Below are 57,154 nucleotides of genomic sequence, written 5' to 3'. Positions count from 1 at the left end.
GATTACAGGCTCAAAATGGCCAGAAACAAAGACTCATCAGTCTATTTTTGTTCTGGGAAATGAAGGCTATTCCATGCAAGAAAATGCCAAGAAACTGAACATCCCGTACAACGCTGTGTACTACTCCTTTCACAGAACAGTGCAAACTGGTGCTAACCAGAATAGAAAGAGGAGTGGGAGACCCCGGTACACAACTGAGCAAGAGGACAAGTACATTAGAGTGTCTAGTTTGACAAACAGATGTCTCACAAGTCCTCAACTGGCAGCTTCATTAAATAGTATCCGCAAAAAACACCAGTCTCAACTTCAACGAGGTGACTCCGGGATGCTGGCCATCTAGGCAAAGTTGCAAAGAAAAAGCCATATCTCAGACTGGCCAATAAAAATAAAAGATTAAGATGGGAAAAACAACACAGACACTGGACAGAGGAACTCTGCCTAGAAGGCCAGCATCCCGGAGTTGCCTCTTCACTGTTGACGTTGAGACTGGTGTTTGCGGGTACTATTTAATGAAGCTTTGGAGCCCCCGGGGCATTTATGCCACTGCTTTGTTTGTATTGCAGTTAATATTTGACGCTGGGCAGATTTAGAGTTTGGGGCTTGGATGCCCCTCCAGAGTTGACTGGGTTGACAGAGTTGAGCCCTGATGAGAGAGAGACCCTAGATTTGCCCTTACCTCTCCCTGATTGGGTTTGACATGCAGCTTGATTCTAGAGAACTTATGGTGTCCTTCCCACCCTCACCGCATTCCTCAACTGTCTCATTACACTGACCTATGCGTGAACCAAGCCGAGCAACAAGCAGCATTTAATTTAATTAGACTTTATCTATCCCACGTGTTGAGCATCTGTGCTGAGCAAGCAGTGCAAATGAGAAGGTACACCATACGTAGGATGCATACAGTATATACACACACGCATAACACGAAGTGATAAAAGTAATAATAGTTTGGTGACTAATTAGTTACATATATAGTATCTTCATTTGATCACTCTGTTCTCGCTGCAAATCTTCCTGCGTTGCAGGACATTCAAATGAGCCTTATGATTTACATAAATTAATTGAAATCCCGCAGTTCTCTTTCTCTTTCGCTAACTCAAACGCTAAAGCACCAGACAGAATACATGTCCTACTACTGTAGGTACTACTGAGACATTAAAAAGTACAAAAATGTATCTGAAATGCAGCCCTACATATCAACAATCATTGTTTTACATATACTGAGCAAAAAAATGTACGAACATGTAAAGTGTTGGTCCCATATTTCATGAGCTGAAATAAAAAATCCCTGAAATGTTCCATACACACAAAAGCTTATTTCTCTCAAATGTTGTGCACAAATTTGTTTATATATATATATATAGTGAGCATTTCTCCTTTGCCAGGACAATCCATCCACCTGACTGGTATGGCATATCAAGGATCTGATTAAACAGCAGATCATTACACAGGTGCACCTTGTGCTGAGGACAATAAAAGACCACTCTAAAATGTACAGTTTTGTCACACAACACAATGCCACAGATGTCTCAAGTTTTGAGGAGAGTGAAATTGGCATATTGACTGCAAGAATGTCCACCAGAGAGGTTGCCAGAGAATTTAATGTTAATTTCACATCCGCAGACCACATGTAACCAAGACAGCCCTGGACCTCCACATCCTGCTTCTTCACCTGCGGGAGAGTCTGAGACCAGCCAGAAGAATTTCTGCACAAACCATCAAACCGCCATCTCAGGGAAGCTCATCTGCATACTCTATGTCCTCACCAGGGTTTCACCTGACTGCAGTTCGACCTCGTAACTGGCTTCAGACGGCAAATGCTCACCTTCGATGGCCACCTGCACGCAGGAGAAGTGTGCTTTTCACGGATGAATCCCGGTCAAAACTGTACCAGGCAGATGGCGTAGTGTGGGCGAGTGGTTTGCTGATGTCAACGTTGTGAACAGAGTGCCCCATGGTGGCAGTGGGGTTATGGTATGGGCAGGCATAAACTACAGACAATGAACACAATTGCAATTTATCTATGGCAATTTAAATACACACAGATACCGTGACAAGATCCTGAGGCCCATTGTCATGCCATTCATTTGCCGCCATCAACTCATGTTTCAGCATGATAATGCACGGCCCCATGTCGCAAGCATCTATACACAATCCCTGGAAGTATATATTTGCTGCATACTCAGCAGATATTGTCACCCACTGAGCATGTTTGGGATGCTTTGGATCGCCTTGTACGACAGCGTGTTCCAGTTTAACCAAATATCCAGCAAGGAGATGTGTCGCGCTGCATGAGGGAAATGATGGCCACACCAGATACTGACTGGTTTTCTAATCCACGCCCCTACTTGTTTTGTAAGGTACAGTTGAAGTCGGAAGTTTACATACACTTATGTTGGAGTCATTAAAACTATTTTTTCAACCACTTCACAAATTTCTTGTTAACAAACTATAGTTTTGGCAAGTCGGTTAGGACATCTACTTTATGCATTTTTCCAACAATTGTTTACAGACAGATTATTTCACTTATAATTTCCTGTATCACAGTTCCAGTGGGTCAGAAGTTTACATACACTAAGTTGACAGTGCCTTTAAACAGCTTGGAAAATTCCAGAAAAGTATGACAAGGCTTTAGAAGCTTCTGATAGGCTAATTGACAATTAATTAATTTGAGTTATTTGGAAGTGTACCTGTGGATGTATTTCAAGGCTTACCTTCAAACTCAGTGCCTCTTTGCTTGACATCATGGGAAAATCAAAAGAAATCAGCCAAGACTTCAGAAAAAAAACTGTAGACCTCCACAAGTCTGGTTCATCCTTGGGAGCAATTTCCCAACGCCTGAAGGTACCACGTTCATCTGTACAAACAATAGTACGCAAGTATAAACACCATGGGACCACGCAGCCACATACCGCTAAGGAAGGAGACTCCAAGAGATGAATGTACTTTGGTGCGAAAAGTGCAAATCAATCCCAGAACAACAGCAAAGGACCATGTGAAGATGCTGGAGGAAACCGGTACAAAATTATTTTTATCCACAGTAAAACGAGTCCTATATCGACATAACCTGAAAGGCATAAAAAAGCCAGACTACGGTTTGCAACTGCACATGGGGACAAAGATCATACTTTTTGGAGAAGTGTCCTCTGGTCTGACGAAACAAAAATAGAACTGTTTGGCCATAATGACCATCGTTATGTTTGGAGGAAAAAGGGGAAGGCTTGCAAGCCAAAGAACATCATCCCAACCATGAAGCATGGGGGTGGCAGCATCATGTTGTGGGGGTGCTTTGCTGCAGGAGGGACTGGTGCACTTCACAAAATAGATGGCATCATGATGAAAGAAAATTATGTGGATATATTGAAGCAACATCTCAAGACATCAGTCAGGAAGTTAAAGCTTGGTCGCAAATGGGTCTTCCAAATGGACAATGACCCCAACCATACTTCCAAAGTTATGGCAAAATGGAATAAGGACAACAAAGTCAAGGTTTTGGAGTGGCCATCACAAAGCCCTGACCTCAATCCTATAGAAAATTTGTGGGCAGAACTGAAAAAGCATGTGCGAGCAAGGAGGCCTACAAACCTAATTCAGTTACACCAGCTCTGTCAGGAGGAATGGGCCAAAATTCACCCAACTTATTGTGGGAAGGTTGTGGAAGGCTAACCGAAATGTTTGACCCAAGTTCAACAATTTAAAGGCAATGCTACCAAATACTAATTGAGTGTATGTAAACTTCTGACCCACTGGGAATGTGATGAAAGAAATAAAAAATTAAAGCAGAAATAAATAATTCTCTCTACTATTATTCTGATATTTCACATTCTTAAAAAAAGTGGTGATCCTAACTGACCTAAGACAGGGAATTTTTACTAGGATTAAATGTCAGGAATTGTGAAAACTGAGTTTAAATATATTTGGCTAAGGTGTATGTAAACTTCCGAATTCAACTGTTTCTATAACCAACATATGCATACCTGTATTCCCAGTAAATCCATAGATTAGGGCCTAATTTATTTATTTAAATTGACTATTTTCCTTATATGAACTGTAACTCAGTAAAAATATTTTAAATTGTTGTAAGTTGCGTTTATATTTTTGTTCAGTGTAGCGTAATAACACAAGATTGATATTAGTCTCCACTATGAAGTACAAGTGTATCCTTGACTATAGTTTACTGTAGCCGATCAAAAATAATTTTGTTTTAGAAAGTATCACTTTTTATCATCAAACCCTGCTGCTCTTCCTGCTGCAGGACTATTTTACTCCTGCGACAAAACGGGTCAAATTAAGATCCGACACCTGTATGTTTCACTAACTCATGCTCAGGCATGCAGTCCTCTGTTCTTCACTAATGGTTTCCAGTGTTCTGTAACTGTGCCAAACTCATAATTCCCAATGAACTGAACCTTCAATGAGGGCTGTCTGGAAAGAGGTGGCAACTCCAGGTTGGGAAGTGGTCTAAATCATTTTGGATTTTGATGAACATGCCACACTGTGTTGTGCATCAAACATGACACTGGAGGAATTTAAATCCTTGGTGGGAAACTACAGGTCTCCTGTAAAGTGAAAGATATTGAGAGGATGAGGTGAACGAGCAATCAACAGAGGAGGAGGCTCTAAACAGGTCCATACTGTAGAGTTTGGAGAAATGGGTGCAAACCTGACTATTGGTGGATTCTGGACGATTCAAAAACATTTATGTATAAAAGCTTTGATGAGGCACAGAAAAACAGACCGTCTCTGTTACAGTAACTCGCAATTTCTCTCCATAGCTCCCAATAATACAACATCACATTAACATTGTGTCAACTTTGATCCATCTAATATTACTTCATCTGATACCTAGGAACGACTGACTAAGGTCCCCAATGTAGAGAAATCCCAATTATTACATTATTACATTTATCTGATCCCTCTTGGTCATTGTAAAAGTAAATGAACAAATCCCAGGAAAGACTTCTGTTGTTATGTTCCTCTGTCATTTGTATTGTTACATTAGTCATGTCCTCACATATCCGGTAAAACAAGCCCTTGATATCCCTCACACTGCAGGATAACGGAGGGAAGGACTGCATGCACATTCATTCCTTTTTCCCATCATATTTAGTGATGGGGACAATTTATTGGAGTGTATACATGTGGACATGGATCTCATAGTCTGGCCTAGTTGTCACTTTGTTGGACAAGGGCCTGAGCATGTTGCACATCCCCAAGGGAAGATTTTGGAGGAGGAGGAGGATGCGGAGGTGAAGGAAAAGAAGAAGGAGGAGGGTAGGGTAAGGGTGGGCTTAAAATATTTACCCTTAATTCACAAAAAATGTGGACTGAAGGCAGTAAGCACACAATTCATCTATTTCTCTTTCTTTCATTCAGCAAGTCCCCCTGCTTCTCTATTTATCGCTGCACACTGTTTGCTGGTAGCCTGATTCAGATAGCACAGTGTTTACTGTGTTTACAGGAAACTTACGTTAGATTAGAGTGGCCTTGCAGGGAGGGCCAGTAGATGGATTTGTGGGTAAAGTCCAGTGCTACATTTGAGGGGTCAGTGTGTGTGTGTGTGTGTGTGTGTGTGTGTGTGTGTGTGTGTGTGTGTGTGTGTGTGTGTGTGTGTGTGTGTGTGTGTGTGTGTGTGTGTGTGTGTGTGAGCGTGTGTGTGCGTGTGTGTGTGTGTGTGTGTATTACTAACATAATTACTAACATAATATTCACAATTAAAATATTTGATTACAGTTTACCTTAATGTAGGGCACTGTTGTCGCTTTAGAAAACTTGAGCTAACACAATTGCAGGTTTCAGAAAATGCTTCTCTCTCAAATGGATTCCACAGAATCAAGATTTTGGTTTTCCCCCCTACATACTGTAGATGCAAGCTTAACAACTATATTTTCGTTATCCATTACTTGTTTGTAACAGCAGGTCTTAAAAACCTTGATAAATGTGTTAGGCTACTGTTGTCAGGACGGAAAGGACACAGAATCAAGTTAAAACACTGGCTTGACACGGTGGCAAAGATATTTTTTAAAGTCCAAGTGTAACCAGCAAACCTCTCTAACCTGTCCAATGTCAGTTACTTCTTGCATGCATCACTAATGTGTAAAAATAAGCATAAAACTACATTTTAAAAACAGTTGACTTAGTTGATTACCCTTCCAAAGCACACTGTTAAAACTTATATATCTCTCTGTAAGGCAGCAAGATGCATTATGGCTCCTGAGCACTTCATCTATCAGGTAGCAAGTTTCTCAAGAGAAGTAGGACACTGCTGAGCTTCTTCACATTAACAAGACGACGCATTCTAGTGGCTTTGGGGACAATAATGGTCAAACTAAGATTTCCAAATACACAGTCCATAGCAGAGTTTGAATAAAGGTTCATATTAAAATAAGGCTATTACTCTTCATCCAGTAAAATGTATTAAAAATAGTGATATGAACTCACCAGCGGTGGTCTTCTTTCTCATGTGTTGACTCTTCTGATAGCCTCTTGATTTGTCCTCCCCTTACATTTGTAATGTTGACTGCAGTCCAGCCTCTGACACCCTACACTTGCCAAACATGTACACACACACACACGCTACACACACTTGCGCATACACACACTCACAAGTACAAAGAAGAGATTTCCCTCTCAAACAAAAGACAGGACACCACATCAGAAACATCGTATGAGGTAGATTAGGGTATTAAATTCCATGGATTTCTTTCAAGAAGAGGGGTTCTCAGAGTAGATTAGCAGAGGTAAATACAGTAAGTAGGATGCCTGTATAGTGTACAAGGTTATTGACTGTGAACTGTAATGTAAGCGATTCTTTCCCCAAACATGATCAGTCATTTATTAAAATGAATAATGCCTGCAAAGAAATATACGCACCTATTACTATGCAGTGATACATGGGCAAAAGAATATTGCTCAAGTCAAATCATCACACTGACAAATCATTCCTGAGAGTGTGCACACCTTGCTTTGGCCTACGTCATGAGGTGATATCTGAAGTTGTAATTGATACCTCTCTCAATGAATTGCATTGTGTGAAACTAGAGAGCATAGAGGGATGTATATATGAAGTATGTGGAGCACCATAATGAAGAACGGAGGGGAAAGTGGATGTGATGGTGTGGGCCCTGGCCCTGCAGTGAGAGAGCAGGCTCATTAAGACATTCCCAGCATTGTGTGTTTATAAACAGCTTCTTGTTCATTCCGGTGATGGATGATGGCCTGCTATCGCTGGCTCTTCCTGCTGCCCTCTGTAAGAAGCCCTGGGACTGCCTAGGAACACAACCTCAGTTTCACAACTGACGAGGACTACACACACACATACTCCTACTCCCTCAATGACACTGTACGATATCAGCCCCCCACACAGTTCATCTTCTCAATGAACCCATCGTGATAGTTTTGTTCTGACCTTTCTTTCCTCTCTGGGTGGGCCCTCAATGTCACTTATATGTGTGTGTATGTGTGTGAGAGGGAAAACGTGTGTGTGTGTGTGTGTGTGTGGGTGTGTGTGTGCGTGCGTACGTGCTTGCGAGCGAGCGAGCGAGTGAGTGAGCGAGTGAGTGAGTGAGTGAGTGAAGGGTTTCCCGGGGTCAGAATTCCATCGCTCGTTTTCTTCGCTACCATGACAGTATAAGAATAACTCCACTAATGAAGAAAAACAACATAGCTGTGTATTCCAGGAACTTTAGCTCTAGTGACAGGTCTACCAGGCTCCCCCAATGTCTACCAGAGTGTAGAGTGGAAAGGTCAGAGGTCAGGAAGAGGGCTTGATCTGCACGTGACATGATTAATTAAGGTTGAGTGTACATGGGATAAAGTCAAGGTTACAGTTGGATAAATATGGTGAAATATATAATACCAGAGCCATAAACAGTGGGGCAAAAAAATATTTAGTCAGCCACCAATTGTGCAAGTTCTCCCACTTAAAAAGATGAGAGAGGCCGGTAATTTTCATCATAGGTACACTGCAAATATGACAGACAAAATGAGAAAAAAAATCCAGAAAATCACATTGTAGGATTTTTTTATGAATTTATTTGCAAATTATGATGGAAAATAAGTATTTGGTCACCTACAAACAAGCAAGATTTCTGGCTCTCACAGACCTGTAACTTCTTCTTTAAGAGGCTCCTCTGTCCTCCACTCGTTACCTGTATTAATGGCACCTGTTTGAACTTGTTATCAGTATAAAATACACCTGTCCACAACCTCAAGCAGTCAAACTCCAAACTCCACTATGGCCAAGACCAAAGAGCTGTCAAAGGACACCAGAAACAAAATTGTAGACCTGCACCAGGCTGGGAAGACTGAATCTGCAATAGGTAAGCAGCTTGGTTTGAAGAAATCTCACCAATCTCGCAAGATCTCACCCCGTGGGGTCAAAATGATCACAAGAGCGGTGAGCAAAAATCCCAGAACCACACGGGGGGACCTAGTGAATGACCTGCAGAGAGCTGGGACCAAAGTAACAAAGCCTACCATCAGTAACACACTATGCCGCCAGGGACTCAAATCCTGCAGTGCCAGACGTGTCCCCCTGCTTAAGCCAGTACATGTCCAGGCCCGTCTGAAGTTTGCTAGAGAGCATTTGGATGATCCAGAAGAAGATTGGGAGAATGTCATATGGTCAGATGAAACCAAAATAGAACTTTTTGGTAAAAACTCAACTCGTCGTGTTTGGAGGACAAAGAATGCTGAGTTGCATCCAAAGAACACAGAGTTGCATCCAAAGAACACCATACCTACTGTAAAGCATGGGGGTTTAAACATCATGCTTTGGGGCTGTTTTTCTGCAAAGGGACCAGGACGACAGATCCGTGTAGAGGCCATGTATCGTGAGATTTTGAGTGAAAACCTCCTTCCATCAGCAAGGGCATTGAAGATGAAACGTGGCTGGGTCTTTCAGCATGACAATGATCCCAAACACACCGCCCGGGCAACGAAGGAGTGGCTTCATAAGAAGCATTTCAAGGTCCTGGAGTGGCCTAGCCAGTCTCCAGATCTCAACCCCATAGAAAATCTTTGGAGGGAGTTGAAAGTCCGTGTTGCCCAACAACAGCCCCAAAACATCACTGCTCTATAGGAGATCTGCATGGAGGAATGGGCCAAAATAGCAGCAACAGTGTGTGAAAACCTTGTGAAGACTTACAGAAAACGTTTGACCTCTGTCATTGCCAACAAAGGGTATATAACAAAGTATTGAGATAAACTTTTGTTATTGACCAAATACTTATTTTCCACCATAATTTGCAAATAAATTCATAAAAAATCCTACAATGTGATTTTCTGGATTTTTTTTTCTCATTTTGTCTGTCATAGTTGAAGTGTACCTATGATGAAAATTACAGGCCTCTCTCATCTTTTTTAAGTTTTATTTATTTTATTTTTATTTTTTTTATTTCACCTTTATTTAACCAGGTAGGCTAGTTGAGAACAAGTTCTCATTTACAACTGCGACCTGGCCAAGATAAAGCATAGCAGTGTGAACAGACAACACAGAGTTACACATGGAGTAAACAATTAACAAGTGTCAATAACACAGTAGAAAAAAAGGGGAGTCTATATACAATGTGTGCAAAAGGCATGAGGAGGTAGGCGAATAATTACAATATTGCAGATTAACACTGGATTGATAAATGATCATGTACAGGTAGAGATATTGGTGTGCAAAAGAGCAGAAAAGTAAATAAATAAAAACTGTGGGGATGAGGTAGGTGAAAATGGGTGGGCTATTTACCAATAAATTATGTACAGCTGCAGCGATCGGTTAGCTGCTCGGATAGCTGATGTTTGAAGTTGGTGAGGGAGATAAAGGTCTCCAACTTCAGCGATTTTTGCAATTCGTTCCAGTCACAGGCAGCAGAGTACTGGAACGAAAGGCGGCCGAATGAGGTGTTGGCTTTAGGGATGATCAGTGAGATACACCTGCTGGAGCGCGTGCTACGGATGGGTGTTGCCATCGTGTCCAGTGAACTGAGATAAGGCGGAGCTTTACCTAGCATGGCCTTGTAGACGACCTGGAGCCAGTGGGTCTTGCGACGAATATGTAGCGAGGGCCAGCCGACTAGAGCATACAAGTCGCAGTGGTGGGTAGTATAAGGTGCTTTAGTGACAAAACGGATGGCACTGTGATAAACTGCATCCAGTTTGCTGAGAAGAGTGTTGGAAGCAATTTTGTAGATGACATCGCCGAAGTCGAGGATCGGTAGGATAGTCAGTTTTACTAGGGTGAGCTTGGCAGCGTGAGCGAAGGAGGCTTTGTTACGGAATAGAAAGCCGACTCTTGATTTGATTTTCGATTGGAGATGTTTGATATGGGTCTGGAAGGAGAGTTTGCAGTCTAGCCAGACACCTAGGTACTTATAGGTGTCCACATATTCAAGGTCGGAACCATCCAGTGTGGTGATGCTAGTCGGGCAAGCGGGTGCAGGCAGCGATAGGTTGAAAAGCATGCATTTGGTTTTACTAGCGTTTAAGAGCAGTTGGAGGCCACGGAAGGAGTGTTGTATGGCATTGAAGCTCGTTTGGAGGTTAGATAGCACAGTGTCCAATGACGGGCCGAAAGTATATAGAATGGTGTCGTCTGCGTAGAGGTGGATCAGGGAATCGCCCGCAGCAAGAGCAACAACATTGATATATACAGAGAAAAGAGTCGGCCCGAGAATTGAACCCTGTGGCACCCCCATAGAGACTGCCAGAGGACCGGACAGCATGCCCTCCGATTTGACACACTGAACTCTGTCTGCAAAGTAATTGGTGAACCAGGCAAGGCAGTCATCCGAAAAACCGAGGCTACTGAGTCTGCCGATAAGAATATGGTGATTGACAGAGTCGAAAGCCTTGGCAAGGTCGATGAAGACGGCTGCACAGTACTGTCTTTTATCGATGGCGGTTATGATGTCGTTTAGTACCTTGAGTGTGGCTGAGGTGCACCCGTGACCGGCTCGGAAACCAGATTGCATAGCGGAGAAGGTACGGTGGGATTCGAGATGGTCAGTGACCTGTTTGTTGACTTGGCTTTCGAAGACCTTAGATAGGCAAGGCAGAATGGATATAGGTCTGTAACAGTTTGGGTCCAGGGTGTCTCCCCCTTTGAAGAGGGGGATGACTGTGGCAGCTTTCCAGTCCTTGGGGATCTCAGACGATATGAAAGAGAGGTTGAACAGGCTGGTAATAGGGGTTGCGACAATGGCGGCGGATAGTTTCAGAAATAGAGGGTTGATTGTCAAGCCCAGCTGATTTATACGGGTCCAGGTTTTTCAGCTCTTTCAGAACATCTGCTATCTGGATTTGGGTAAAGGAGAACCTGGAGAGGCTTGGGCGAGGAGCTGCGGGGGGGCCGGAGCTGTTGGTCGAGGTTGGAGTAGCCAGGCGGAAGGCATGGCCAGCCGTTGAGAAATGCTTGTTGAAGTTTTCAATAATCATGGATTTGTCGGTGGTGACCGTGTTCCCTAGCCTCAGTGCAGTGAGCAGCTGGGAGGAGGTGCTCTTGTTCTCCATGGACTTCACAGTGTCCCAGAACTTTTTGGAGTTGGAGCTACAGGATGCAAACTTCTGCCTGAAGAAGCTGGAAGTGGGAGAACTTGCACAATTGGTGGCTGACTAAATACTTTTTTGCCCCACTGTATATTGAGAGAGAGTTCGGCCATGTTGGTGCGTTTATTCTTTAAATGTTGGTGATGTAACAATACGAGACTGTCTCTGACAGTTCCCTCTGAAATGACCCGCTGTAAACAAGCAAAACAGAGCAGCGAATTTAACAGACATTTTTATTGATTAGCATTTTGGATTATGTGAATCCAAGTCTCTACTTTGTTGTGGTGTCAACAATTTCCATATAGTGGCTTGCGAAAATTTTCACCCCCTTGGCATTTTTCCTATTTTGTTGCCTTACTCCTGGAATTAAAATTGATTTTTTGGGGGGTTTGTATCATTTGATTTACACAACATGCCTACCACTTTGAAGATGCAAAATATTTTTTATTGCGAAACAAAACTGAAATCAGACATAAAAAACAGAAAACTTTGAGCGTGCATAACCATTCACCCCCCAAAGTCAATACTTTGTAGCGCCACCTTTTACAGCAATTACAGTTGCAAGTCTCTTGGGGTGTGTCTCTATAAGCTTGGCGCATCTAGCCACTGTGATTTTTGCCCATTCTTCAAGGCAAAACTGCTCCAGCTCCTTCAAGTTGGAAGGGTTCCGCTAGTGTACTGCAATCTTCAAGTCATACCACAGATTCTCAATTGGATTGAGGTCTGGGCTTAAACCACTCGAGTGTTGCTTTAGCAGTATGCTTACGGTCATTGTCCTGCTGGAAGGTGAACCTCCATCCCAGTCTCAAATCTCTGGAAGACTGAAACAGGTTTCCCTCAAGAATTTCCCTGTATTTAGCTCCATCCATCATTCCTTCAATTCTGACCAGTTTCCCAGTCCCTACCGATGAAAAATATCCCCACAGCATGATGCAACCACTACCATGCTTCACTGTGGGGATGGCATTCTCAGGGTGATGAGAGGTGTTGGGTTTGCGCCAGACATTGTTCCTAACCTGTGGAGAGCTCCTTGGTCTTCATGGTGCCGTTTGCTTGGTGGTGCCCCTTGCTTAGTGGCGTTTTAGACTTTGGGGCCTTTCAGAACAGGTGTATATATACTGAGATCATGTGACACTTAGATTGCACACAGGTGGACTTTATTTAACTATTTATGTGACTTCTGAAGGTAATTGGTTGCACCAGATCTTATTTAGGGGCTTCATAGCAAAGGGGGTGAATACATATGCAAGCATGACTTTCTGTTTTTAATTTTTCAAATTTTTTGAAAAAGTAATTTTTCATTTCACTTCACCAATTTGGACTATTTTGTGTATGTCCATTACATGAAATCCAAATAAAAATCAATTTAAATTACAGGTTGTACTGCAACAAAATAGGAAAAATGCCAAGGGGGATGAATACTTTTGCAAGGCACTGTATATGCTTTCAATGGACACCTTCATAGGTTTTTTAAAAACTGTCAATTATCACTTAGCAATGGCTATGGAGGAGAAAGTGGTGCTCTCAGAACGTTCAGACAGAAACTGCATTGGCCCAACTCTATACAGTACATTCTGAAAGTATTCAGATCCCTTGACTCTTTCCACATTTTGTTGCGTTACAGCTTTATTCTTAAATGGATTCAATCATTTTCCCCCCTCATCAATCTACACACAATATCCTATAACAACAAAGAGAAAAGTTTGTTTTTTGTGCAAATTTATAAAAAATAAAATACAGAAATATCTGATTTACATAAGTTGTCCCACTACTGAGTCAATACTTTGTAGAAGCACCTTTGGCAGCGATTTCAGCAGTGAGTATTTTTGGGGTAGGTCTCTAAGAGTTTTCCACTCCTGGATTGTGCAAAATTTGCCCGTTCTTCTTTTAAAAATTCTTCAAGGTTTGGCAAATTGGTTGTTGATCATTGCTAGACAACCCTTTTCTGGTCTTTCCCTAGATTTTCTTGTCCACTCAGGAACATTCACTGTCTTCTTGGTAAGCAACTCCAGTGTAGATTTGGCGTTATGATTTAGAGTATTGTCCTGCTGAAAGGTAAATGCATCTCCCAGAGTCTGGTGGAAAGCAGACTGAACAAGGTTTTCCTTTGGGATTTTGCCTGTACTTAGCTCCATTCCTTTCTTTTTTTATTCTGAAAAACTCCCCAGTGCTTAACGATTACATGCATACCCATAACATGATGCAGCCACCACCATGCTTGAAAACTGGGAGAGTGGTATTCAGTAATGTGTTGTATTGGATTTGCCTCAAACATAACACTTAAGTGCTCTGTTAGTTGCTCTGACACATTTTTTTTGCAGTATTACTATAGTGGCTTGTTGCAAACAAATGCATGTTTTGGACAGTGGTGGAAAGAGTACCCAATTGTCATACTTGAGTAAAAGTTAAGATACCTTAATAGCAAAAGACTCAAGTAAAAGTGAAAGTCACCTAGTAAAATACTACTTGAGTAAAAGTCTAAAAGTATTTGGTTTTAAATACACTTAAGTATCAAAGTAAAAGTATAAAACATTTCAAATTCCTTATATTAAGCAAATCAGATGGCAAAGCAGGGGCACACTCCAACACTCAGACATAATTTACAAACTAAGCATGCGTTTAGTTAGTCCACCAGATCAGAGGCAGTACGGATGAATAGGGATGTTCTCTTGATAAGCATTCAAAATGTAATGAGTACTTTTGGGTGTAAAAAGTACACTGAACAAAAATAGAAACACAATATGTAAAGTGCTGGTCCCATGTTTCATGAGCTGAAATAAAAGATTCCAGAAAATTTCCATACTCACAAAAAGCATATTTTCTCAAATTCTGTGCACAAATGTGTTTACATCCCTGTAGTGAGCATTTTATCCTTTGTCAAGATGATCCATCCACCTGACAGGTGTGGCATATCATGAAGCTGAGTAAACATCATCAGTGGTGTAATACTTTAAGCATTAAATAAGTCATTTTTTGGGGTAGCTATACTTGACTATTTATTATTTTACATTTACTTCTCTACATCTCAAAGTACTCATTACACTATGAATGCTTAGCAGGACAGGAAAATTGTCACATTTTTACCCTTTCTTTGCGAGGCATTGCTAAACCTCCCTGGTCATTGTGGATTGAATCTATTTTAAATTCACTGCTCGACTGAGGGACCTTTTACAGATAATTGTATGTGTGGGGGACAGGGATGAGGTAGTCATTCAAAAATCATGTTAAACATTATTATTGCACACAGAGTGTGTCCATGCAACTTAAGCGACTTCTTAAGCAAATGTTTACTCCTGAACGTATTTAGGCTTTCCACAACCAAGGGCCTGAATACTTATTGACTCAAGACATTTCAGCTTTACATTTTTAATAAATTTGTTTTAAAAAACAGCATAATACCACCTTGACATTATGGGATATCATGGGTAGGCCAGTGACCAAAAATGTCTATTTAATAAATGTTTCATTCAGGCTGTAACACAACAAAATGTAGATAGTCAAGGGGTGAGAAAACTTTCTGAAGGCACTATATATGTATGACTTTATACATGACTCTGCATGGTACTATTGAAATCAGGGGTTGGAACTGGTTCAGGGAACCGAAAAAGACTAACATTTGAGGAACGGCAACAGAACCAGGAACAAAAGTGATCTAGTGTTCTGAAACAAAAATATTAATGCCTCGTATATAATTATGTTTAGTTGTGCTAGTAATATCCTAAAAACATAAATTAATGAGTTAATTTGTAAAATGTGTTGATTTAACATTACAAAATAGACAAATAGGAAATATACTGAAAATTTAACCCAAAAATTGCCAATTTTACTGAGTTACTGTTCATATAAGGAAACAAATAAAATAAAATAAATTCATTAAACCCTAATCTATGGATTTCACATGGGTGGGCCTGAGGGGTCTGAATACCTCCCAAATGCACTGCGTTGTGGAAAAAGTCTTACACAGGGACACTTGAGGTCAATCTTGAATCATTTTGTCAGCTGGCTGGAGGTTCCAACCAACTCAATGCACCATAGTACATGTCAATCAGGACCTCTCCCTGGGCAGACCCAGCAGTTGTCTTATAGACGCCTTAGACAGAAGTTATATTGCATGATTTAGCATAATTACCGTTTTGTTTTGTGACGACCAATAGTTTCATAATGTGATAGACCAACACCACACAAGGCTTCGGTCTCGCCAAGCTGAGACCTTAAAACAGATATCTTCGGTGTTCTCAAAACACATTCCCTCTCAAAACACAATCTGGGCGTACTGCCAAATTGCAGCTACTGATAGGTGATTTGTAGTTAGCCACTTGCATGAACACAGAAACTGGTTTATAGAACACAAACATTAAAATTCCCATTACAATTAAATATGTGACATTACTTTTAATTTATTTTATTATACAATCTTGAAGTCAGGTCAAAAACAGTATGGGCTGGATATGGAAGTAAGGTGGAAAAATTACATCAGGTTCCCAGCATATTTAACACACTAAAGATCAGGTACAATGGCCAAATGACAGCAGGGGTCCATACAAATTCAGTTGTTTAAAAGCATGATTTGTGTGTCCTATTGAGCGTGTTAGTGAAACAAAACAGTTATCAAAAAGACAATCCAACAACTAATTTATTTAGAACATTTTCTTTTTCCTGCCGAAGTGTAGTAGTAAGTGGGGAATGAGACATTATCAACGTGATAAAATGTTAAATCCTTCCTGTGCATTTCAGTACTGATGCAACACCATTTGTTAGGGAACAGAATAAGAAAGAAACAGGACCCTTCCAGCAACAGAAACCTTCAGTGAGCATCGTTACTCTGTGCTTACACTGAACAAACATGAGGTCAAGTCTCCAGACTGGATACTATAACCCCAAAAAAGGAGACAACAAAAGTACATAAATCTACAATTCAAAATGCTTAAAGGCAACTGATGTAAACAATCAAATAAATGAAGTACAGTACTTCAGACATTTACACTTTAATGAAGTTACAATAAATCCACATGAACATGTCAAGACACTAAGATTCATGTCTCTATACTCAAGACATGAAGTGATCTGCAAAAAAATATTTTTTGCCAATCACTTCTGAAATACAATAACAAGACTATTCTAATCCAACGAGAGGGTTCCATGTAGTGACCAGTAGTAGTGTCATGATTGTCAAGAGGTTTTTAAATTTGAAATACTAGAAGTATTTAGACAAATGGTTGGAAGGTCCTTCTCTAGAAGATTAAGAGCAATTAAGAACAGCTAAAGTAAACTATAGCTGAATCCCAATTAACAAAGTGGTATCTTTCTCATAACACAAATCACATAAATAAAAATATAACAAGACAGTGAAAAGGGATTTCCTGTGTTTGTCAAAAAGTTATGGATTTAGTGTTTAGGAATGTGAGTGAGTCTATTGGGTGGGGATAATTGTCTGAACTGCTAGATCCAGCACAAAGGGAGCAGTTTCATTTGTCCAGCAGAGTAGCTCTCTCATCATGCTGCGATTCCAACTCCAGAGGGGCATTATTGCGGTATATCAGGAACTGTACGGAGATCTGAAGCAGCGAGTCAAGGGAATAAAAAAAAAAAAAAAAAAAAAAAAAAAAACTTTTAGATACAAGAAAGGAAACGCATTCCAACAACTGCATGCTGGCATATAGGATAATGTACTTAGATAATACTAGACAAATCAACCTGAACCTGTTGCATTTGGATAAGTTATTTAGGGTAATTGTAATACAATACAAAGTCAAAAGCTAAAGTTAAGTGTTATGTCAAAGCACACAAAATATCGTTGGATATTACAAAAATGTTGGTGGAAAGGCCAGAGGCCAAGTAGGCATTTTAATGAGAAGGATACCAGGATGTCTAGAGAGAGGGTGCCCAGACTTCCTATGAGCCAGGGCAGGTGGTGGATGACGTAGCTTCCCTCTCCCTGGCCTTGCTCAGGGTTCTTCAGCAGCACACTCAGGCCGTACGTAGTGTTACCCAAGATGACCAGGGCAAACAGGAAGTAGGACACGCCCTCCGTCGACTTCCTTGTGTACTACCAGAGACAGAAACATTCTCAATATAATGAGAACGAAAAAGATCCATGCAAAACTTTTACAGGTAGGTTTGCCTCCACTGTAAAAAGTATCTGTCCATCCAGTACTCGTTCACTTCCTTACCAACCACTCCCACTTTTAAGACTCACATTAGTGTGCATTTGTGGCAGTCTGGAACAGAGGTAGAGCACTGAGGATATAGAGCCAATGGTAAACCCAATAATCTCCTTGGTGCTGAAAGCCTGGACACAAAGACAAAGCATCTGCATGTCACAGACAGATAAAAGGTTGGCCAGGGGCTGGAATAAAATCAACAAATCAATTACATTAACATCCATTGATTACACAAAACTAATTTTACCTTAACACTGTCCACAGTGGTTGACAACAAGGCCCGCCCCTTAAACCCAGAGAGGACCACATCCTGTTGGGACCCTGACCCAGGTAAGGCAACGAGGCTGGCAAAGAAGCCCAGGATATAGACTACACCAACTACATTTAGAACCGACCTGTCTGGGTAAAGGAAAAATAAAGCTATCAGTTGTCAATATTGGTAGACACCACCTCAGCAAAGTCATCACCAAAAGGTCAGTGTCAACGGTTGCGACAACAATTAGGAAACGAAATAACAAAATATGGTGGTGATGCAAAGTATTGCTGACATCACACTAGTTTTGTATGATTCTTCCTCCTGTGTAATGAAGGTCTGTTTCTCAACACTAATCCTGGGGACCCTCTGTGTATAGGCTACAGCAGTCTAACCTGACACCCGTCAGGTTCACTGAACTGTTAAATAACAACTATGTATAAAAATACGTTGCAGCGTCCTGGAATGAACATTTGCGTTATGGGCAGAACATAGAACAATGTAGACAAGCCATACCTTGTTCTGTCATGCATTTGTGTTATACTGTATATTACAATCGAGAAGAAAAAGAAACGCACACCTATATAGGCGAGGTGCTGGCTAGCGGAGTGGAAAACTTGAAAATAAAAGAGCCGCACACTCTAGGAGCTCAGAAAAACAAAATGTAATATGCAACATTTCGATAGCCAAGCTGTCTTCATCAGGGTATACTGTATATTACAAACTGTGGTCCCAGGGTAACACAGAGTCCTTAGTTAATAGTCAAAGCGTGGAATGTACACTGACCAATGGCCTTGATTTATTATTGACAAGACAAATCTCACAGCAGCTAATTTCGTAGAGATCAAATACATTAACAGACAAAAACTCACTGTTATTCATCCTGTGCTTAGATACGTAGTAAAAGTACAATCCCAGCATCAATAAGTCAGCCAGAACATAATACACTGCTGTGTATGTCTATATGAGAAGGGGGAGAGAGACGTGTCAGTGCGGTGGACAAGGGGATATACTAGTTTAAATGCATATTATTACACTTTTTCTGAACATTAAAACATTATTTTCATTGGTGTCTTGGAGTCGACAATTACAGTTGATCCCTCTATTTTCATGCTTGACAAACCTTTCTATTGTTATTGAAACCATTTCAGTAATATTGACTGACCCAAATAGCTGTCACTTACCTGTAGCGGCAGTTGGTCAGCTAAGAATGAGCCTATAAGATTGCAGGAGTCACCCCCCAGCCACAGCAACAGAAACCAAATGGACAAGGCGCTGTCCATATTCCCACTCTTACAAGAACTGTAGTATTGCCTGTATTCATGAACACAACAAAATAAGAAGAGTAAAGGTGTTGTCCATACATTGGAAATGGGCTGAAATAATGTATCCTCAATCAAGACTTACGGCAGAGAAGAAACCATGAAGCACACTATAGACAGCAGACCCAGGATGACACTGGCCATGTCCCTGGCATCTTGGGCACATTCCCCCAGCCCTTCCCAAACCCATACCGATCCATTGGGGCATAAAGAGCTGAAGTTTCCATCAGTGTTCCATCCAAAAGACCCCCGCTTGAGGACACCATCAGCTGACCCCATATTCAGGCTCATGCTAAGCAGAGGGGAAAGGGTTAAACGAACAAGCTAGAAAATATAGCTACCTAAATAAACAAGCTGTCACTTATTATTTATATTGACTTGTTTACAGCTAAGTCTCAAAATGTACTATCTGCTATGGAATTCAGAGTGAAGTCGGTTTGTACTGATAGACTTTTCAGCTGGGGACAAACATCTTGCACGCTGAGTTTTTACAGCTGGCTTTTCTTCAAACGTCTTCTAGGACAAAGGTTGTGGTCAAACATTAACAACAACAAAAAGTATCTTACCTGTTTCTTGGGCGGTTATTGAATTGTCCGGGAGGCCCAATGCCTTTTTCAGACGTCTGTTCGCAAAGGTTAGGGAGAAAAACAATTTAGCTCAACTGAACTGTTTGGAATATGAGCTCCAACGTCAGAGAAAAGGCGGAGTTAGGACGAGATGTAGCTACACCATAGAGAACCGACTAAATTACGTACTCAGTCTTCATTTTGTGTGTAACAGTTCAATGTAGAAATGTTTGTAATATAACTCCGGTCAAAAACAAATCAACTAAATTTGAAAAATGTCCAAATCATTGCACAAAATAATAATCTCGAACTAGTTAACTGCGTTTATGGGGGACGTTTCTGGAATTTAGGATGCACCTTGAAATAGACACGATGAATATTGTCCTCGAGTTCCTGTAACTTGAAGTTACAGAACAGAAGCAACCTGTGTCCACATGTCACATGGTCGCATCAGATATCAACAGTCCTCGTTAGTTGGCCTCATCGATCTGTGTTGCAATTCTGTCATTAGTGTGCAGCAAGCCTCCCTCCCCACGGTCTCCGAAGATCTACAGGCTTGACATTTTTTCATAAAGCTGTGAAAATTAAGACTTATCATGTACATCTGATGTTCGCTGCGGCCGCATATTTCTGCCTGAAACATGAAAATATCCCAGCTATTCTAACGATCGCACGCAAACGACTCGACAGGTAGCCAATTACTCCCATGAAATTATGACAAATTCAGTGTATTTCGAACAGCATGGCTTACCTCACACACGCTCTCAAACTCTGCTTGGCCTTAGCTCGCGGGAGTCTTCGATCTAAATAGTGTTGTCAGCTGACCTTGCTCACCTGACTGATGACTCAGCACAGAACTACGCTTATCCAAAGAAACTGTATATAATGACGAGATGGTCTAGTCTCCTCCCCCAAAATGGGAGGTCTGCTTATTATTGGGGCCATATTTTGACCGGAGCAAACCCTCTTGCTTCCTCTCTGCTCTGAAATCATGTCAGTTTATTCTACCAAATACCTTCCCTATGTACTATTTTGGTCTGGGTTCAACTATGTCACAAAAATGCATCTGACACTGATTTTTTTTTAGATATATTTTTATTTTACCCCCCCCCCCCTCCTTTTTCCTAAATGTTCTCATCGCTGGAACTCCCCAACGCGAGGCGAAAGTGGAATCATGCCCGAAACATGACCCACCTACCCGCGCTCCTTAACACACGCCACCTTAACCCGGAAACCAGCCGCACCAATGTGTCGGATGAAACACGTTCCCTTATGCACATTCCATGATCGAACGTTCTTAACACACTTCTTACCTGCAAAAAAAAAGAAGTTATCGACGATATAACGTTACTACCACTATGTCGCAGTTTTTTACTAGGTGTCTTCAGGACTTGCCTTAAATTAGTATTAATGATGTACATCAAATTGTTAAATCAGCCTCCGAGACTCCAGCTAACAAGAATGAAAAGGGGTTCAATATGTATACCTTTATTGGAAGCTAACGTTACATAGACAACTATGAAGGTGAGTACCAAGTCAGTGACAGATAACTTAGCTAGCTACATTCATTAGCTAGCTAATTTAACTATTAACTGTAGCTAGCTAGTTACTTCGTAAAATTATGTAACGTTGACAGAATCTACCTGAGAATGTGTGTATTTTCGTTAGCTTGGTTAAGTTATGCTTGCTAGCTAAAAATAATTGTTATTCATGTCTTCTACACAGTATCTAACAAAGATACATTGACCGGAGAGATCACCACGAGGGCTGCCTGTCACAGGTCCATGAGGAAGGGTGAAAAGTCGCACGGCATGAGAGTAGGGAAAGGTTTTAGATAGCTAGGGACCTTTAAACATCTCCTGTGAGACACTGTCATCATGGTCAAAATGTGTTGGAGACAGTGTCAACGTTTAATCTTATCAATAGATAGATATTAATGATGGGTCCCAATCCCAATTTAGAATTGCCCACTTAACAGGTTATTTGGTAAAGATCTGTTGCTGCAGTGTTTGGTAATTGTGGTACTGAGACAATGTATTCCTGTGTAGTTAAATGAGTCCCTAGTTAAGAAGACAAGACACTACTATGTTTATTATTATTCATGGACCGCATCATTCTTGTTTCTCACTTCAGTCTTTCATCACACTTATCTTCACAGATGGTGTTAAAGCACTCCGTACCAGTGATAGTGGTCCAGAGCCACTGCTCCTGTGTTGCAGGAAGTTTATTTTTTTATTTTTTTATTTCACCTTTAATTAACCAGGTAGGCTAGTTGAGAACAAGTTCTCATTTGCAACTGCGACCTGGCCAAGATAAAGCTTAGCAGTGTGAACAGACAACACAGAGTTACACATGGAGTAAACAATTAACAAGTCAATAACACAGTACAAAAAAGGCGAGTCCATATACATTGTGTGCAAAAGGCATGAGGAGGTAGGCAAATAATTACAATTTTGCAGATTAGCACTGGAGTGAAATGATCAGATGGTAATGTACAGGTAAAGATACTGGTGAGATACTGGAAGTGCCATGTGCAATCATCTGGTGCCCCTTCTTTACCAGACTCAACTAAACATTCCTGCTGCACCACCAGTTCACAGCTGCACAGACACAGAATAGTGTTGGCACAAGCCAAGAACACTTGTGAGTCTATCAATATCCATAAAAAAATGCACCTGAAAACTATTCAGCCTATGTAACAGTAAATCCGTGTTAATTAGGGTGTGAAGACAGTTCCGGTTGATGGGATAGAGTTCCGTAAACCTACAAACTCGTGTGCTGATGGAATAAGATAAGTTGGAGGATCCTAGAATGGAAACATTTTAGAAAACATTTTCCTGTGATTGTTTTTGTATCCAGATGATGAGCCTAAACAGTGGCGTCTTTACGATGTAATGACACATTTTGGGACAAAGACTGGGGGGAAAAATATAATCTATAAGTCTGTATTTTAATTCATTTTATTTGAACTTTTGGGCTTGTGCTGTTTCTGGAAAAGTTACATGAGTCTTTGTCATAGTAATCTCGCCAACCTGGTGTTAAGGTTTTGAAATGTTTTGCAGAAGTTCTCTCTACATAGCACTCAATGGATACATGCCTGACATGGACCTTCGCGTCTCAGAAACATATGCCAACTTTTCTCTACTTCCCCTCTTGTGACAACAATGGAAATGTCATCTGCCCCTGGTTGAATCCACCTTTGGGCCAGTACAAGCTGGTAGTGTGCTGTCCTATCAGCTTCCACAGCCAAAGACCATGGAATTGTGAAGATTACCGATGCCCCTTCTCCACCAATACTTCCATTAGATGGCTTCACGCTTCAGTCTTCCCAGTGTGCTTATGTCCTTAGCCATCGGGAGCAGTTCCACGTCAAGGCATTAGAGACAACCTACGAGATGTCACAGAGTCGAGGTTGCAGCCCGGAATGGCATCAGCTCAGGAAAATTAGAATAACATCCTCTCGTTTTCGAGAGGTTTGCCATGTCCGGGGAGAGACCTCGGCTGACCACCTAGCTGAGCGAATGTTCAAGGGATCTGGTATGCAGACCATGGAGATGAAGAGGGGGCTAGCCATGGAGCCAGTGGCTGTACAGGGATCTGGTATACAGACCATGGAGATGAAGAGGGGGCTAGCCATGGAGCCAGTGGCTGTACAGGAGTACTGCACACTGAAGAATGTTAACTTCTTTCCGTGTGGCTTCATAGTGCACCCAGGTGCTCCGTGGTTAGGATCCTCTCCAGATGGCATATTTGATCCCAGTGTGAGACCACACTTTGGACTCTTAGAGGTCAAGTGCCCAAATGTACCAAGTTATGTTGAGTGCCCTTACCTGAAGATACAGAATGGAGAGCTGAAGTTGAAGAGATCTCATGCTTACTACTAGGTGCAAGATCAAATCCTTCTCACAGGTTGTAGCTGGTGTGACTGTCATCTGTGGACAGGCGGACAACCTAGTTGAAAGGATATATAAAGATCTACAGGTTTCAAAAACTATAAGAGAGAAGGTTGACCACTTATTTTTATCACTACTTGCAGAAGTGTCTCTCGCATCTGAATGGATCCCATGCATGGGTGCCAAGTTTAGTGATTTCACAAAAAATAAGTATTGATGCTCTTGTGAAGAAAACTATAGTAGAATAGATTTGTTTAAAAAATTGTATTTCAGCAAATGTTCAACAGTTCAGTTAATCAATTACACATCTCCAACATTGTATTAAATCTTGCATTCTGGCTATTCTGTGTTTACTTGATTTCTTTCCCCCACCCCTAAACTCATTGCCTAATGAAAGACAATACAAGCTCCACACAAACTGATATTCACTACAACACAAATGATTGCTACATGTTGTAGATAAACAACGTATTATTTTGCTGCAAGCATGTACATTTACACTGTCTTGGCCCATGCTCTGACCAAAGGTCAATTTTGATAGTTTGATGCTGCCTGAGATGGTCAGGGGGGTGACTGTGTCAAAAAGCTTGCGCTCCTTTACTCTGCGGATCATTCTTTCAACATGCACTCTCAGCCTGGCAATGGATTGGGCCTCACTAACCTCATGCGCTAGCATCTGTGTGCGTCTTGACAGAAAGGCTGGCCGGTAGACCTTGCACAGAACAATGTCATCTACGAGAAAGGCCTTATCCACCATAATGGCCATGTCAGGGGTGAGTAAGGAAATAATTCCAGACTGCTTGAAGATCTCCTTGTCATTCACAGATCCAGCATACAATGATGACACAAAAGTTGACAGCTCCATGTGGTGACATTCCCAACATGCCCTTAAAGGTACAAGCGTGTCTTGTAGGAAGAAACACCTCACTCTGAAGTAGTAGTGAAGATGGTGTATGGCAGCGGAGTTCAGTGCAGTCAATCACTACCTGGGTGTCTGGATAGTCCTTGAACTCAGGTGGTAGGTGGCCTTTGATGGTTTCCTTGTGGATCCATACCCGTGCTGACCCAAGCAGACAGTAGAGGAAGTTGGCCCAAGAGATGATAATCCGTCTCACTGTCGACTGGTAGATGCTGAACCGATGAGCCAAATCCATCTGCTTCAGACCCAGCGACAGACGAGTCATAAACAAGACACTACTCGTCGATTGATGTCAGTGTCTGAACGTAAAAAAACAACGTTTTAGTACAATATAGTCCTTATATTCGGTCCATAACAAAAAGTAAATAATGTTTAACAATTGCAGTAAGATCAAATAATATTATCTTAAGTATTTAATGTAGTTGTCAATTTCCGGTTTTCTTTGAGTAACACTTGTTTCAAATGGATTGGTGCTTGTGACTCTTACAAACTTGGTCTCTGCTGCCCGCTCAATCAAGTGCCAGAAGGCCATCAGGTGGGTATAGCTTTCAAATCTAAAGACGGACCCAAATTACTATTATTGTCCATCTTCTCTAAGCCTTAAGTAGCACACGACATGACCTAGCTGCTATTGTAGCCTGTTTTATTGTTACTGCAATTCGTACTGTAATTCACAGCAGCGAATTTGTTTGAAATGTTCCGTTATTTAACCTGGGAAGTGGACTAAGAACCAAATCTTATTTACAGCAACGACTTGCGAGCATTTTTGGGGGTTAACTGAAAACGAATGTAAAGACAACATACATTCAATATGCCTTCTTATGCTAAAATATGCTAGCCTAGATTTAAATAACAATGGATATGTTCTTAAAGGTAAGATGGACTTTGGGATAATAATAATTAATAGTAAATAATAAACACTTAATGCTGGATAATAAATTATTACCTTGTGTAAAAACGTATACCCTTGTCAGAACCAGCAAATCGCTGTAGACCAAAGCCGTGTTGGGCGGTCAGTTCTCCAGCTTGACTCGGAGCTCTTTAATTTCTCTTACGTGCTCATGTTTTGCCATTAGGGTCACGTTCAGGGACTGCATAGTAATCATGTGTCTGGACCGGATCAGAGACGGCACTGTCCATAAGCAGCGCACCTTGTTCTTCGTCCTCCTCGGTTGGAGCAGGTTTCAGTCTACTTTCCCAAACACCGGGTCTCTTTTGAATGTGCTAGTTCCATGCGAAGAGTAGGAACACCACCTCTTTTTAGGTATTGTCGCCCCCCATTTTTTCCCTCAACAACGTCACTCGACGAAATGTGTACTACACACCTTTGTGTGTTTGGTGACAGTGAAGTTGTCACGACATACTGCCACCAACCTCCTTTTTCTGAGCTTTAAGTTACATCGACCGGGAAACTATGGAAGCTCACAATACCATTAAATTTGGAGGAAACTGAACAATGTTCATTAGCACCTCCTTCGCCGGGCTGTAATTTAAACGTGGTCATTGCGAACTATTTCAGTCAAATGCATCAACTACAGTTACAGCAAGTAAGGTAATGATAAAAACAACAGCAGAAATCGCTCCGGAAGTTATCAACCCGGTAGGATGTAAATTAGAATGTTGGAGGCGGTATAATGCATAGAGCCTATAGGCGACCGGAGTCAGCCTGCATGCACCCTGACCGCAACAAGGGCTCGCTAGGACGCGATGAGCCAAACCCTCCCCTAACCCGGACGACGCTGGAGCAATTGTGTGCTGTCCTATGGCACAGCCCGGGAATGAAGCCGGGTCTGACCGCTGCAGCCCTCAGGAGGCCCCGGACTCCGATTTTAAATGTAATGCCACAGCAGATGAGATGTAAGAAAATAACTGTTCCATTAAAATGTTCACACCTTTGACAATACAGTACTTTTAGTTGATATCTATGAATGCCATTTCCTATCTACTTTGTCTAAGCGTGATGTTCTTACAGAGCGAATTAACCCCTTTTAGTGCTGATGGTCTCTCAGGGTGGGGTAGCCTATTTACTTGGGTATGTGAGAGATGGAGGGATCGTGATGACTCACAGGCTTGTCCTTCAATGCTGCACAATTTTGACTGATGTAAAAAGAGAAGTCCATTTGGGTAACTAACTTCATTTGAAAACCTGCAACATATTATCTCGACTTGCACATTTTTCAAATTCATTAACCATTGTAACTCAGTCTGAGTCCTTGATTGTAAAACCCATTGCCAACCTGGTATCAATTTTTAAAACCTTTTATCCTATATTGAGATTATATAATCAGGTCTCTTCAAGAGAGATTTATAATGAAAAAAGATCACAGAAACATGTTCAATCAGTTTTTTTCTCAGAGCCTGAAAAAGTTTTGTCTTGCAACATTGACAGTAAATATTTGAACATATTTTATTTATTGGTGAAAGACCAAACAATCCACTGGTTTTTCCTCATTTGGTTTTTCTTATTTACAGCCGGTAAAATATTTCAAACACAATACAAATACTTGTTAGGTAATTCATGTCAAACTTTATAGTACATTAAGATTAATAGTGGAAATGGGAGTTTTGGATATTTTATAAAGCATGTTTCACAAATATTATCATAAATGATAATAGAAAAAAAGACTACTGCAAACAAAACATACTTTCAAATCTGTACAAGCATTTTCTTGAACATCCATAAATTCCCACAAAGGAAATGAAGGCGTGGAACTTCCAATATGTCTTTAAAAAGTCCAGTTTGCCAGATACAGACTAATTTAATTTCTATTTTACAATAAGTAAAAGAGGCAAAAATGAAAAACTTGTAAATGTGTACAATAGGTCTTGCATTTCAGATGAGGAAGACAAAATCCTTTCACTTCTCTTGACCTTTTCCTTTTTTAACACTGATTCTCACTTGATGTGAAGCATCTTTTCATCTGTTTTTAACCGCTTGCGTTTAGGCTGCACAAACTCATCCTCTGAGTCTTCTGTGAGATCTGCCTCCTCTCCCTCTCCAACTGGGGCCTCCGGCTCCTCTGGTACCTCAGGGAAACTTTCGTCTGGGTATAGCTCCAGCAGCCTCTCTTCAAAGTACAAACTCACGGCTTTCCCTGCCTGCGCCACCTCTGAGTCCGCCTGCCAGGTGGGAAGGAGGGGGAGAGTATGAGGAAGGTGGGGTGTGAGGGCACCATTTAACAGGAGGGATGAATGGGTAAGGAATGGGAGGGGAGGAGATGGAGCACACTAGTGGGTTAAAGGTCCAACACAGCTGTTTTTTCTCTCAATATTAAATCATTTCTGTGTAACAATTAAGTACCTTGGTGTGATTTTTTTCTCTCCAATTAAAATGGTCAAAAATAAACAATTAGCTTCCTAGCAAAACGCAATTTCTCAAGCAAGAATTTTGCTTGGACTGTCATGGAGTGGTCTGAGTTTGGAAAACTGAAAACGAGCCGTTATTGGCAGAGGTTTGGAACTCTTTCTTATTGGTCTAAACAAATTTACTCAAACTCCATCCCATCAAAACAGGCTGAAATTTCAGGCAATCTTTTCAAATAGCTCTTATACTTCAAAAAGGCATTATCATAATTTTCACAATATTATTCTAACCTCAGTGTGGAAATGCAAATAAAACACAGAAAACCCACATTTTTAACATAGTGGCAGGGTGGGCAGCCTAACCTTTCCCCTCCATGTGTATTAGAAACAGCTTACCTGCACATTACTCTGTTTCTCCTCATCATATACCTGGATTATTCGAGACATCTAAAAAAGGGGTGATAACAGTACAATAAAGACAAAAAGCAGAAGGGGGGGATTTCACAGCAGACAGGTTATAGGTAACAACCATGTGTACTGTCACTACCCTTGGTCTTTGGGCCTAAGTAAAATACACCCCTTATTGAACTGGTGTCCAAATGTGGTGTCTCATCGTCATTCCTCCATAAACTTTTGTTTCACTTACTGTCTAACTTATGGAGGACGCCGTTGCAGACCTTGCTTAAATCTTGCCATTAAATTTCCCAACTAGTCTAGTGTCTTTACCTATGGTCTGTCTAGTCTTTACCTGGCTGCTTCTGCCTGTTGAATTCTGAACAGCAGCCATGGCCTTGCTGGGAAAGACATCTTTCAATTTCTGCTAAATTAGCTATTAACTTGACACTGACAGTCCCATCACTGATACCTAGTAAGTGTCTCGTCAAATCTTAAGTTTGCATATATGACCCATTGTGCTGGACCGTTGACTAAGTCAACTGCAACCAATAGAAAAACTTTTAACGTTACCTCCACAACTCAGTCCCTCATTAATTCTCTCAAAACAAGGTAGTATATTGGTCCCCTCTTTTCCATTTCAAATCACTATTGAAAATCTAAATCACAAAATTCCTTGTAAATCTTTTTCCCCCTAAACACGTCACTTGAAAATATGTCCAGAGAGATTAAATGAAGAAAGTAAACATTGACACCATATCAAAAAGGTCCAATGCAATGAAGAACCCACACACGGGACAAATTTTGCAATCGAAAAGTCCAAGTATTTGTGTTAGTATCTAGTGAAAATATACATGTCAAAAGGAAAATTCCACCCTCAAATGATCTTCTGCAAAACACAGCATCATATGACACAAAATACACCATACAGGCTGTATTTCTGTATTTTTACAGTTATACATCTTGAAAACGTGATTGCTGACATGCAAAACATTGTGACTAACTATATCAACAATGGACTAATGAAACAAATACTAAGAGATATTAAAGGAAAACTCCACCCAAAAACAATCAAGTCAAAGACAAACAATCAATCATTGATAGAAACGGTTAGCTATAATGAATACAGACAAAACGGAATGTATTAGCGTTTTAAAGGTAATCTCTGCAAGAAAGCGGCAAGTTATTTAGAATGACAAAAATGTCTAATATATTGTGACAATAATAGTTCAATGCTTTATAGATTTGCTTGTTTTGTCAACTCATAAGTAAAAAAATCAAGGAGTCTTATGGTAGCAGGCTCTCTAACTGCTTACAAAATAACTGACCAGGAAGACATTAAATTAAGAGGCCATGAAAATATTCAGGTTGGATAATCGGCACATAGGCAAATTATTTTTGCAACACCAGTCACAACAAACAGCCCAGTGTGAGTACCCAATAACTGCATCCGGTCATCCAACATTAATCCCTGCGGGTGCCCAAGCTCATGCAAAATGGTGTGATAAGGATATCAACCTTCTGCATAGTGCATTTCCACTGCCCGCATACAGTATTAATGTGCATGTGTTCTCCTGCATCCATTCAACTATCACTCAGCCCCATCTCATCATGCATGGAAGTCATGCCCACTCACCTCGTTGTATTTGGCACAGTTGCTGAAGACCAGGCGCACGTCCGAGACAAACTCTATGGGGCTCTGGTAGTGCTGGTCGTGCTTCAACTGTAGCTTCTGTTTCACCAGGGTCAAGTCCATGGGCTTCTTGATGATTTTGTAGTAATTAGGGATCTGGTGAGAGGGGAACACCATGGTTAGAGAGCCATATTGGATCATTAATTTATTATACAGAACATTATGGTTATAGCCACAATGCTGAAGTAAAGTGGTGCTGTGGGTATAGGGAAGTATCCATAAACCAACCAATCAAATGTGTGTGTGTGTATGTATATATATATATATATTTCAGCCCCCTTGAACTTTGCGACCTTTTGCCACATTTCAGGCTTCAAACAAAGATATAAAACTATTTTTTTTTGTGAAGAATCAACAACAAGTGGGGCACAATCATGAAGTGGAACGACATTTATTGGATATTTCAAACTTTTTTAACAAATCAAAAACTGAAAAATTGGGCGTGCAAAATTATTCAGTCCCCTTAAGTTAATACTTTGTAGCGCCACCTTTTGCTGCGATTACAGCTGTAAGTCGCTTGGGGTATGTCTCTATCAGTTTTGCACATCGAGAGACTGAAATTTTTTCCCATTCCTCCTTGCAAAACAGCTCGAGCTCAGTGAGGTTGGATGGAGAGCATTTGTGAACAGCAGTTTTCAGTTCTTTCCACAGATTCTCGATTGGATTCAGGTCTGGACTTTGACTTGGCCATTCTAACACCTGGATATGTTTATTTTTGAACCATTCCATTGTAGATTTTGCTTTATGTTTTGAATCATTGTCTTGTTGGAAGACAAATCTCCGTCCCAGTCTCAGGTCTTTTGCAGACTCCATCAGGTTTTCTTCCAGAATGGTCCTGTATTTGGCTCCATCCATCTTCCCATCAATTTTAACCATCTTCCCTGTCCCTGCTGAAGAAAAGCAGGCCCAAACCATGATGCTGCCACCACCATGTTTGACAGTGGGTATGGTGTCTTTTACGCCAAACATAACGTTTTGCATTGTTGCCAAAAAGTTCAATTTTGGTTTTATCTGACCAGAGCACCTTCTTCCACATGTTTGGTGTGTCTCCCAGGTGGCTTGTGGCAAACTTTAAACAAAACTTTTTATGGATATCTTTAAGAAATGGCTTTCTTCTTGCCACTCTTCCATAAAGGCCAGATTTGTGCAATATATGACTGATTGTTGTCCTATGGACAGAGTCTCCCACCTCAGCTGTAGATCTCTGCAGTTCATCCAGAGTGATCATGGGCCTCTTGGCTGCATCTCTGATCAGTCTTCTCCTTGTATGAGCTGAAAGTTTAGAGGGACGGCCAGGTCTTGGTAGATTTGCAGTGGTCTGATACTCCTTCCATTTCAATATTATCGCTTGCACAGTGCTCCTTGGGATGTTTAAAGCTTGGGAAATCTTTTTATATCCAAATCCGGCTTTAAACTTCTTCACAACAGTATCTCGGACCTGCCTGGTGTGTTCCTTGTTCTTCATGATGCTCTCTGCGCTTTTAACGGACCTCTGAGACTATCACAGTGCAGGTGCATTTATACGGAGACTTGATTACACACAGGTGGATTGTATTTATCATCATTAGTCATTTAGGTCAACATTGGATCATTCAGAGATCCTCACTGAACTTCTGGAGAGAGTTTGCTGCACTGAAAGTAAAGGGGCTGAATAATTTTGCACGCCCAATTTTTCCGTTTTTGATTTGTTAAAAAAGTTTGAAATATCCAATAAATGTCGTTCCACTTCATGATTGTGTCCCACTTGTTGTTGATTCTTCACAAAAAAATACAGTTTTATATCTTTATGTTTGAAGCCTGAAATGTGGCAAAAGGTTGCAAAGTTCAAGGGGGCCGAATACTTTCGCAAGGCACTGTATACATATATATATATTTATTTTAATCAGCAGTTGATACTACGTGCTTTTACAGATATCCGGCCAAGACCCCAAAGAAAGCAATGGCAGAATCAAGAGCACTGCCCAGGAAAAAGAAAGAAGAAACCTAGATAGGATGTACTCTAGAGTACATGTGGCCATCCAGGTCAGATAGAATACAGGTGGCATTGCCTTTCACAAGCTTGTGATACTTACAGAGGGAGGGACAGGCTCCTGGAACCCCTCGCTGAGCTCATGGCAGAAAACGTTCAGCAGGAGACGCTCACACCTCTGCAGAGAGAGAGGGAGACAGACAAAGAAATAGAGCAAGAGAGAGGGTAGAGGGGCAGTTATGCTGGAGAACATTACACAACTGCTTAACATTCCTCAGCTAGGAGAGAGAGAGAGAGAAAGAGAGACAGATGAGGAATGTGTCCCTCTGGCTGAACACAGCAAATTAAGATGAAATGAGTAGCGCATCAAGATGAATAAATACAAGTTTTCCGTAATTCACATACTCCTTACTAAGAGAAGTGTACTAAATGAATTCATACTGATTTACTCCTCAAATGTGAGGGCATCTAAAGTCAACTAAAATTCACTGATAAAAGTAGTAGGGAATGCAGTGGCAGGAGCAACTACTAATGCTATGGGAAGGTCCTTTCAACTGTAAGCAGGGAATGCCATAATCTAGGTATTACAGGTAGATGGTTCCACTGACCCTCTGGTCCTCAGGACTCAGGCCCTGCTCACTGGTGTCTTTCTCGCCACGAGGCTCGTCGTCAGGCTCGTACTCCATCTCCGGGCTGGCCAGGCTCCGGCAGAACGTGCACATCCACTCTCCACTGAGGGGGGAAACAGAGAAAATGTGACACAACAACCCAGATATATAGGCATATACATATACAGATAGTCGATGTGTGGCAAGCTATCAGCATCCAATGTTAAGGGCCTATCTTTTGAAATATTAATGAAAATCATTCTTATTCTGACACTTAGTTAAAGCCAGCCTGTGTGTACGCACGTAGTGTTAGATCAGTGGCTCACCTCGGGGAGCACTTCAAGGTGGGGATGTGACAGGTGATGTGGAAGACTTTGGGGCAGCGGTCACAGCAAAGCAGCTCTCCCCCGTTGTTGCACACGGCGCACCAGTCCTCGTTGGGGTCATCATCCTTCCCTCCCGCCCCGCTCTGGTTGGTCCCCATTGCAGTGCGTGGAGTTCGCAGGGTAGCAGGCCCGGCTCCCTTGCTGTTGGTCAGCGGGGCGTCTGAAGCCTTAGTGGATGGGCTCGTGCTAGGGGCTTTGCTAGGCCCGTTGGCCCCGCTGCAGGCCTCCTGGTCCTGGGGCTCAGTTTTGACGTGCTCCCCCAACTTCTTGAGGGCGTCCTGGACAGAGGAGGCAGAAGCCACGGAGCCCAGCACGGGGAGAGGGGGAGTTCGGCTGATCTCTGGACTACTCATCTGTGGGACAGATACACATTTAAAAAAAGCTCAATGCTTTCAAGTGGGTTAAGTACATTGATAATTCTGGTGTAGCACCAAGAAGTGAGGCCGAAACTTCCTTAAAAATGTTAACCTCTCACCACTACCAATAACAGGAGAAGATAGAATTTTTGGGGAGGGGTATGGTCTTTGTGCCTCTAACTCACTCATCCTTATTCATGATTATCTGTAATCATGGTAGCCTCCACATTAAATGTAGACGTGTTCGGAAACATCTATTCTTATCTACAATAAATGTGACTCCAAAATGGCAATACATTTTTCACCATTCAGTTCCTATTTAAAAAAAAAAAAAGTTTTATTTTTTTATTTAACTAGGCAAGTCAGTTAAGAACAAATTCTTATTTTCAATGACAGCCTAGGAACAGTGGGTTAACTGCCTGTTCAGGGGCAGAACGACAGATTTGTACCTTGTCAGCTTGGGGGTTTGAACTTGCAACCTTACGGTTACTAATCCAACACTCTAACCACTAGGCTACCCAGATATATAGGCAAAGCATAATCTGAAACAACCAAAACAAACTGCAAATGCATCCAACACGTTTGTCATAAGCTTGACATAGTCATGGTGTGCAAGGAATATGGGACCAAATACTAAATTTTTGACTACTTTAATACACAGTGGGCCGGTTTCACAGACAGGACTTAGATTAAGCCAAGAGTAGGCCTTAATGTGTACTAGTTAAACTAGGACATTTAAGTAGCTTTCGTGAACGTGGCTTAAATTTGGCTTAGTTAGTCGGAGACTAAGGAGTTCTGGATGGAGTAAGGTACGTAGGTCTAAATGAGAACACCTGGGTTAAGCTTGACTAGGTTCAGTAAGAGTACATGCTGTGGGTCTAATGGTGCTCATAAAAACCCGGAATGGAATAGAAAACACCATTACTGGTGTTAATCTTGAGAGAAAAACAATTGACAGAGGCAAAAACTATTTGCTCAAAAAAACTTTAGCGAGTATGAAAAAACACTACAAAAACAAATTTTGTCAAACCATGCAGTTATTGAAAGTAAAAACCATACTACTGCTACTAAGCAAAAGAAAAAGAGTGTTTGGGCTGCAATTTGCAGTGAATTCAATGCAAATGAAAATGTAACCAAAAGAAGAGGAGTACAACAACTTCAGGTGAGATATCTTCATTATTATCAGTATTCCACATTTCTCATATTCATATTTTTGTGACATCACTTATATTGAATGATATCTGCCTTTATAGAACCTTGCACTGGCTTTAAAAAAAGAGGATGCAGAGATCAGAAGAGAGCAATATACTACTGGTGGTGGACCTGTCTGGAATAATAGAGCACCAGCAACCTCGATGGTATACCAGACGATTACCATTTGGACAGTTCAGATGAAGAACTGAGCACACATGGTACATATACCAAAGAAAGTAAATTGGTTACTTCCTTTGGTAAATATATTCCATTGTCGGTGTCAATCTTTACTCTTCTTTCATTCTAAGGACCATATGAGTTTATTTGTGCTTCTAACGGTGTTCTTTTTCCAGAGGAAAGGAATGTGAACATGTTGGAAGAGCCAGTACACAGTGAGTGTGTACCCTCCACATCTGCTATAGCATCTGCTATAGAGAAGATGCTGCCACCATCTTTCAGCAGAGATTAAAAAGATAACCATGCATGAAAAGTTAGCCAGAGAATTTCATGAGCATAAAATTAAATACCTGAAGGAAGTACATGAAGTGAAATTGAGAATTCTACAGGTTGAATTGGATATGAAGTTGGAAGATAGAGGTATGAGTCAAAAAAATATACAGCAATGAGACAATTGTGATTACCAGTCATGGTGAACACAATATGGTATGTAAAAAAATACACGTTTTATCATTTGGATATTCATAAGTGTGAGTATTTAATCACCACAAACTACATTTAAAACTGGCCTTGGTTTAGTCACTCATTTAATTATGCTGCATTGCACCATTTTAATTTTGTACAGAACAAACATTACCAAAGCAAAAATAAGCCAAAATGAATACATTACATATTTAAATGCATATCATCTAGTTAAAGTGCTGCAATGTGAAAGCTTGCAGCATCTTCTTGGCTTGAAACAGAGTGTACTGCGTAAAGACTGGAATCTAGTGATGCACCGATAATTACATTTTTTGGCCGATTACCGATATCCAATATTTTTTTACAAAAAAACCTGATACCGATATTTACAATTTTGGCGGCCTTTTAAGCATTCTAGTACAGTTAAATAGTTAACACAAACACACATAGCGGTTAAAGGCACATCGGGCTGTGCACAATCGGCCCAGCGTCGTCCGGGTTTGGACAGGGTAGGACGTCATTGTAAATAAGAATTTGTTCTTCACTGCTTTGCTTAGTTAAATAAAGGTTGGGCCTCTGTGTGTCAAAAAATATACTATTTAACCTCTAGTGACACCCCATCCCATGAACGGGACCGTTGTCATCATCTGACACTAATTAGCATAACGCAACGGACATCAATCTTCCTAGAAAATATTCTTATTCATGATAATCCCAAGTGAAATATATTGGAACACAGCTTAGCCTTTTGTTAATCACCCTGTCATCTCAGATTTTCTCAAAATATGCTTTACAGCCAAAGCTCGACAAGAATTTGTGTAAGTTTATCGATAGCCTAGCATAGCATTATGCCTTGCTAGCAGCAGGCAACCTTGTCACGAAAATCAGAAAAGCAATCAAATTAAATAGTTTACCTTTGATGAACTTCGGATGTTTTCACTCACGAGACTCCCAGGTAGATAGCCAAAGTTCATTTTTCCCAAAATATTATTTTTGTAGGCGAAATAGCTCCATTTGTTCTTCATGTTTGGCTGAGAAATTGACCGGAAATTGCGGTCACAACAACGCCGAAAAATATTCCAAATTAGCTCCATAATATCGAACAGAAACATGGCAAACGTTGTTTATAATCAATCCTCAAGGTGTTTTTCAAATATATATTCGATAATATATCAACCGGGACAATTGGTTTCTCAGTAGAAGCGATTGGAATAATGGCTCCTCTGTATTTTACGCAAGAATTTCTCTGGGAACATCAGGTGACCACTTGCGAAATGAAGCCGCCTACGGGTATTCTTCAACATAAATGCGTAAAACTACGTCACTTTGCTGTCGACACCTTGGAGAATACGTAGAAAGCATAACCTGGTTGATAGGGCATTCACAGCTCAATAGGTACGCATCGGAACGCAGGGCTTTCAAAAGATGAGTCACTTCCGGATTGGATTTTTCTCAGGCTTTTGCCTGTAACATCAGTACTGTTATACTCACAGACAATATTTTTTACAGTTTTGGAAACTTTAGAGTGTTTTCTATCATAAGCTGTCAATTATATGCATATTCTAGCATCTTGCCCTGACAAAATATCCCGTTTAATTTGGGAATGTTATTTTTCCAAAAATGAAAATACTGCCCCCTAGTACCAACAGGTTTTAACACTATTTGATGTGTCAAATACGCTTGTTGACCAATCAGGACCTGAATATGACTGCACGTCACATTAACATTTTAAATAGTTAATAATTTTTACGTAGTTATTACACATAGATTACACTATCACTCATATTTCATGTCACAATGATTCATCGATACGTATGCTATGACGCTGGTAAAGTTGTCTCGCGCACCTACCGTGCTGGTCCTAAAAAAAAGCTAGCTAGCTTGTGGATGCAACCAATGTTCTTCCCCAAAAACATAGCAAAACGACAATCTGTTTCAGGAGCTATAGTTAGCTAGCAAGGTGTCATCATCTAAAATAACCCTAATTTATAAGACAGTTCTTACTTGATTAATAGTGGTTGGACCCATCTATGTGAAGATAACCGCAAAGTCCACTATTGTGGCTAGCATTCAAAATAAAAGTATGGCATAATTCTACTATTTGTATTAATTTGCATCACTGTCAATGACATACTTTTATTTATTTTGAACACAAACAGCAAATTCCACTATTGTGCCTAATCCATAACCCGGTTCGGTAAAGACCTCACTAGCCAGATGAAGCCAGCTGGCTGCTTATAACATTAGTTTTGGGCAACAGGGATAAGCAGCTGGCTAGCTATTTATTTTCATGAACTGAAGTTCAATTTCAATAGGCAAACAACAAGTGGATACCTAGCTAATACTTACTCACAAGGATTCCCAAATCATTGCTAAGAATAATGAAAATTACTGCAGTTTCTACAGGTTATTGTTTTCAGGCTTGTTGTATTGGTGTTAGCTAGGTACTAAGCTAAAGATAGCTACCCCAGAAGTTGCGGTCAAACAAATGATGCTTTATTACCAACGCTGTATTGTAAACACATCATTCGTGGCCGGTGTTTGCTTGTTTGCAGACTTTTTTGTACAGCTTTGACACGCAAAGACCCAAACGGCGTTCCATGGTATGTTTGTCGTGAAGCTAATAGCAGTGATGGTATTACGGTGTAACTCCGGTAGGGCAACATCTGAAAAACAGCGCACTTAGTAATGTGTACCAGTGCTCAACCAGTCGGTGAAAGCCAACATCACCCACAACAGAGAACGGTTGATTGTAAAGGGCAATGAATTCCATTATCTTGGCTTTAATGGATTTCAACTTTGAGTTGTCTCGCTGAAGTTGTGTTACACATCTAAATTAGGAGTGCATCCACCTTGAACATTGATGGAAAACCAGTTCCTACGGTTCCTGTAGACTCCTCAGCATGAGGAGATGATGGACACTTGATGGGAACATGACATCCATCTATACAGCCAATCACTCCTGGAAAGTGCCCATATTCATAGAATTGCACTTTATCGTTGGGCTTGGCCAGCGGCATCAGGAAACTTGATGTAAAGACTCCTCAGTTCACAAATGGCCCTGCAAACTTTGTGAAATATTTTACACACAGTTGCATCACTGGCACCACACAAATCACCAGTTTCACGATGAAAGATTACAAAAATCTCAAAGTTATCATAACTTGGAGAGAATTGGGTAAAGACCTTCCTCTTTGAGACAGAGAGGAAAGTCTAGGCTCAAGCAAAGATGCATCTCCAATGCATTTTTTTTGTACATATGAAAGTGGTCTCGAAAAGCTATTTCATCAAAGTAATTTAATGGATTACTCCTATCCACAAGTACTCATCAAACAGCACTAAGCAGAAGTTAAACCTGCCTCTTTGAATGATTAACTTAAGCTACAATTTAGTCCTAGAGTACCTCTAATCCTCCCTCTTGCAATCGGCTTTGTTTAATCCAGAACAAGCTAAATCTATGACTATTTTAAGATAAGTCTGTGCAAGTCGCTTTGTGTTAAGACAGCTCAAACAGTCATTTTAGTCTGGGACTAGGTTTAAGCCTTGTCTGTGGAACCAGTCCAGTAAGTGAATTTGTCCAAATACTTGTGACTTCTTCAAATGGGGGGACAAGATACATAAAGTGCTTTCATTTCTAAACAGTAAAACAGATATGTAAGAAAATAGCCAGGTGACATTCCTTACTGTCACCTCATATAAACCATTTGATCTCAAATCCAAAATGCTGGAGTATTAGAGCCACATTTAAACATTTTAGCTTCACTGTCCAAATAAATAGAGGAGAGCATACATAGCCTCAGGTACATCAATACCTGCTAGATTAAGATCAAGGTACTGACAGGCTAGGAGGTGAAAAAGCTGGGCAGTTAGAGGTGTTACCATGCACGCGCTCCTCCCTCCATCCTTCACTCGTTCCGTTTTGACGTTGGAGGTGGTGGTTCCTGAGAAGCCACAGTCCTTCTCAATTCCGGGCTCCTGCTTGACTTTGACCTGCTGTTCCATTGGGGCGCTCGCTGGCACTGGCCTCCCCGCAGAGCCACAGCTGAGGACACAAATGTACACACACACACACACACACAGTCAAGACCTCCATTACAGTCATCCATATACTTTTACATGTATACCAGTGAGATGAGGACTCATTGTTTAGGAGTGACTCTATGGTACAATATCTGCATTGCTACCTTCTTTCCATCCTATGGATGTTCCACAGCTTTATGCAATAGTGTCATTTCAACTTTTTGAGCAGAGTTCTAGTATTAAACTTGTGCATCATCATTACCTGCCCCTGCTTCCTGTGCTGGAAGTACTGGATGGCCGCACGGGCGTGTGGGAGTTTGATAAGCCTGTGGGTGGGAGATAGACAGGGAGCAAGGAAGAAGCAGTAATTAGGATTGAATATTTTCCTGAAAATCCTCCCTGAGAAAATTGCAACCATACCGGTATTCCTGTTCAAACTGGAAATTCTAATTAAAGCAAATACCAGCAGATAAAAAAAAAATGGACATGATTATAACACTGTAAATGGAGAAATATGGATTTGAATCTAGCGGTTTCTTGTTGTATTTGCCACAATTTAATCAACTCAAAGTTCTGTCAAAGTCACCACGCTATTTTGTTGATTTAGGCCTACAATATTATGAGGTTATTAGCCAACAGCCTGGTGAAAATTACATTCATTTTAGCTTACCTTTGACTGAAAGATGTCAGCCAGCTTGTTGGCACTTTTCTCTCCCCTTGCATCTGGCTATCAGGGGAATTTCAGAAGGTTGCGGCTGTTTTAACTTAATGATAACCCGCTTATTGTGGAGACTGTCACAGGGAACATTATCCAATTTCAGCTAAACAAACATAAGCAAATAGGCCTAGTAGTGGAGATTCAGCAGCACCATAGTAGCAGAGATTTGTGAATGTGGAGATTGCCTTCAGTAACTGCGTTGAGACATTGCATGAAGCCTACACATGATAGTCAGCAATGCAATTTATAAAAGTCATGCAAGTTGCTCAAGTGATGTTTTCTATTGGAGACTTTACATCAAGTAGGCTTAATATGGTAGGCTGCTAGCGTTGTGATGACTAGTCTAATGTATGAATGAAGCCAGAGAGTTGATATGTCCGGTTCATGCAGCTATTCGCACGTGCATATTTTGTATTTTTGCTTTAGTGCGGCATAAAAATGTTGATATTATTAGTCCACAGGACCGTTCAATATATTTATTGGGAAACGGAAAGGGGTATGGGTCAGGAAGTCCAGGGACACTGCTACTCAACTCTAGCAGTAATATAGAAGTCATGAGATACAAACGATTATCTTCGTAAAACGTGACAGTGATATGAGCATTTGTTTTTGACAAATTATTTAAAATCATAGATGGGATTGAAGCTGTGTGCGCGTGTGTGTTGTAGTCCTCCAGTACCTGAGGAGCCAGGTGAGTGTGTGGAGAGTCCCGGGGAGGGGTTCATGTCCACAGGGGGCCACAAGCCCAGCTGAGGGTATGTGCTGGCTGAGATCCAGCGACTCAGGAGGGCGTCCAGACTGCTGGAGCCTGCGTCTTCCAGCTGATGGCGCCAAAGCATCCAACCACAGGAAAATAACACCGAATTAGTGGTCATTTTCAGCTCACCGTGGGAACATTGCTGATGAAGATCCCCATGTACAGTGCCTAGTGAAAGCCTAAACACCCTTTGCACAGTTGTCACATTTGGCTCGCTTAAATTAAAATCTAACAATGGATTTAAAAATCAGGATTTTCCCCCAACGGATCTACACAAACTAGTCCACACTTCAAAATTATATACATACTTGGAAATAAAAACAAAGACTTAATGATAGCATTAGGTCTCCACACCCGAGTCAATAATTTTGTTAGCAATTACTGCTGTAAATCATTTTGAATACAGTTCCACCAACTTTCCACAACTCTTGGGGCAACATCTAAACATTGCTCAAAATTGCTCAAGCTCAAGTTAGTTGAGGATCACTGATGGACAACAATATTCAGGTATTGACTGATTTTCATGCAGATTTAATTCTGGGCTAAGATTACACCACTCAGAAACACTGAACACCTTGTGGAAAGCCATTATGGTGCACATTTGACCTATGACCTAATTTGCACCCAAAGAAATCCATCTCTATCACAGTGTAAGGTCTTCAGAAGACTAAAGGCATGTTTTCCACAATGTTTTTACCTGGGCTTTGCCCCTTTAACAAAACTCCCCAGTCCCTGCCGGTGACAAGCATGTCCATATTAACATGATGATGCCACCACAATTCATTAAATATATGAAAGGTTCACTCTGATTTCAGATTTGCCCCAAACCTAAAGTTATGCATTTATTTTAAAAAGTAAATTTGTTTGCCATATTCTCTTAAAGTATTCCTTAATGTCCTTTTTGCAAACCAGAAGGATGATTTGTAATGGATTTTTTATGAATGCAATGTTGATCCATCCACAGATTTCCCTCAGCTCAGACAATGAAGTCTGTGGCTGTTTTAAACCCCTAGAGTCGATGTACACCGCTACGTGGGAATCTAATTAGCTTAAGCTAGAGATATGTATTTTTTTTTTTTGCATGGGCTGCAACTCAATCCACTGCACACGCCAATGTTGCCCATCCACATCTGCGGTGAAAGGTGGCAGAGTTAGATCGGTGTCTGTCAGACCATGACACATTCCGAAAATCGTCTTCTCATGAAGACATCGGTAGCATCCAAATGGTTTGACCTCTCTATGGAAAGATAAGACTCCAACGAACACTGTGTTACTCCCCGTTTTGCTCTAAGACCCCCACAAGCGTCACGGGACTCGTCTGAAGTCGGTACATCCGATCTGCCAACTTCTGTCTGTAGCGTCTGAACCGTTCAGCCTACACACCAATATGACCCCTCTATGGAAAGGTCAGTCTCTCAGGTACATGTTGGTTGTTTTACTCTAGGACACCCACAAGCCTCACAAGACTAATCTGAAGGTAGCTGGGTACCAGTTTTTTTTTAATGAATGGAAGTATATATGGAGATAGAAGCTGTTATTCAATGTGTTCTATGGGCTAATAGCAGTAATGCCAAATTCAATGTTACATCAAATAAATTATAACTTATGGGATCCTAAAACTCAAAATCAAATAGCTAAATGATCCTATGACCATCTTAAAAAAATTCTAAATGTTAGCTTAATAGTTCCCATTCTCTTTTTTACCGCAGTTATGAAGGAAGGTCAGATCCTCTCAGTAACCAGGTGACATGATACACCACCAATAGCTTAATTACTATACTCAAAAGGGTATTCAGTGTATTGGAATGATTTCGTAACCTTCCCTTGATCTGTACCTGTCTACAAATACATCCCTGACAAGTTTTTAAAGCACTTTGGTGGCTTTGACGTTATTTTTTTTATTTTTTTACATTTACTATACATCTGAGGATCCTTAGAGACAGAATAAGTTATTCAAAAATTATGAAAACCATATACTTTTGCACACAGACGGACCCAATTAAAGTAATTGTGTGATTTTCTTACTGAAAAAAAACTTGCTCCTAAAATGATTTAGATGTGCAACAGAGAGGAGTGTGTATACCTACGCAATCAAGATGCACACCCCCCCCCACAAAAAAACAATGTTATTTTACTTTGGTTGTGTAGATCATTGGGGTGTAGATCATTGGGGGGGGGGGGCGAAATTCCAATTCAAAAAAGGTGACAAAATGTGACAACAGTGCAAAGGGTGTGTAGACTTTCACTAGGCACCACATTACAGTTCATCGGAGTTGAGCCATGTTCCAATTCCGCTCCCTACCCCCTTCCCCTAGCTCCTTCAATGAGCAACAATAGGAAATTACCAGATAGGTATAAAGCAATGGCAGAAGTTACATTGAATATTAATCATACAGTGCATACGGAAAGTATTCAGACCCTTTTCCACATTGTTACCTTACAGCCTGATTCTAAAATGGTTTTCAATCTATACACAATACCCATAATGACAAAGCGAAAACAGATTTTAAACACATAAATACCTTATTTACATAAGTATTCAGCCCCTTTGCTTTGAGACTCGAAATTGAGCTCAGGTGCATCCTGTTTCCATTGATCACCCTTGAGATGTTTCTACAACTTGATTGGAGTCCACCTGTGGTAAATTCAATTGATTGGACATGATTTGGAAAGGCACACCTGTCTATATAAGGTCCCACAGTTGATAGTGCATGTCAGAGCAAAAACCAAGCCATGAGGTCGAAGGAATTGTCTGTAGAGCTCAGACAGGATTGAGTCGAGGCACAGATCTGGGGAAGGGTATCAAAAAATGTCTGCAGCATTGAAGGTCCCCGAGAACACAGGGACCTCCATCATTCTTAAATGGAAGAAGTTTGGAACCACCAAGACTCTTTCTAGAGCTGGCCGCCTGGCCAAACTAAGCAATCCGGGGAGAAGGGCCTTGGTCAGGGAGGTGACCAAGAACCCAATGGTCACTGACAGAGCTCCAGAGTTCCTGGATGGGAGAACCTTCCAGAAGGACAACCATCTCTGCAGCACTCCACCAATCAGCCATTTATGGTCGAATGGCCAGACAGATGCCACTCCTCAGTCACGACAGCTCGCTTGGGAGTTGGCCAAAAGGCACCTAAAGAACTCTCAGACCATGAGAAACAAGACTCTCTGGTTTGATTAAACCAAAATTGAACTCTTTGGCCTAGATGCTGAGAGTCATGTCTGGAGGAAACCTGGCACCATCCCTATGGTGAAGCTTGGTGGTGGCAGCATCATGATGTGGGGATGTTTTTCAGAGGCAGGGACTGGGCGACAAGTTAGGATCCAGGGTAAGACGAACAGAGCAAAGTACAGAGAGAACCTTGATGAAAACCTGCTCCAGAGCGCTCAGGACCAGAGCGCCCAACGACCTTAAGCACATAGCCAAGACAACGCAGGAGTGGCTTCGGGACAAATCTCTGAATGTCTTTGAATGGCCCTGACTTGAACCCGATCGAACATCTCTGGAGAGACCTGAAAATAGTTGTGCAGCAATGCTCTCCATTCAACTTGACAGAGCTTGAGAGGATCTGCAGAGAAGAATGTGAAAAACTCCCCAAATTCAGGTGTGCCAAGCTTGTAGCGTCATACCCAAGAAGACGAGGCTGTAATTGCTGCCAAAAGTGCTTCAACAAAGCACTGAGTAAAGGGCCTGAATACTTATGTAAATGTAATATTTCCGTTTTAATTTTATTTTGATAAATTTGCAAACATTTATAAAAACCTGTTTTTGCTTTGGTGTTATGGGTTATTATGTGTGGATTGATTACGTAAAAAAACAATTTAATCTATTTTAGAATAAGGCTGTAACGTAACAAAATGTGGAAAAAGTCAAGGGGCCTGAATACTTTCCAAATGCACTGTATTAATCATGCCTATCCAATGAACCCCAGATCTACAAAAAAGCAAAGAGGTGGGGCCAGTAGAAAATGAGTGGGATGAGAATGCAGGTATGGTTATATATGGAGGCATATGACATGTGCCTGCTCCCTGAGCGCTGTGTACCTGAATGGGAGGGATGTCTGGTAGGCAGGGCAGGTTCTCTGGGTTGGTGACAGAGGGTATGAGCTCAATGGCGCCCACTATGGGGCTGGCGGGGCCACGGTGGGCATGGGCACTAGCCATGCTGGCACTGGTGGGACTGGTGGGGTTGGCAGCGCTCACGTTGTGGAGAGAGGCCACTGGGAAGGGTCCAGCATGACCTGGGTTAGAATGCTACAGGGAAAGCGAGATGAAGGGAGGTCAAAAACTACAGATATACAACAGCATTAACTATTCAATATTGTTAAATTCTACCAGGTCTACGACGTGCTGAAAGGTAATTTGGGAAGCATAATCACTAATCATGCCCATGCAACACAAAACACAACTACTATTTAAGTACAAGTAGAAAAAGTGCCAAACCCCTGTTAGATGTAACAAACGAAACCTGTGGTGGCTCATCTCAGAATCTATAGTCAGCTAAACACAAAAAGGTACCCATACATACACACTCAGTGAAAATTCTACTACAAAATGGCAACAGTATCGCCAATCAGTCATACCGGTTTCTGCATAAAACATATATTGTTTACTTTATATGTTACTGTTCTTATTATTATAAAGGATATTGTCTTTCTGATCAATTTCCCTTTTGGGGAGTAATAAAGTATATATACCTCAACTCAATTCATCGCAACAATTTTTTATCCCCTCAGGGATATAATGTGAGTGGTGTAGTCTGACCTGTCTCTGCAGCTGGGGCTGCATCATGGGGGGGTACTGCTGGCCATTGGGCATGCGTGGCTGGGCGCTGGGGCTGGGCATGCGGCCCTGTCCCGGGGCCAGGCGCATGTGGTGGGGGGGGTACATGAGGGGACCGCCGTTCATGGGGCCCCTCTGCTGGGCCTGCATGCTGATGAGGCGCGGGGGCTGGGGAGTGACAGTTATACTTTTAAATAAAAATGACATTATAATGAACTAAATCCTTAGAGCAACAGATAATACTCAGTACTACTATAGTTCTACTATGTTATGCCTATATAAATATTTTCTGTAAATAAAAAAGATTTAACCTGGCTTGACAAATGTACTCTATCGATCAGTGACGTAATGATAACAAAATAAACACTGATCACAGTTTGCGGTGAGTAAATGAATACACCCTATATCCACAATAGGTGGGTAAACAGTGTTTACATACATTTACCCTTCACTACACCACTGCTATCAATGGGAACAACGGTACCCCAACAGTCTACCTGTTGCTGTACCATCGGAGGTCCACCCTGCCTAGGGTGCTGCTGGGACATTTGGGAAGCAATACGCATCTGCTCCTGGATCCTCTGTTGGTGCTGCTGTTGTTGCTGGTGTGGTTGTTGGTGCTGCTGCTGCTGCTGTTGCTGTTGTTTCTGCTGGGCGAAGGCTTGCTGCTGCATGTGCTGCAGACGGAGCTGAGCCAGGTTGATCTGCCCTGGGTGTTTTCCGTGGCCTGGGTGGCCATGGCCCGGGGAGATGGGCCCCACCATAATGTTGGGAGGGTGCTGAGCCTGGGGCATCTTCTCAATCACCAGGTTCCCTACAGTGGGAGGGGGAGAGAGGGGAGGCTAAGAGTAAGTGACTGAGTGTATGAAGATACCCCTAGACCAGGGCTGTCAAACTTATTTTACCCTGGGGGCCACATTAGGTCCAGGGGGCCAAACAAAAAAAGTGTTATATTTTCTCACTATCAAAATTTGAGGGGAAAAAGTATTCTATCCAGTTTTTTTATTTTTTAAATTCGATGCTCCCTGACTGTCTAGCTTTCATTTGGGTGATTATTAGGGAGCTAGACATAATCAGAAAACTATGAATGTATGTCCATTATCATTACTACACAGATTCCATTTGGTTTTAGTAATTTTCATAAAGTAGATCGAGTTCGCCCCCCCTTTCTATTAAATGTTTTACACTGTACCATCACTGACCAGAAACAGATGTCCTTGCATGTATAGTAGTAAACCCCACAAAACCCCATCACAGTCAAAGGGGGGTCCTCTCACCTAGGTTGACCACATTCTTAGCCCAGAATGTGGGGTCACAGAAAAAGCGAACAGAACCATTAGCCTGAGGCACTGGTTCCAGTCCAGCCTTCAGAACCTTGCGCAGCTGGTAGATGATCTGAAGAATGAAGATATTGGGATGTAATTTGTTTGCAGATACTATATAGACAATATACCGTAATTTCCGGACTATAAGCCGCTACTTTTTTCCCACACTTTGAACCTCGCGGTTTATACAATGAGGCGGCTAATTTATGGATTTTTTCCGCTTTCACAAGATTCATGTCGCCAAAAACTGAGCACCGGCACATGATGTGACGTAAATCGAGCGCGCTCAAACTTCCCATCATTCTGATTACGGTAGTAATTTTGTCACCCTCATCATGGCAAAGACACGGAGAAATGCATATGATACAGCTTTCAAGTTGAAGGCGATTGATCTGGCTGTTGGAAAAGGAAATAGAGCTGCTGCATGGGAGCTTGGTCTTAATGAGTCGATGATAAGACGTTGGAAACAGAAGCGTGAGGAACTGACTCAGTGCAAAAAGACAACAAAAGCTTTCAGAGGGAAGAAAAGCAGATGGCCCAAAGTATTTGCAGCCACTCGACATCAGTGTAAATCGTGCATTTAAGGTGGCGCTCCTTGTTCAGTGGGAGGCTTGGATGACAAGTGGGGAGAAATCCTTCACTAAAACGGGCCGCAGGCGAATAGCATCTTATGGTCAAGTCTGCCAGTGGGTCCTGACAGCGTGGAGCATTGTCAAAAAATCCACTATCATCAACGGGTTTCGAAAGGCTGGACTGCTGCGTGTTGAAGGGGCAGCATGAGCTCAGCGGGCTATTTGCCTCCGGATGAAAGTGACGAGAGCGACAATGAAAATGATCCAACATCGGATGAAGCAATTCTGAGGCTATTCAACTCCGACACCGAAGGAGATGACTTCAGTGGTTTCAGTGCACAGAAGGAGGAAGATAGTGACCAATGACTTTCTTGGTAGGCTACTGTTTTAATTTTTGTTACAAGCCGTGTTTCGTTAAAGCCTATTTATTTTTGTTACAAGCCGTGTTTTGTTTAAAGGCTGTGTAAAGTTCATTGTTTCAATGTACCGGTAGGCACCTGCGGCTTATAGACATGTGCGGCTTATTTATGTACAAAATACATATTTTTTAATAATTCAGTGGGTGCAGTTTATATTCAGGTGCGCTTAATAGTCCAGCAATTACGGTACTATATACAGAGGATCGATTTCAGATAGGGCAACTGTCATAGCATCCGCATATTATAGTGCACCCTTTAGCCTTTCGTCATGGAGAATATGTCATGGCGTGAGCTTTTTCCTGAGTGTGTGTGTTTATCTGTACTCCGTACCAGCCTCTTGCTGTAAAGCAGGGCGGTGCTGCTGCCGCTGTTAATGGCAGAGTGGGTAAAGTTGAGCACGTGGAGGATCTGCCTGGCCAGGTTGGCGATGTCTGTCTGCTGGGAAAACAGCTTCATGCTCCTCTCCTTAGTCACACTCTGGAGGACCAAGGGACAAACGGTAGGGAGAAATGTTACATTTTAGTCATTTAAGCAGACGCTTTTATCCAGAGCAATTTACAGGAACAATTTTCAGGGATTCGAACCAGCAACTTTCCGGTTACTGGCCTAAAACTCAAAACTGCTAGGCTACCTGCAGCCCACTAGGCTACCTGCCATGTCTGTGATTACTACGTAATTAGGGTAAACCATAACCCCTTTGTTATTCAGTTAAAACAGTATCCAAATAACATCATAAACTTCCCATCATCTGGCAATGTAGGAGCAAGATTAAGTTCATAGTGATTCATTAGTATTCATGTTTCTCAATATATAGGCTTAGATACAGTTCATTAGTATTATATAGTGATGAAAACACTGATGGAGCATTTCCCGAGCCCTAGCCCTGGATTAAACATCTCCAGATTAATGACATTCTGTGTATAATGCTCTTAGGCCCGTTTTCCTAGAGCCAGATTATGCAGTCCAGGACTAGGCATAATCTGCATAATCTGGTTCTAGGAAAATGGGCCTGAGAGCATAAATAGTTATACACAGAATGTCATTTTTTCAATTCTAAGGGTTCTGAAGATAAGTTTAAATGCATTCCTTACATTGGTTCCATTATCGCCTTACCTCAAGTTGCTGCAGTAAACACTTGCCCTTCTTGTTGATTTCATTGATAAGAGTAAACACGGCTATCTTGATCTCATGCTCCACCTTCCTATGAGTCTCAGTAACTTCCTTTAGCCTGGATGGAAACAGACACAGACACCCAAACTGGAAACTCACTAATAAACAATAAAATAGCACTTTTAGTAAATGCTGTGCAACTACCAGCATGCGTTTACTGTGAACACTGTAGCTGTACCCACTTTAAATTACAGTTTTAACAGTGGCCAATTAGGCTACTGTGGCTATTTGATCATAATGTAGGCCTACCAGAGTGGCGTACCATCAACAACAATGGAGAAAAATGCTTCCTATAACATTTGAACAAGGAAATAGCTGTTCTATCATTCAGCCTACAGTAGCAGCCAATGTGTGGTGTTCAATGTAGGCCTACATTCCATGAGACTTTTGAAAAAAACATGCAAGGCTTGACATTACCCTGTTTATCCGCTTGTCTTTCAGACAAGGTGACAGAAAATCTTGTTGTGTTTGACGCAAGAAACCACTATACAAAGTAAAATGCATTATTATTCCCATACCATTATTACAAAGAATCAGACCAATTTTACTACCGTCTGCCTCAAAATACAACACTGCCCCTTTAAGAAAAAAAAAGAAAAATGACTCGCTTTTCAAAGCACACATTTCGTGCTCTTGTAGGAAGCAAAAACTCCCCTATTGCTGACCACAAATTATCTATCAGGGCTAATAACTCACTAACTAGCAAAGGATATGAACAAAATGTGCACACGTGGCTACATGCAGCTCTCGCTTTGACCTCAAGAGAAGCGCATCTACTCATGACCGCTCATGCTGTAAACACAGTTCAGTGCAACGTAAAATGGCACATATCCATATATGGTAATAGTCTATTTGCATATAGGCCTACTGCAGCTCTGATTGGTTATTCCACACTGGTCTGTGTAGAGTACGGGCTGAGCCATGCATGTTATTGCAATAGAATCCTACTCAGATGCATTCTGCCTACAACAAAATCTCTTTTATAGTTAGTTTAGGTATGTTGCATTGAAAGTGGATAGTATTGCATTGATTCATTCACACATCCACTTTAAAGTATTGCATTGATTCATTCACATTCACAGTAAAGGGAAACTAACAGGGAAAACTCTAGAAAGTTAAGTGAAGTTCAATCTCATGCTTTTCTCCGTGGGCTGGCAGTCCCGAGGGAACTGCGCGGCAGTCTCGGGGCTACTACGCACCCGCGCACAGCTTAAAGGGAACATTGGGAGGGGAAATTTTCCTCAAATCATTAACAAACCTGTATGAAATCGCTGTAGGGTGAAGCGGCCCCTAGTATTTTTCTCACTCTGGTTAAGATTAGGATTGGGGGACAGGAAGCTGGTTCTAGATTTATACCTAGGGAAAGTTCACCCTGCAGCTATGAAGTAGCATAGCGAGACACTTTCACAGAAGAGATGGGAATGATGCTGTACCTGCTTGTCACGTGAGCGTGAGAGTAGTGGACATAGGTCTTTTTCTCCTGCAATTTGGCCATGTGTGTCTCAATGAAGCCTTTCTGGTTCTGGAAGGCCTCTTCCAGAAATTGGTACCTGAGGGAGGAGAAACTTTGTTCAGCACAGAACACTTGGGCTTAGATCACTGGACTAGATGCTGCTTTTTTCATGGTGCCCAATCCTCATTGGAGATATGTGAATGTAACACAAAACCAGATGCATTACCATCCACCACCACCACTGACTAGAATCCACTACAGATTTAGATTTCCTATTCTAAAGATCAATCCTGTGCTGGCTATGCACTACCTGTGCTCCTTGTGCTCCAGAAGTTGGCAGTCCCGACAGGTGAGTGTGTCACAGGTTTCACAAAAGAGTTTCAGGGGCTCCTGTTTGTGGACGGGACAGAACACAGGTCTCTGACCCGACGCACTTACAGACTCTACAGAGACAGAGAGAAACAAACGAAAGAAAGTATGAAAGAATGACATTTTGTGATTGGGTAGAAAAAAAGTGAAAGTATGAGAGAGAAAGAATAGAAGAGAGATACATAAATTAATACTTCAGAAAAGTCTGATATAATCTCAATATATAGTACTGCATGCCAGCTATACTGAGACCCAGCAGGGCCAATCTACTATTGGAACACGCTGACTGATTCTGCAGTATGGTCGCCATGGCAACAGCAAATCAGCTATGAAGTTACGAGGCCTGGTGAAACTACACCGTGCTATGAGACACCAATTGCCTACACCAGAGCCTTCTACTTGCAAATAGAAAGCGCTGGCCTACACATCCAAATATGTCAAATTTTCACTTGATATTCCTGGGTACACATTACATATTGTGTTTAGGTTTGTAGGACAGTTTACCCTCAGAGACGTCCTCTTTCTTGCGGATCTTGTGGTCCTTGGTGATTTTGACCCTCTGGTGAGCCTCGATGCAGGTCTTGCACAACCACTCTCCACATTCTGCACAGAAGCCTATGGTATCTGCGTTGTCCTCACAACTGGTGCACATCTGAATGAGACAAAACACATGACCCCACTTACACACATACTTAGGCTAAGCTACATCCAGCTGATAAAATGGGAGCTTGTATTAATCAACCATCCACTTGAATATAACTGGATTGTGTGGTATACCTGTGCAGATTTTTCATCTGAAGTGTTGGAGGCCTCGGTAGTGTCCTTGACAAAGTAGTTGTCAATGATGTCGCTCTGTTTGCAGTCTTGACAACAAACTATGCACCGCATCACATTCACTAGAGTAGACAGAGGAAAGAGAGAGAAGCACTGGTTAGGCCTATAGAAATTTACAAAGAAAATATTTGAAATCAGCAACCCAGAAAAAAAAAAAAAAATTTCTCACTAATTGTTTTCATACAGATACTACAGAGGTCAGAGGCTATTGAAAAAGCTTATATAGAAAAGAGACGGATGCAAATCATCAAACACATTTGGCATCACAAGCTGGTTCAACTACATAACATTTTTTAATGATAATTTGTCCCGGCACATTTTTATTTTACCTTTATTTAACTAGGCAAGTCAGTTAAGAACAAATTATTTCAATGATGGCCTAGGAACAGTGGGGCAGAACGACAGATTTTTACCATGTCAGATTCGGGGATTCGATCTTGCAACCTTTCGGTTACAAGTCCAACACTCTAACCACTAGGCTACCTGCCGCCCCTGAGAACACATTCTCAGCTTGTCACAAACACAAACATTTTTGATGAAGATGAGTTTGATTGTATCTAAAAATCTGAACTGTATGGAAAGACTGGTTTCTGGGTAGCCTTCTTCGAGAAATATCAGCCATGTCAGATTTTTACCATTTACAATTGGTTGGTACTTAAAACTTAGTAATAATAAAGATGTTACAATTGAATTGGTAAGTAATGTATGAATAGCGGAATACATTATAGGGCCGAAGTAGGTGGGTGCTACACATTGGTGGTGGATGAGGCAGTTTCCCATTGAGGGTTGGGAAAAGAGTAATATAAATCCATTAAATTATTATTATTTATTCTGATTCCCCCCAAATTTCCTATTATTTTCAACATTTCTGAATAATGAGGTTGCTATGCTCATGCAGGAAATGTAAATCAGTGAGCTATATCATAAGAGGGCAATGATATGCATGATGAAAATACATAACCCTAAATGTTGAATACATAATCCTTAACTACCCCACACTTAACTCCCCTCAACTCCCTTAAACACATCAATTAAATCCCCCTGTACATCACTGGATGCAGCACAAACCGGTTTGAGCCAGTCTTTACCGGCTCAGGCTGCACACAGCCGGTTTGTGTAAGCCCCAGCTGCAGGGGGCTCTGAGTGATTGGCTGTGAGTGCAGCTGGAGGGTTTTTGAGACCACACCAACAAGGCTGATCTGATCTGCCACTGCAGCTGTGACACCTTCAACTGAGGCAAGTCAGGGTGCATGCGCACAAACAGTATCCAAATGCATAATCTATTTCATGGTCGGTACTGTTACATTATACCATTTATATGACCTAAATAACAGGTGAAGCAGAATTTCATGCATGAATGTCTGAAATTGTAACATAGCTATCAGACCTTTTTAGTAGCCTACATGTGTATGACACTGACAATTGTGTACCATTAGTCCATGTTTGTTTATTCAATGGTTAGGCCCTCCAGCAACAGTTCGGCCTACTGATCTACATGAAATTTAAACTACAAATAATCAAACCTTTATTTAACTAGGCAAGTAAGTTAAGAACAAATTCTTATTTTACAATGACAGCCTACCCCGGGCCAAACCCTTCCCTAACGACGCTGGGCCAATTGTGCGCCGCCCTATGAGACTCCTGATCAAGGCCAGTTGTGATAAAGCCTGGGATCAAACCAGGGTCTGTAGTGACGCTTCTAGCACAGAGATGCAGTGCCTTAGACCGCTGCGCCACTCGGGAGCCTTATTATTAATGCCACATTTACATAAGCAAATAACTCCAAATATAATGCAATGTTGTATGTTTGGCCTAACACTTAAATTTGTAAATAAACAACATATAGCTTCTAAACATGTTTAAAACCATGATATTGATTTCATGAACTGTAATTCCTTGCATCCATAGTTCAACCATTGAATTCGAGTTTCCCCCCAACCCAATCCCTCAGCTGTAAATAGGCTATACCAAACCAAGTGGCGATTTTGTTCTTTTTGTAGACTTGGCACACAAGGAAATTTGAGATGGCATTAAACAGTTAGACCCAAGTCTACTGCTCTTATTTATGCTTCTGTATTTATGTTTTACATTGAAATCATCCGATCTTAGCCATGTTGATAAGACAAAGTGGGTCATAATAATTTAAAAAGAAAAAAAGAACAGCCCTTGGGTAGTTCAGACCACAGTGGCCAAAATGCCATCGGCATTGAATAGACAAGGCATAGTCTGGTCCCATATCGGTTTTTGTGAATAGCCAACCACTATGGAAATGGTCAATTCTAAAAGTTTGCTATGTCAACGACCATAGGGGTTGGCTGCAATACTCACAAACAGATCTAGGAGGACCAGACTAGTCTAGGTGTAGGCAGAAGTGTCATAATGGCATCTTCCAGAAGGCAATGGGGGCTGACAAGCAGAAAGGGTAGTGTTCCTGGGCCATTGTCAAGTGGAGCGTAATGGATGGAGTCAGACATGTTCATCCCATGGCCGTACGACATGTCCACCAATAAAAAGATGAAAACTAGAAGGCCACAACTAAAATGGGAAACATTTTACCTAGATTTAATGCCAGAAATAATGCTGGAATTATGTGTTCTTGGTTGCCCATGATCTTAACCTAGGCCTTAATAACTTGTCTGTAAATGAGTTCTGAATGTCAATAGTTAGCCTAGGGTTAATGTATCAAGAACAGGTTTACTAGAATTGACCATTGATAGAGTAAAAGTAAATAGTAATCCACATTTTTGCCAAGTGAGAAATGGGCCTAGGCCTAATCATTATATCAAGCTGGAAAAAGTTGGTTGGTTGATTTCTTTGGACATAACTGGCTATATGAATCAATCTGATTTGGAAAAAAAATCTGCTAAATGATTTGAATTAGTATAGCTGGAAAACATTATTTCTTCCCAGCAAACAACCAACAGTACCATATTTCATCAGTCATTTAATTTGTCAATGGCGTTATAGGCCTATATCTTTGAGGTCCAATCGCACGTGGATGTCCTCAAACATTATTTGGCCTAGTCCACAAGGATCAATGCACCAATATCAACTACACAGACCCGTAGCTAGCTAGGTTATTTGGTTGCCATAGTGGTGGACTCAAAGAGCCCCTCAGGCTTGAACATCTGAGAAAACAAGCTCTTTTCCATGTCCACCAATTTTCCATAATGTTTACTCCTGGGAAACCTTGCTAACAAAAGCAAAACAAAATGTGTGTTCTATCTGAAGACATGCACACACCTATGACAATCATGTCACCCGGTCCCAAAGCCGTAACAGAATTTTGGGGGCTTACCAAATATGAATGTGGCTTGTCTTTATGTGGGCATTGTAGTTCTGGTGTAATTGTCATGCAAGTATAATGCTCGGTGGATGGACAAATTTCCCACATTGAGGAAGGATGGAGAAACTGAATTTTGGGTCTTAGGCCAAGGCTCTTTACAGATAAGACAAACTGAAAATAAGTATACTGTGTTGCACATGTGACATTCAATATGAATACTCTTCTGGCATAGACCTATCAGGCCCAGGGGCTGTTGATTATTCAGTATGCTATGTTGCATTACCATAACGAGCTGTTAGGCCCAAAGTGAGTCATTATTGTAATGAGTCAAAGTGTAAGTAATATAGATATATCGCCATATGACGTTTGGTAATTAGTGGAAAACAATATTATCATGTAACTTTCCATCAAGTCGATTTATTTGCATATCATTATGCTTGCTGACCATTTGGCTGCTGCCTGGTACTCAATGCTTATACACAATTTCCGGTACACATCTATTGCCACTTCAATCAAACAGGCTACACTCACCTTAGCCCAATATTGGACTAAATGAGCCTAACGTTACTCCTTAGTCCAAGGACTTTGCATGTTCTGTTTAAAGGGCGAATTTTCTCTGGAAGCCAAAACAGACAAATACTAAATATTAACGTGCATCGACTCTAAATTTCAGTACGATTCTAGGAACATGACATTTTCATATATAAAAAAACATTTTCACAAATGCAAAATACACACTTACTGTACACGGTTTTAACAGTTGAGGCCGACAGAATTTTTCAGTGACAACCCGTTTGTGGCATCCGTCTTCCGTTTACACACAGGTGTTCGGAGACGCTAGCTAATTAGCACAGGTAGTCAGTCCACTCTGTCTTCCGTAAACAAGCGCTGTAACAGGAAATATGGCCGTGTGGGAACCCTAACCTTGTAAAAATGTGTAAGGTGTGTATACATGTAATTTTTTTTATTATTAATCGACGATATGGAAGATGAAGTCCTTGTGCTTTCAAACCCGTACTGCAAGTGATGTGCGTTAATGTTATGTTCAGACCGATCGTGGCGGCTCTTAACAACCCCCCTCCCCCCCACAGAAGACGCCTTCGTCCAATGACTAACTGTTAATGTGATGGAACTGAGAGTCATGATCAAGGGCTACACTCACCTATGTGGGTGTCTGGCTGTCCGTTCGGCCCGGGCACCTGTACGGTAACTTGTCGCTCTGGCTGGGGGATACATTTCAAGCAAAATGAGTGAAGACACGGTAATAGTTTGGGTTCACAGTCACGGGTCTGGAGACTTTGTTTACACACAGCGCACGTATCCATAAGGTTTATTGGGGTGACGGGGTTGGCTGGTGGAACCGTCGGCGGTGGGGACATTTCGGTTGTGAATGTTGGTGAGGTTCCAGCAATGTCCCCAGCACCCGAGGACTCAGTTGTACCCCCATTGGTGTTCCCAACTGGGCTACTGCTTGTGCTGCCTGCCCCCCCTGCGCCCGCGCTGTTGCTGCTTGCGTCCCCTCCTCCACCAACGTTAGCGGGTGTAGGCATCTGAGAAACATTCTCTTGGGATAGTAAATCATCTCCTTCTTTCGAATCGGGCTCTATGACAATCACCGAATTCACATCTTTCAATTCGGGGTCCCCGCTATCCTCTCCCCGTGGTTCTGAATTTAATTTGGAAGCGCTCTCCATATCCTCTTCGCCTTTGTTGTCCGCCATCTTCCTTCCTCTTTGAACCGGAGAGGCTACAGACACACGCCTGGTGCCCAAATTGATGACGCAGCCGAGAGTCGAGTGTGGAGACGAATGGATTCGGTTCAGTCAGTCGTGCTGATAAGCCCTTACCAGCTAGTTTATGCTGGCAACAACAGCAGCACGGCGCAAGTTGCAACTTGTTAAATGAAGTGATGTTTATTTCGATGGGCGAGGGAGTAATATCTTGTAGTAAAATAAATATTTAAAAAATAACTTGTAGCATTGGTCACCATCTTCAATTTGTTCCATCCCACTTGATTTTATTTCTAGTAGGAAAGCAGCGATAAATAACTTGTAATATTGGTATTAACCACCTGGATGTCACCCTGATACATTATACACTGCTCAATCGGGAGAGTTTACGCTGCAACACAACACGGGACACCGTGTCCTTCGCTCCTGCTTTCCGCAGGAGAGAAGTTGTTTTTTTTTTTTTTTTTAACTTTTTTTTAAAATATTTAACCTTTATTTAACTAGGCAAGTCAGATAAGAACAAATTCCCATTTAC

General features: G+C 41.4%; 3 protein-coding genes and 1 long non-coding RNA gene across 11 annotated transcripts in view; 1 reads left to right on the top strand and 3 right to left on the bottom strand.

Moving 5' to 3' along the window:
* Nucleotides 1–6,526, bottom strand: part of LOC135504351 (bile acid receptor-like) — a 15,767-nt gene extending 9,241 nt beyond the window's left edge. For both annotated transcript variants that reach the window (XM_064922856.1, XM_064922857.1), the window contains exon 1: nucleotides 6,442–6,526. The gene's annotated coding sequence lies outside the window, so the exon portion shown is untranslated. The remainder of the gene's footprint in view (nucleotides 1–6,441) is intronic.
* A 9,386-nt stretch (nucleotides 6,527–15,912) lies between these two features.
* Nucleotides 15,913–20,697, bottom strand: LOC135504348 (lysosomal amino acid transporter 1 homolog). Of its 3 annotated transcripts, XM_064922844.1 has the most exons (9): nucleotides 20,589–20,697; nucleotides 19,838–19,893; nucleotides 19,357–19,563; nucleotides 19,134–19,263; nucleotides 18,822–18,909; nucleotides 17,944–18,095; nucleotides 17,732–17,824; nucleotides 17,396–17,581; nucleotides 15,913–17,090 (listed from the first exon to the last, which is right to left on the bottom strand). In XM_064922844.1, exons 3-9 carry the CDS (start codon nucleotides 19,560–19,562, stop codon nucleotides 17,001–17,003), a joined length of 945 nt encoding a protein of 314 aa, XP_064778916.1. In that variant the 5' UTR covers nucleotide 19,563; nucleotides 19,838–19,893; nucleotides 20,589–20,697; the 3' UTR covers nucleotides 15,913–17,000. The 3 variants fall into 3 exon arrangements, with proteins under 3 accessions (XP_064778916.1, XP_064778914.1, XP_064778915.1); XM_064922842.1 differs by lacking the exon at nucleotides 15,913–17,090 and having other exon boundaries at nucleotides 17,117–17,581; XM_064922843.1 differs by lacking the exons at nucleotides 15,913–17,090; nucleotides 20,589–20,697 and having other exon boundaries at nucleotides 17,117–17,581; nucleotides 19,838–20,582.
* A 380-nt stretch (nucleotides 20,698–21,077) lies between these two features.
* LOC135504347 (uncharacterized) lies at nucleotides 21,078–24,073 on the top strand. The gene is made up of 2 exons (XR_010450126.1): nucleotides 21,078–21,361; nucleotides 21,563–24,073. It is a non-coding gene; the product is annotated as an uncharacterized LOC135504347 (long non-coding RNA).
* A 2,958-nt stretch (nucleotides 24,074–27,031) lies between these two features.
* On the bottom strand, nucleotides 27,032–56,651 carry LOC135504346 (E3 ubiquitin-protein ligase TRIM33-like). 5 transcript variants are annotated; one of them, XM_064922837.1, is made up of 21 exons: nucleotides 56,052–56,651; nucleotides 51,547–51,665; nucleotides 51,274–51,421; nucleotides 50,711–50,843; nucleotides 50,381–50,497; nucleotides 48,891–49,005; nucleotides 48,108–48,254; nucleotides 46,739–46,856; nucleotides 45,959–46,275; nucleotides 45,444–45,629; nucleotides 45,123–45,179; nucleotides 44,724–44,933; nucleotides 40,608–40,749; nucleotides 39,473–39,536; nucleotides 39,070–39,232; nucleotides 32,942–33,354; nucleotides 32,616–32,739; nucleotides 32,111–32,185; nucleotides 29,982–30,134; nucleotides 28,349–28,399; nucleotides 27,032–27,769 (listed from the first exon to the last, which is right to left on the bottom strand). In XM_064922837.1, exons 1-21 carry the CDS (start codon nucleotides 56,608–56,610, stop codon nucleotides 27,545–27,547), a joined length of 3,636 nt encoding a protein of 1,211 aa, XP_064778909.1. In that variant the 5' UTR covers nucleotides 56,611–56,651; the 3' UTR covers nucleotides 27,032–27,544. The 5 variants fall into 5 exon arrangements, with proteins under 5 accessions (XP_064778909.1, XP_064778912.1, XP_064778910.1 ...); XM_064922840.1 differs by lacking the exon at nucleotides 56,052–56,651 and adding an exon at nucleotides 55,632–55,720; XM_064922838.1 differs by lacking the exon at nucleotides 28,349–28,399.
* Between the last annotated feature and the right edge of the window lie 503 nt (nucleotides 56,652–57,154).

This window comes from Oncorhynchus masou, chromosome 18 (genome assembly GCF_036934945.1).
Source record: "Oncorhynchus masou masou isolate Uvic2021 chromosome 18, UVic_Omas_1.1, whole genome shotgun sequence".
Lineage (NCBI taxonomy): Eukaryota > Metazoa > Chordata > Actinopteri > Salmoniformes > Salmonidae > Oncorhynchus > Oncorhynchus masou.
The sequence above is the reverse complement of the archived record's forward strand: the minus strand, read 5'-3'. Positions and strand labels throughout refer to the sequence as shown.

Coding starts and splice junctions, on each gene's coding strand:
- LOC135504348 (XM_064922842.1), bottom strand. CDS start 19,562: ATGAGCCTGAATATGGGGTCAGCTGATGGTGTCCTCAAGCGGGGGTCT. Junction 18,096..18,821: donor TAAGCACAGGATGAATAACA/GTGAGTTTTTGT, acceptor TCCTTTACCCAG/ACAGGTCGGTTCTAAATGTA. Junction 17,582..17,731: donor TGCCACAAATGCACACTAAT/GTGAGTCTTAAA, acceptor TGTCTCTGGTAG/TACACAAGGAAGTCGACGGA.
- LOC135504346 (XM_064922837.1), bottom strand. CDS start 56,610: ATGGCGGACAACAAAGGCGAAGAGGATATGGAGAGCGCTTCCAAATTA. Junction 48,255..48,890: donor GTTTACTGCAGCAACTTGAG/GTAAGGCGATAA, acceptor TTGGTCCTCCAG/AGTGTGACTAAGGAGAGGAG. Junction 39,233..39,472: donor AGCACAGGAAGCAGGGGCAG/GTAATGATGATG, acceptor TTGTGTCCTCAG/CTGTGGCTCTGCGGGGAGGC.